This window comes from Cetorhinus maximus, chromosome 19 (assembly GCF_964194155.1).
Source record: "Cetorhinus maximus chromosome 19, sCetMax3.hap1.1, whole genome shotgun sequence".
Classification (NCBI taxonomy): domain Eukaryota; kingdom Metazoa; phylum Chordata; class Chondrichthyes; order Lamniformes; family Cetorhinidae; genus Cetorhinus; species Cetorhinus maximus.
In genome coordinates this window covers 43,311,902-43,383,990 of record NC_135897.1, presented here as the reverse complement: position 1 = coordinate 43,383,990, position 72,089 = coordinate 43,311,902, and the positions used below count along the sequence as shown (strand labels likewise).

Sequence of the window (72,089 nt, the reverse complement as noted above, 5' to 3'; positions counted from 1 at the left end):
ACCCAGTTGGGAACTACCTCAATTAGTGCAAAGCAGCACTTGTTAAGTGCAATGAAAAGGCATTCAAACCCCTGAAATGGCACAAAGGCAAAGGCAGCTGTAATCACAGTAATTCTGTAAAGACAGCAATTTCCAGACAGTTTCATTAATTAGGCTACAGAAGAATTGCTTAGTAAAGCAGGATAAGGAGAGTCTCCAGTCCCTTCCGGACTCAGTTGAGGGCCATGTCAACCTCCGTGGGTGGGAAACCTTGGTTAAGGAAGGCATGTCAGAAGTGCCATTTTGGAAAGTGGCATCATCGGTTCAGATGCGACTGAGGTGAAGGAACTGAAAGAATGGGATGGAGTCCTTACAGGAAGCAGGGTGTAAGGAGCTGTAATTAAGGTAGCTGTGGGAATCGGTGGGCTTGTAATGAAAATTGATGAACAGTCTATCACCAGAAATGGAGACAGAGAGGTCAAGGAAGGGGAGGGAAGAGTCAGAGATGGACCATCAGTGAAGATGATAGATGGATGGCAATTGGAAGCAAAATTGATCAATTTTTCCAGGCCCAGGTGAGAGCATGAAGTGGCACTGAAATAGTCATCAATATACCGAAAAAAGAATTGTGGGAGGGGGCCCGAGTAGGACTGGAGCAAGGAATGTTCCACATAGCCCATAAAGAGACAGGTATAATTGGGGCCCATGCGGATACCTATAGCCATACCTTTTATTTAGAGGAAGTGAGACAAGTTAAAGAAGAATTTGTTCAGCGAGAGAAGTAGTTCAGCCAGTCGAAGGAGAGTCAATTTTGCTGCTATTTTTCCTCAACTATGCACAAAGTATCACTTCAGACATAGAGTTCCTTATGTGAGCACTTATACTTTTGTTTTATGAAGAGGAGGAGGATGACAACTTGTACAAGACTAGATTAGATGGGTTTAGAATCAGACTGTATTGTTACAAATGCAAATTTTTTTAAGATTCTTATGTTTTGGAATTGTATCTATAATTTAGTGTAAAATGGAGGAATGAAGGGGATCATGTAACCAGTTCTCAATTTTGCTGACAAGAAGCCTGGGTGGCATGGTCGTTTTACTGGGAGGAAGGTGCAAAGTGTTCATGCCTGTTCACAATGACTAAAGCATCTATGCTGACAGTGAATAGATTGTTAGTCTCCAAAGTCCCAGAAAGGTATTAGGGATGACAGGTTTTGTAAATGGTTGTACATAAAACTGTCTGTTTAGTTTCACAATAGAATGAAGTTGAGAGCCTAAAGGATAGCTGATTAACATTTCTACCTGGATACAAGGTCTATGTGATTCAAGTTGCCATGGAGATGGGCTTTGAGAGGGTCGCATCCATAGGAAGCCATTGTAGGATCGGGTAACAGGGTGTTTTCTTAAAATATCACTTAAACTCATTTTCAATTTCAGTCTGCAAGGATCCAAGAATGAGAGAGAGAGAGAGAGAGAGACAGCAGAAAGATGGAGATGGAAAGCCTCTATGGTTCACTGTGAAAGCCAGTTCAGGGATTAGAAATTATCCAGCTGGAAAGGGAAAAGAAGAGAAGCAAGCGCTCAGGAGCTAATAATCATTTTGGACTGGTTCCGGGAGAATAAAGTGTCTACTTAAGGGACAGAATAAAGTATAACCATGGAGGGAAATTTTCAGTCAAGTTGAAGCATTAACAAAGGAATCTTTCTGTAGTTTAGAGTATAACCTGCCTACAAAATAGTGTTTAGTCTGCTGCTTTTCGTTTATTTGTTACAAGATAAATTTAAAATCTTGACATGCAATTCCTTTGAGTTGGTGTTATGGAGGGACGTTTAATTTAAACAGCCTTGGATTTCTCCTCTCACCACCCGACATAAACAGAAAGGTGCTTTTTGATTTCTCCCTTCTCTGTGATGGCGCATTTTCCCAACAAACTCTAATTTTTGGTGTGATCCAATTCTCTATTAAAAACTCCACAGCAAACTTGAGTTAGGATGAACTAAAAGGGTTAGTGCATTTTACACACAGTCAAAATGTGGGAGGAGATGCCACTACGTAGTCCCCGGTACATAGATACAATAAAATAGGGATAAGGGGAAGAAAGAGGTACAGGGGCAAAGATCACAACAAAGATAAGAATTATTGTTTCATGTAAGCCTAGAGTCCAGAATCAAACTCTAATGGTATATCATTTCACAGAGTCGGCAGGTTGAAGGCGGATGCTGGATAATCCACTTTTCTAGTAGAGATGACTTCCACGATTGGAGAGGCATGTAGAACCGGTGCAGAAGTTCCAACAGAGAACAGTATAGGTTGGGAGCCAGGTATTCAAAAACCTGGACAGAGCCCTTTTTCAGCTACTGCTTGCTAGATAAAAAATGGCAGTCTGCCTTTCTTCAACTCCACAAGGCAATAATTACAGGTTCCAGCACCTTGGGGAGGGTGTCATGTGACATGACTCCCACTTCTCCACCTTGGTTTGGACCACGGATGTATATTCTTAATTTGGATTTTTGAGATGGTTAAAGTTCCAGCCATTAATAAGTTCAACAGAGGTTTCCGTGTCCTTTTATCCTCGCAGAAGGATCATCTCTGTTGACCAGGGGCCAGGCCTTAGAAACGTAAAGGGACTTTGTACAATTCCTTGGGATTTGATCTCTGCAGTCACAGGGGCATTAGTGCCTCTTTAGAGATAACGAGGTTGCTGCTGTTCTGAAGGCCAGAAATTCCTTTGGCGTGAGTCATAACCAGTCATGGCTTCAGTCAGTTTAAAGCCTTTGTCCAGTTTAAAACAAATAAATTTATAGATTAGCCAGGATGCTGTATTTATATACATTTTATATATATATGTATATTTCAAAAAAATATAGGACTGAATCATCCCAGATTTGCACTAAGTGTGGTAGCAGGCAGGAAAAACGACGCTTTACCCGCCGGCCGCAATGGTGACGTTTCACGCCATATCATCCCAAACCTACTGCATTAATTATGCATTCCCAGGATACACACCGTTTCCGTGGCGGGCAGTCTCCGATTCGCCTGCCACCCTATCGCCTTGCCTCTTCATCACGCCAGGCACCACATTTAAAGTATAGCCATGCTCAGTGCTTCCAAACCAGAACTGCTGCAAAGAAGACATATCCTCAACAGGCAAGAAGACTGCAGCCTTTGAGCTCCTTTTGGACATCATGGAGGCCTGCTGTGATGTCTTCTACCATCACTCTGGCCACAGGAGGGGCAACAACATTACCACTCCGGCTTGGCAGTGGGGATCAGTACCATTGCTGCACTAGAGTTTGGCCATCCAATGCAGATAGAGGATGAATGATCTCATTCACGGTATGGCAACCATCTCATCAATCTAAACTCACACACTCAAGCCCATCATATATTCACTGGCATCTCACTCTCTACCAGCTCAAGGGACATCACCACCCATTCTCACACACACACACCCTCACATGTCCATCTGGCCTCATCTCCTCTGGAAACTGCCTCCTCAGCCCTCACCATCTTGAGGCCACTTGCACAGATGAACATGTGCCCCCACACACACCCTGGGATACCCTCCTTCCACAGTACAGCCCTTGTCCTGCAGCCTCTTCCCTTGCCTGAAGCCACTTCTCCCCCTTTCCCAAGCAAGCCCTAGTGCTGCAGCCGTTGAAAAGCCACCCACATATGATTTATCTGGTAGGTAGAGACCTGCCCGTGAGCCCCCCTAAAAGCGATGTGGTGCTGTCTGTGAAGCCTGGCACTGATGACTGCGAGTGCTGACCGAAGCAAGGTAGGCAACCAAACCTTGAATTCCCGAGCGAAGTGCAGCCCACCAAGTGCACATCTCATATATGCTGTTGTAAAACACGTCAGCATGTTTGCCTGCCAATGTGAGCAGACAATCCAGCAGGGGGATGTGTCCGGCGGGCAGGCCTTATAAAGATATGCTGATGTATTACAATGAGGTTCCCAATGTCCGATGGCGGGGAACGCGGTCTGCCATTGGCAGGCAGAGCGGAGATCGCAAACTGATTTCATGACGTCGTGCAACTGAATTTTGGCCTTCTCACCATATTGTCCACTTACACCATCGAACATGCCCAATGCCTGCAGGTACGGAAAATCCCGGCCATAGAGTGAGGTCTTAGCCCCCTGACAGTTGGTCACTGGGAATTTGGATTTCTTTTTAAAAGTTATTAGTCTCTACAGGGATTATAACAGCATAAAAGCTGTCTCCTCCCTAAATGTGGAAAACAACTTCCATTTCTATATCATCTTTTACATAGTAAAACATTCCATGACACTTCACAAGGGCATCATCAGTCAAAATTTGACAATGAGATACATAACGAGATATTAGAACAAGTGACCAAAAGCTTGGTCAAAGAGGTAGGTTTCAAGGAACATCTTAAAAGAGGAGAGGTGGAGTGCTGTGAAGGTTTAATAAGTGAATTCCAGAGCCTAGGGCATAGACAGCTGAAAGCACAACCACCAATGAAATGGCAAAGAACATTGGGAATGCACAAGGGGCCAGAATTGGAAAAACAGAATTTTTTCAGGTGCTTGTTGGGCTACAAAGATATGATTGGGCAAGGTTTTGGAGGGACTTGAACACAAGAATGAATACTCAGATATCAGGATCTATTGAACAAAACATTTCTGCAGGAGATAAAAGGATAATGAGGCCTATGATCTACATAAATTTTTAAAGAGCAAATAATTGGCATATTCTGGCTGTTGATAAGCTTGGGGGATCTCTGCAATGCAAAGAACAAGGGTCTTGAATCATCATTGAATGCTGCATGTAAGATGAGGAGGAGGATGAAGGAAGAGGCCCTGCATTACACAATCATGGATAAATTGAAGAGGAGATTCGGTTAAATCCATCGCCAGTTGCTCATGAAAAACAGCAGCAAATAATTACCTATTGTTTCCAATAAACATCATTCATTACATTTGTATTCAACTATGGCACACTGAATAAGCCTATTGACTATCCTATTCTGAGCAGTATTCTTTAACACAATAAATCTTAGGTGATTTCAAGAAAAGTCATTGGCTGGGAATTTCCCACCATGGGTGAGGCAGCACCCCAGCCGGAAGACCATTGACTTACTGCAGGACCGGAAGATTCCGGCGGCGGGCAGGTGTGGAAAATCCTGCCCATTCTCTCACAAGGAATGAAGAGCTGCACCTTCCAACAAAATCACACACTTCGGTTGACAAATTGCAAGCTTATTAATTGCAATAAATCATCTCAAATAACTTCTATTTCTTATCACCATGTCTGTCTATCTATTGTGACTACCATCAATGTGACCTGTACTCTTAAGTTCTTATTTTTATGTGACAGTTGAAAGGAGGGTAACTGGTGTCTCAATAATCTGGGGTGATATTTGACAATGTTGGAAATGCATGTCTCTTTAACAATAAACCAGGACAAGGTTCAAAGTGAATTGAGAGCAGCTGCTGCTCATTGAAACCTGTACTTAAGAGCTAGGTTTTTCCCTAGTAGTGGGTGGGGAGGGGTTTATCTGGATAGGGAAAGGATCTACAAGGGAAGAGTGGAAACTGGTATTTGTATTTATAATGAATTTTTTATTAACAATAAAACAGTTGTGATTCACAGAATGTCTTCTGCTGCCTGATTCGATAAACAGGTATCCACCTATTAGACATCGTATCAGAGGACTGACCTCAATCACTTCAGGTGGGAAGATAAAGAAAACAGAAAGCAATCCCTGTTTCTGACAAAAACAAAGCTCCTGGCAGCTTTTAAAGTTAAATGGCTGAGTCACGCTGCAGGATCACAAGCTATTATCACCCACTAGTCTTTTCGGAACTGGAAGCATATGAACAACGGAAGAATAAGGCGGAGATGTGGACTCGGGTCACATCTCTAGCCAAAAGGAAGCAAGGTATGGCTTTGGCCTTGTCTTTATAAGGAAGAAGTAAGATTAGAAATAAAGTATTTTCGGAACTGAAAACTTAGATACCGAAGATGGACTGCAGATTCTACTACAACTTATGGACAGAATTTACAAAACAGTTGACTTCTTAGAAACCTATGAGGTATGGTCAATATTTGATAAATTTAGGAAGATGGACAATCAGTCCATAGAAGAATGTCAAGGATTTTGAGAGGTCATATACAAGGCTGAAGAAATTTGATCTGGAAATTCCAGAGTCTGTACTTGAGTTCAAATTGTTAGATTGTGCATAAATCTCACACAAGGGTAGACTTTTGGTTTTGACAGATGTTCAATTTCATGGCGATGACGTTTTTGAACAAATAACAGCGGTTCTTAAAACATTTTGGAGGAAACAATAGTTTCCAGCTACCTTCACGAGAGATGTTTGAAATTCTGCAGTGGTACAGCGAATGGAGGACTCCATGATAACTGACTCTCCAGACTGATGGGGGCTGAGTCGCAGGTGCTTGTACAGAGAAGGAATTGCTGCAAGGCATTCTGAGGTGGGTCGTACTGGACCAAGGCAAAACGCAAGATCAAGGTAATAGCCAATAGCGAATGAACCCCAGAAATACACGACAGAATAGGTGTTTCTGGTGTAACTCTAAATATAACTCTATGTAAGGAATTGTCCAAAAATCAGATATCAAGTATTTGAAGCAACACATGAAACAGACGGTTCTGATGATATGATAAGGATGAAAGGCAAGAAAATATTGTATTAGTGACCAAAAACTTAAGTCAGCCCATGAGTATCTTGGTTCCCAATTCATTCAATTTTGCTGTACTAGAAGGTGACTGTACCTCAACAGTATGTGGGGTCAATTGGCTAAACTGTCATTTGGAAACCCTTGACAAAGCAGATTAAAATATATCAAGGAATATGAAAGTACTACCTGCTTTCGATTCAGGGATAATAATACATTAACGTCTTTAAAGAGAGTGGTCCTCCCATGTAAAATTGCAGGAATGTGTCTTTTCATCAGCACTGATGTGGTTCAGAGTGGCATACACATATTGCTGAGTAAGTCTTAGATGAAAAAAGCAAATATGTGGTTGGACATGGAGAATGATAAAGCATTTGTTTTTGGTGAAGCAGTGAATTTACAGTTCACTGGATCCAGACATTATTGTGTTCCATTGAGGAAACCAGGAGTTTCCCATCAAGCAGTACTGTTGGCCTCTGGAGATGAGAGTCTGGCAAACTAGAAGAGAATTGTCTGGAAATTGCATAAACAATTTGCCCATCCTTCATCACAAAAGTTAAAGCTAAAAGATGCTGGAGTTGTGGATAAAGAACACGAACCTTCAACAATTTTTCTGCAGAGCCATTCCTCTTAGTGAAACAATCCAATAGTTGATGACTAGTATCTACCTAATCTCCTCCCTCATGGAAGATAATCAGCAAGAAATATTATCTTCTTCCAGATAGCCTTTTAAAGATAATTATCAGCTAACTTATAATTACCCAGATATTTTAAGGATCCAGTGGTCTCTCATCAAAAATGTGTCTCCCTACTTAGGAGCATTCATAGAGGGGTTATTTAAAGTTGTATACAGAATACAATTCAATATATTATTTTTAAATAACTTATTTAAAAGTTTAATAAAGAACCAAAACATGCAATACACTTTAAGTGGGTAAGTACATCGCAACGTTAAAGATGGAAAACATAATCTTAGTTCTAATATAGAATCCAAAAGTCAAAACTCTACAACGCTGCAGTCAAAAATGTCTTAGAACATCCATCAAAAATCTAAAATATTACCGTAATTCCCAGAGCAGTAAGCTGTCTGACTAATAGGACACCCCTTCTCAATCAAGATTAGAATTGTCCAATATTCAGTCAGCTCTAGCAAGAAGCACTGATTAAAAAATTTCAATACTTCTGAGTTTTCAATGATAAAGTTCCTAGCTTTATACAGCTTCTAATTGATTAGATCACCTTCAGCAAATGTGGATGTTGCCTCTCTGTGTAAGCCCCACCCCTTTTTAATTATCCTTATAAGGTTATATCATTCCTTATTATTGGTAAATTATTTAACTGTTGAGGATTGCCTTATTATGTTTTGTGAGCATTTATCTGGTCAATAGGTGTTTGTAATGTCTTCCAGTAGCAACTCTTACACTAGTTTCACTTGCTTCTTACATTCGTAATCTGTATTTTTATAAAATGGTTTTTACGTTTCTCGCTAGTTTACTCTCATGTTCTATTTTCCCTTTCTTAATCTTTTTCTTGGTCCTCCTTTGCAGAATTCTAAAATGTTCCCAATTCTCAGGATTACCATTTTTTGGCAACTTTATACGCCTCTTCCTTTGATCTAATGCAATCTTTGATTTCTTAGCCATGGTTGGAACACTTTCCTTACTGGGTTTTTGTGCATCAAAGGAATGTATTTTTGTTGTAAACTATGCATTGGTTCTTTAAGTTCATTGCCTGTCTACCATCATACCTTTTAATATAGTTTCCCAATCTACCATAGCCAATTTGCTCTTCATACCTTCATAGTTTCCTTTAAATTTAAGACTCTAGTCTCTGATTGAACTACATCACTTTCAATCTTGATGTAAATTTTTATCATATTATGGTCACACTTTCCTAAAGGATCCTTTATAAGATTTGTTAATTAGCCTTTTTTTTAATTGCACAATACTAGATATAAAATAGCCCATTCCTTATTTGGTTCCTCAACATACTGCTCTAGAAAACCATCTTGTATACATTCCAAGAATTCATCCTCCACGACATTACTATTAATTAGGTTTACCCAGTCTATATGTAGATTGAAATCCCATGATTACTGTATTACCCTTGTTATACACACCTCTAATTTCCTGATTTATACTGTGATTTACATTAATGCTACCATTTGATAGCCTATAAACAACTACCACCAATGTTTTCTGCCCCTTGCTGTTTCTTAGTTCCACCCAAACTGATTCTACGTCTTGATCTTTAGAACTAAGATCATCTCTCATTACAGTACTAATGCCCTCTTTAATTAACAGAGCTACCCCATCACCTTTTCCCCACTTCCTGTCCTTCCTGAATGTCACATACCCTTGGATATTCAGGTCCCAGCTTTGGTTTCTTTGTAGACACATCTCTATAATGGCTATCAGGTCATACATTTTAAATTCTGTGTGAGCTGACAATTCGTCTTTTTGTTGCAAATGGTGTGGACATTAAGAAACAGAGCCCTTAGTTGATTTTTTTTTTACTGTTTTTATTAACTCTGGCCCTATCTGCTGGCACACTCTTAAGTTTGAAATCACTATCCCTTCCTGCCATTCTCTGATTATCATTACCTTTATTGCTACCTTAATCTATTGCCATGTCATTTCCCTTAATTTACTCAATCTTCCCCTACATGATCCCTCGCCCCCCCAAGTTAGTGTAAAGCCTTCTCTATTTTCTTAGTTATACGACTCACTAGAACACTGGCCCCAGAACAGTTCAAGTGTAGAACGTCCCAATGGTACAGCTCCCACTTTCCCCAGTACCAGGTGGCAATACCCCATGAATTGAAACCCATTTCTCCCTCACCAATCTTTGAGCCACACATTCATCTCTCTAATCTTATTTATCCTACACCAATTTGCATGTGGCTCAAGAAATAAACTAGAGATTATTACCTTCGAGGTTCTGCTTTTTAATTTGGTGCCTAGCTCCTCATACTCTCTATGCAGAACCTCTTTCTTGGTCTTACCTATGTCATTGGTACTTACATGGACCATGACCACTGGATCCTCCCCCTCCCGCTGCAAGTTCCTCTCCAGCCCTGAGCAAATATCCCTAACCCTGGGACCGGGCAGGCAGCACAGCCATCTGGACTTACACTCTCGCTTGCAGAGAACAGCATCTATTCCCCCAAATATACTGTCTCCTATCACTACCACATTTCTCTTTTCTCTGCCCAATTGAATGGCATCCTTCACCATGGTGCCATGGTCAGTCCGCTCATCCACCTTGCTGTCCTTCTCTTCATCCACATAGGTAGCAAACACCTCATACCTGTTGGACAAAGTTAGGGGTTGAGGCTTCTCCATCACCATATGCTGGCTCCCCTTACCTTCCTGACTCGCAGGCACATCAGAGCCACCATGCCAAGAGACGCAACATCTATTACCATTTCTTCTGGCCCACTGGTGCTGGGAACAAGCTCAACTGAGCCAATGGTTAGCTGAGAAATAGACTGAGTAGTCCCAGTTATTTCCTAGAAGCTCTGGCCTATAATTCTGTTAACTGAGTCTTGTAAGGAAGCTATAGAGGTTGTCATAACCACTAGTTCATAAGGTACAACTCTATTTAAAATATCTTCATGTCTTGCGGATGCAGAAAGCATCTGATTTGCCATATTCACCAGGCAAGCTACCTGCAAATTGTTGCATTTGTGTCAAATTTGCGAAAGGACTAGTTCAATCTCAGGTAGTGACCAAGGAAGGGGATTAAATCAGAGGCAAGACTATAGAGTAGGTGGGGATCTGCTGAAGACAAGGTTTTATTCTTCCCAATGTCCAACTGGAAGCAATTATGGCTTATCCAAGACTCCTATGTAGGTAAGCAACAAAGAGGGATGTGGGGCAGTGAATAGTGAGCAGCAGAGGCAGTTGAAAGGATGATCTCAATCTTATGGTCAGAAAAGTCTTGAGCTTCTCACACTTGTTATTGAGAGTGAAGGTGAGCAGACATTGGAGAGGGGTTTAGGAGTGGTTGCTATTAGAGAAAATAAACTGGGCTTATCATTGCAGTTCAAGATAATTCTGCAGTAGTGGGTCATTCTTGCATGAGGGGAGAGGGGTCTAATAATGCCTAACATTCTAACCACATCTGGTGCAAGATAATTAAACTTGTTATGTATCAGAAATGTTCAAATTTGTGTCACTTAGTCCAGAGGAAGCAAATATAGGGCCGTAACAGAGAATGACTGGATTGGGAGACAAGGGTGTTAAAGGTGGAGTTAAGAGAGTTGTTGAGCAAAATTACAGCAGCAAGAGTATTATGGGGCACAGAGGGCCAAAAGCTCGACAGTTGGCAGTTGGAATCTACATTAGTAAGACTTAGAAAAGTTCTTTCCAGGGGTAAGTGCAGAATTAATTGGAGTTGGAAGAAAGTTGAGGAATACAATTAGTGAAAGATACAAAAAATTAACTGGAGATAGCCCCGTCAGTGACCAAGACCATGGAAGATGTTAAGGTCGAAGGGATGGCTATGAATATGGGTAACAGAGTTTATATAGAGCAAGAGATTTTGTGAAAACAAAAGGGAAGAGAATTGAGGAAAAAGGGTAAGAGGAGCTGAAGTGAATATTGTAAACATAAATAATGAGTTGCTTAATGCAGATATTGAGAGAGGAAGCGGGTGAAGATATCTCCGAGATAAACTTGGGGTGTTGTCTGGGGCACAGTAGATGAGGGGAGATGTGGGAGGAGGTGAGGAGCTAGAAAAAGGAGCAGGTAACATAGAAGTAGGGAGAACAGTGCATGACTTGGTGATGAGGACCACATCTCTATCTCAACAGTTTTGGCAGGGCAGGTGCTGGCAGGTTTGACAGAGAAAGAGGCTTTGGTAAGGGGCAAGTTGTTGCCACCCATGAGTTAAGTTTCAATCAACATCAGGATGTCAATGCAATTTTCAACAATAGGGTGGTGGGAGCAAGGGTCTTGCTCAAGGGTGAATTACCATTCTGGAGGAAAATGCAGGTGGGATGGTTACTGTTCCAGTGGCAAAATCCAAGGGTGTAGTGTTAGCTGGGGTGAGTGGAGCAGGAAGAAGGTTGACAGAAGATCAGTGAGAGAGAAGCACAGGACATTGGGCCTGCTGCCTGTACTGAGGCAGTGACTAGTGCCTTGATAGGTCCTTCAGACAATGCCAACAGAGGCACAGAAGATAGCTGTGGACCTATCCAAGGAGGATTGAAGCCAGGAACAGTGGCAGAATAATGTCAAGGCAATAGAGTAGTGATGGATTGGTGGGAGATAAAGTAGGTAGGTTGGGGGATGGTCAGTGGGGGGGGATGGTTAGTAGGGGGTCAAGTGGTCAGAGGGGTGAGGAGGGTAGTTGGAGGTTGCAGGGGTAGTCAGGGATGGGCATGTAGTCGGGGTGGGGAAAGTGGTCACGAGGTGGGGAGGGCAGTCGGGGAGGGGGAGATGGAGGTTGGGGCTTACGGGGGCAGTTGGGGGGAATGTAGTCAGTGGTGAGGGTGTGTTGGAGGATGGGGGTGTAGTCAGGGGTTAGGGGGGCAGTTGGGGTGTAGGGAAGTAGTTGGGGTTCCCATGAGGGGTTGGAGCTATCCTGTTGGGGATCATGGGGTGGTCGGGGTGGCTGTGGGGGGTGCTCGGTGGGGGGAGGGTCCCATGGGGGTAGTCGGCAGGAATTGGGTGGTAGCAGGGGTATTGTTACCCAGAAGTTATGTGGTTTTAATTCTTCTGACCTTTTGTGGGTAATTATTGCTTTAGACAGCCGGAACCATCCAAAGATTGCAATTTAAATCAGAGTTTCGGATAGTTCCCATTAGAGGGTAAGTTTGACTTTCCCGGTCAATTTTCATGCAATCCCTAGGTGGGGACTTCCAGGTGGAGTTCCCTCAGTGCATCTTTGGGGTACCCCCCAATACACTGCCCCGGAGCTCAGAAGTTATGGGCCAATTGTCTTCCAAAAGCTACAGACTAAAAGGAAGATTTAGAGCAGCTTGTTTACAAATAGTTGTTGAAATGAGCAAGCCTCAGAATGTGGAGCAATAAATATGAAAAATGAGTGACAGCTTAGGGAACTGAATGAACCCAACTGAAAAGAAGGATGGCCGCTAAACAGAGAAGACATAAGACCAACAGAATAGCTGGGCAATGGACCAAAATCAGGTCAGAAATGAAGACAAAAAACATAGACAAGAATATAGCTAATAGAAAGACGATCTAGCAATAAAACAATAAGGGATAAATATTAGGGCTCGACCCTCCCAGTGCAGAATTTCAAATAAGCATTTCACATAGTCTTCCATGTGGGTTATAGAAGCACTGACCTGCATGCCCAAATTCTAGATACACGCTTCCTTCATGTGAAGTTCTAAAACCTAGTTTTAAGAGGCAATAAACTTTAAAAGAACTAAAGCGGGAAAGCAAATGAAACATTGAGAGAGGTAATATGAAGAAAAGAAGTAAATTTTATGAGTGAGTGCCTCTGGCACAGAGGCATGTTCAATATCAGAACAGAACAATCACGTGCTCAAGTAGCCAATTTTTTTCATCACTAGAATTAATAACTGGATTTGTGAGAAGAAGCACAGCCGGGCAAGTGGTAGAGAAAACAGTGAGGGAGCATTTTGCAGTTAGTGATCATAACTCCGTTAGATTCAAGGTTGTTATGGAAAAAGACAAGGATGGGCCAGAAATCAGAGTTCTAAATTGGGGGAAGGCCGATTTTAATAAGATCAGATATGATTTGGCCAGAGTGGACTGGGAGCAGCTATTTAAAGGCAAATCTGCATCAGAGCAGTGGGACTCATTCAAGAAGAAAATATGGAGAATACTGGGCCAACATATTCCAGTAAAGATAAAGGGTGGGACCAACAAATCCAGGAACCCTGGATATCGATGGATATACAGGATTGGATAAAGAGAAAAAGGGAGGCTTATGACAGATACCGAGGGCTCAAAACAGCAGAAGCTCTAGAGGGGTATGGAATGTGTATGGGGGAACGTAAATAGGAAATTAGGAGAGCAAAAAGAGGGCATGAAAAAACATTGGCAGGAAAAATAAAGGAAAATCCAAAGTTATTTTACAAGTAAGACCATAAGACATAGGAGCAGAAATTAGGCCATTCGGCCCATCAAGTCTGCTCCACCATTCAATCACGGCTGATAAGTTTCTCATCCCCATTCTTACATTAAGAGTAAGAGGATAACTAGGGAAAGAGTAGGACCCATTAAGGACCATAGTGGTAATTTGTGTGTGGAGCCGGAAGACGTAGGTAGGGTTCTAAATGAATATTTTGTGTTGGTGTTCACAAGTGAGAGGGAAAACATGGGTATGGAAATCAGGCAGAAGGACTGTGATATAATTAAAGAAATTAGCATAGAAAGTGAGGAGGTTCTAAGTGGTCTGGCAGGCTTAAAAGTAGATAAATCTCCAGGCCCGGATGAAATGTATCCCAGGCTGTTGAGTGAGGCAAGAGAGGAGATAGCAGGGGTGCTGGCAATAACTTTCAATAACTCGCTGGCCACAGGAGAGGTGCTAGAGGACTGGAAGACAGCCAATGTGGTACCGTTATTCAAGAAAGGAATGGATAAACCAGAGAACTGCAGGCCAGTCAGTCTAACCTCAGTGGTGAGGAAACTATTGGAAGCAATTCTGAGGGACAGAATTAATCTACACTTGGAGAGGCAGGGATTAATCGAGGACAGTCAGCATGGTTCTGTTAAAGGGAGGTCATGTCTGACCAATTTGATTGAATTTTTCGTAGGGGTGACCAGGTGTGTAGATGAGGGCAATGCATTTGATGTAGTCTACTTGGACTTCAGCAAGGCTTTTGATAAGATTCCGCATGGAAGACTGGTAACGAAGGTAAGAGCCCATGGGATCCAAGGCAATTTGGCAAATTAGATCCAGAATTGGCTGAGTGGCAGGAAGCAGAGGGTGATGGTCGAGGGGTGTTTTTGTGACCGGATGCCTGTGTCCTGTGGGATCGGTGTTGGGTCCCTTGCTGTTTGTTGTATATATAGACGATTTAGACTTGAATGTAGAAGGGTTGAGCGGTAAGTTCGTGGATGACACAAAAATTGGTGGGGTGGTAAATAGTGAGGAAGTTAGCCTTAGATTACAGGAGGATATAGACGGGCTGGTCAGATGGGCTGATCAGTGGCAAATGGAACTTAATCCGGACAAATGTGAGGTGATGCACTTGGGCAGGACTAACAAGGGCATAGATTTAAGGTAAGGGGCAGGAGGTTTAGAGAGGAGGTGAGGAAGAATCTTTTCACCCAGAGGGTGGTGGGAATCTGGAACTCACTGCCTGAAAGGGCGGTAGAGGCAGAAACCCTCACAACATTTAAGAAGTATTTCGATGTGCACTTGCGATGCCACGGCATACAAGGCTATGGGCCTAGTGCTGGAAAATGGGATTAGAATAGTTAGGTACTTGTTTGACCGGCGCAGATTCGAATACATGATGAACGGTAGGACCCTGGGAAGTACCGAGGATCAAAGGGACATTGGTGTGCATGTCCACCGGTCCCTTAAGGTAACAGGACATGTAGATAAGGTGGTCAAGAAGGCATATGGGATACTTGCCTTTATTAGCCGAGGCATAGAATATAAAAGCAGGAAGGTTATGCAGGAACTGTATAAAACGCTGATTAGGCCACAGCTAGAGTATTGCATGCAGTTCTGGAATCCACATTATAGGAAGGATGTGATTGAACTAGAGAGAGTGCAGAGGAGATTTACCAGGATGTTGCCTGGGCTGGAGAGTTTTAGTTATGAGGAGAGATTGGATAGGCTGGGGTTATTTTCCCTGCAGCAGAGGCGATTGAGTGGGGACATGATTGAGGTGTATAAAATTGAGGGGCATAGATAGGATAGACAGGAAGAAACTTTTCCCCTTGGTGGAGGAATCAATAACCAGGGGCATAGATTTAAGGTAAGGGGCAGGAGGTTTAGAGAGGAGGTGAGGAAGAATCTTTTCACCCAGAGGGTGGTGGGAATCTGGAACTCACTGCCTGAAAGGGTGGTAGAAGCAGAAACCCTCACAACATTTAAGAAGTATTTGGATGTGCACTTGTGATGCCACGGCATACAAGGCTATGGGCCTAGTGCTGGAAAATGGGATTAGAATAGTTACATACTTGTTTGACCGGCACTATTTCGATGGGCCGAAGGGCCTTTTTCCGTGCTGTAGACCTCTATGACTCACAAGAACACAAGGATGAGGAGTAGGAGTAGGCCATTCAGCCCCTCAAACCTAATCCGTCATTCGATAAGATCATGGCTGATCTGACCGTGGCCTCTACTCCACTTTCCTGTCTGTCCCCCATACCCTGATTCCCTTAATCGATCAAAAATATATCTAACTTGATCTTAAGTATATTTAATGACCCAGCATTCACTGCTGTCTAGGGAAGAGAATTACACAGGCTAACGACCCACTGAGAGAAATAAAAATCTCCTTATCTCAGTCTAAATGAGAGACCCCTGACTTTTAAACTGCCTTCTAGTTCTAGACTCTCTCACAAGGGGAAACATCCTCTTCGCATCCACCCTGTCAAGTCCCCTCAGAGTCTTATATGTTTCAATAAGATCACCTCTTATTCTTCTAAACTCCAATGGATAAGCCCAGCCTTTCCTCATAAAATAATCTCTTAATCCTAGGAATCAGTCAAGTGAACCTTCTCTGACTGCTTCTAATGCGATTATATCCTATCTTAGGAGACCAAAACTGTACACAGTACTGCAGGTGCGGTCTAACTAAAGCCCTGCACAACATAAACATAACTTCACTGCTTTTATACTCAATTCCCTTTTCAATAAGCACCAACATTCCTTTTGCCTTCCTAATCACTTGATTTGCCTGCATACCAATTTTTTGTGATTCATGTACTAGGGCACCCAAAACCGTCTGTATTGTCGAGTTCTGCAATCTCCCACCATTCAAATAATATCCTGCTTTACTTTCCTTCTGCCAAAGTGGACAAGTTCACATTTTTCCACATTATACTCCATCTGCAAATGTTTTGCCCACTTGCTTAACCTATCTAAACCCTTCTATAGACTTTACGTCCTCGCGACAACTTATTTTCCTACCTACCTTTGTCTCATCAGCAAATTTAGCTACCATACAATGGGTCCCTTCATCCAAGTCATTTATATAGATTGTGAATAGTTGAGCACTGATCCCTGTGGCACTCCACTCATAACTGCTTGCCAACTTGTATCTTCATAGAATGCAGTTCACCAGAGAAGCGTTATGGAGTTGTGTTGCATACTGGAATCTGACCCTCAATCAGATATTGCCACAAGCACATCACTATCAGCAATTTCACCACCAGCTCTTTGCACTTTACGAGAAGACCCTGCACATTTTCTAAATAGCAGAATTTCTTCAAGGTTTAAGTAGTTATTGGTGCAACCATGTGACCCCCACCCCCCCCCCCCCCGCTGCCCCCACCACCCCAACAAGGGCTTCTGTACGTTATGGCTGCACATCATTGAATTGTAGGAGCTATCATTCCATAATTTGTGTTCAGCTGTGACCAGCAGTGTATGATTATTCAGGTCAACACCAACTTCCCAGGCAGCAATAATGATGCATTTATTTTAAAGTACTACATCTCCATTAATTGACCCATACAGAAAATTGCAAGGTTGACTCTTACAAAACCAAAGCTACTCTCTGTCATATATCCATGACAGCCATGAATAAGTGAAAAGTACATATAAGGTAGAATTAACTACCAAAATCATTATTGCACACATCATAATCATGTTGAAACAAAGCTAAGCAGTGCTCCTGGCACCTTGACAATCTGGAAGCCCATAAATTGGTCCAAAGTCTCCAATAACATTGTAATCTGACAGATAGCTCAACTTTTCCATCCAAAGAGGCACTATAATTATGGAACATGACTAATCATACCAAGAAGAAGCTCATAAGAAGTAGGAAACAGAAGATTTTGTTGAAGTAAAATACTCATATAGTCACATTTTTCATAGCCCAGACCATTATCAAAGTGACCAAACTGCAAAATGCATGAACAGTTCTCTCTATATTTTCACGATACCTTGATTAAATACACCTTCACTAACATTATAGACATGTTGAACATAATTACTGGTTCTTCCCCCAGTCGATTGTGTAGCTCTCTTTAAATAAGAGCAGTGAAATACATGAAATGAATATTTTATTTCAAATTTTAATGACACATAGAAACCAAATAAATCGGCATTTATTTTTAACTAAAATCTTCCTCACTTAAAAAAAGAGGTTTGAGCACAGCTCTGGAGAATTTAATAAGTTGTTAAATCTATGCCAGTCTTATACATTCTTACAACACATAATTATCTATGCTTTCCATGTAAAAACAAATTCTCAGTACTTCATGAGGTGAACCATTAGCAGGAAATGAGGATTTTTTGAGAAGGGGATTAGAAACAGAGGGTGCAGTCAGAAATAGATTTTGGGGCACTTTTTTTAAGGCAGATAAGGTATAAAAAAAGGTGAAGTGATATTGGAAGAGAAGTACAGAATACAAGGACTGAAAAGACTGCAATATGGATTTCAACAATGGAGCAGAATGTGATGAATGAACAAGTAGTAGACTAGAGTCAGTGGGACAGATCATTTGGGCTGGAAAAATTTCCCTGGTGAAACAGAGGTCAGCAAGGAAGGGCTTTGAAAATAAGGATCATGGCTAATCTGTATCTCAAATCCATTTACCCAACTTTGTTCCATATCCCTTGATGTCCTCACCTAACACAAATCTCATCTTGAATGCTCCAATTGTCTCAGTACCCACTTGGTGCAATGTATCAGAGAGATAGACTATGTATGGCAGAAAACAGAGGAGAAGGGAGATTAAGTGGAGGAGTAAAGCAGGATGGCAGGGGAGCTTGGGTCTGAAGCAACAGCTTTGCTGGGAATATACTGCAGATTAAATTTATAGAACAGTAATATTACCATGAATTCCTTAAACATTTGTAACAGATACATGTTACAATTCATTGCTGCAGATAGCATAATAATGGGGTAATATAAATAAAATTAAATTTTGAGGGCCTAGTTGATAAACTGCAAGGTTTCCTTATTAATCAATGCTGTGCTCAGTCCTCTTCTCATTTTAAGCAAGGAGGGCTTTAGTTAAAAATAAATACTTATTTTGTTGGTGTATCATTAAAATTTAAAAACAATGTTCATTTCTTGTGGCTCAGTGGGTAGTGCCAGAAGCTCCAGGTTCAAGTCCCATCATACATATGCCAGATGTACAGCCCAAAATGGTTGGGAGCAAGTGGAAGTTATGGCAAATGATGGGGTTAGGATTTAGGGACTTCATTTATAATTCTATGTTATTCAGTCATTTGGTAGTTCCCTGGCAAGGCAGAGCAATGGCCAAAACATGACATTGTGGGGCACTTGTCCGACAGCACTGAATCCCACACTGAACTGCCTATCTTTCAGACCCACTTCTTCTTATCTAGCGCAAGAGCAGATATCCCAGACAAAAAGTAAAAAATACCTGGAAAAACTCAGCAGGTCTGGCAGCATCGGCGGAGAAGAGTACAGTTGACGTTTCGAGTCCTCATGACCCTTCAACAGAACTAAGTAAAAATAGGAGGGGTGAAAAATAAGCTGGTTTAAGGTGGGGGGGGGGGGGGGGGTGGAGAGAGAAGGGGGGTGGTGGTTGTTGGGACAAGCAAGCAGTGATAGGAGATAACCAAAAGATGTCACAGACAAAAGAACAAAGAGGTGTTGAAGGTGGTGATGTTATCTAAAAGAATGTGCTAATTAAAAATGGTTAGCAGGACAAGCAAGGTAACTCTAGGGGGGTTGGGGTGAAATAAGACTAAAAGGGCATAAAAGGTATAGATAAATGATCGGTGGAATACATTAAAAATAATGGAAATAGGTGGGAAAAGAAAAATCTATATAAATTATTGGAAAAAACAAGGAGGGGGAAGAAATGGAAAAGGGGTGGGAATTGGAGGAGGGAGTTTAAGATCCAAAATTGTTGAACTGAATATTCAGTCCAGAAGGCTGTAAAGTGCCTAGTCGGAAGATGAGGTGCTGTTCCTCCAGTTTGCGTTGAGTTTCACTGGAACAATGCAGCAAGCCAAGGACAGACATGTGGGCAAGAGAGCAGGGTGGAGTGTTAAAATGGCAAGCGACAGGGAGGTCTGGGTGATGCTTGCGGACAGACCGAAGGTGTTCTGCAAAGCAAATCAGTGTGTATTTTGTACAAAAATAGACCCAGTCATTCCGAACAATTACTTTAGAACCGACTTGTTTGTGTCCTTCTAAAAAAGCTGTTTTCTTTGCTTTAGTGTTATTCTGTCTAAATAGCGTCACTATTCCTCTAACATGTCTTCACGGATGGCAGGCCTGAGTGTACACCAATCTCATTCTAACTGAATCCAGGATAGTTCAGTGCAATCACAGTTAATCTTTGATTCCCACGATTACCCTGGCAATCCATCGGAATTAAGTTGTAGGCTGCAACAACCCTAGAAAGCATTTCCGCTTTTCCTTCTCTCTGTTTACCCCCTTCCTTCTCTCCTGGTCGGAATCTGTCTGCGCTTTCTCTTCACGATGCATGTTCTACATCCACCCATGGGCTGCAGAACGTGCACAAACCCAGCTCCTGCCCGCGATGTCGCCAGGGGCAGCTGTGGGTGGCGCGAGGAGACGGGGGGTGGGGTGAGGGGAGGTGCACGCGAGGCGAGGGTGGGGGGAAGTGAGAGTGCGAGGAGGAGGAGGGTGTGTGCGCGCGTGAGGAGAGGGTGGAGAGTCTGTGTGTGCGCGCGGGCGAGGAGGCGGGTGCTCGTGGGGCCGGTGCGCATGTTTCGGCGGGGCCGCGAAGGAGCTGACGGCGGGTCCTCTCCTCACTTGACCGGGACCGAGCAGAGGGGAGCGGGGCTGTCAGGTAAGTTAGCGACTGTAACCCGGCGCGGGCGCGGGGGAGCGGTGCAGAGAGAGAGAGAGACTCGGTTCCTGTTTATTATTATTGCCGCTGCTTTCGCTGTCACTTTGACCAATTGTAAGGACGGTGCGCAGAAAAGTTTTTTTTAAACGGTTGAAAATGTCAGATCGCCCTTCCAGCGGCTGCTGATGGAGAGCCGGTGGGGAAGCTGCAGGCGGACGGAAGAGGGAGACTTATTGCCTATAACTGTCACCATAAAGCGCACCCGGGAAAGTTAAACACAAGCTTTACTGTGGGATCGTACTGTGCCTCACCGGGGTGGGGGAGGAGTGTGTTGCCCAGCAACCCTGCCTTTCATTGGGAACCAAAAGTGACGGGTGGACTTGGACCATTTACGCTCACGGTTCAATGCTGCACAAGAGTTCAGCCTCCAACCCAAAGTTACTGTATTGTTGATTTCACCAGCAGCGGAGCGAAATCTAAAGTGATAACAAGTACTGTGAGCTCAGTTTATTTACTGTACTGTGTTTGGAACAAACCTTCGTGTCTCGTTTGCGGAAACTGATGTGCAATGAAGCGCACAAATATGTGTATTTACACAAAATACGTGGCTAGATTTTCAAGCAAAAGTGAAACCAGTGTGGTGAAACACAAGATGAATGATAGAAACATTAACGGGCGATGCTGGACAACTTTGTACAATATTGCCAAATGTAATGAACGGATCTGTTTTTGGCAGCAAATTGAAAGTTAATGCTGATCAGCATTTCCTCTTTCCACATTTACATTCCCCATCAAAACATTACTTAAGTGATTTTCTAATAAAAAGGTTTGGAATGAAATTTATAAAGCTTGCAAACATTTATAATTAGTTTTGCCACTGCAATAATCCAAATAAATTACACCGCATTGATTTTTATGTTGGTATGAATCTTGGAGGTGCTGTTGTGGCGCAGTGGATAGTGTCCATACCTCTGAGCTAGAATTGATGGTCACGGCAGGTGCGTTCTTAATGAGGCCAAACAGGTTGAGTATTAACCTGCAAATCCTTCCTACAGGTCTGTGACAGGCAATAAAAGCGGGAGCGTCTCCTCGTCAGCCGTGCTTGATGTGGAGTGGTGCCCCTCAAGCTATATATAGCCTCTGCCTTCAGGTTGGCAACCTGTTCCTGGAAAAATGAATTAGGGAAAGAGACGTAAGTGTTTGCTTCATCTGCCTCATGCGATACTAGACGTGGGAAGCTGAAAAAGATCTTGTATGCTAAAGGAAATTATAACTTAAATAGATTATAGTATAATATTAAGATGAGTGATTTTCATTCAGTAAAACATTAATTCTCATCTTTAGAAGGTAAAAAACAAATAAATTGCAGTATCCTTGTCAACTTTGTGAGCTGCTAGTCTGCAGAAATCGTAATGAGGTGCATACACAAATGGTTGAATTGTTATGTTAAATAAAATCTGAGATGCTGACAGGCTCACTGCAAGTCATTAGGTCTTCCTGAAGGAGTTACCTTTTTGTCCTTTCTTATATTAGTCTAACTTTCCATTGTGCTAAATTTGATAGCTTCCACCAAATTAATGGGTCTGTAATTGGCCTCAGTATCCTGATGTAGTTGGAAAAAGCGGCCAGAGTTCCTGCTCTTAATTACATATGACGCGTTTTGCTGGCAATGGTGCATGAGAACCTCAATTCTCTGTGAAGTAACCTGCCATCCAATAGCCACCCAACACACAATGTCTATGCTCCCACATAAAGAATGGTTACTTGAGTGAGGTATTGGAGGGTGATCACTGTGGTGCCTAATATGATTAACGGTGACATAACTGAACAGTTTGTGTTATGTATGGTTTGTTCGCGAGCAGTGTTCTATATATTGGAAAGTGGTGTGACAGTATTGGATAGTTCAAAAGGGTGATTGCAATAATCTATAAATGTGTTTGTTTTGTAAAGTCTAGAATCTTGTTGGTAATTGATATAGTATAGAATGATTGACTCATAGAATGTTACTAAACAAGTCTTTCAGTCTAACAAGTCTGCTCCAGTACCTTTCCCGCTTGTTATCCAGGGGTACTGCTACATTTTGCTACCAGTGTATATTGAATTCTGTCAGGCGACTTGACCATTGGCTTCTGTGGAAGATTAATTTTAAATTGTAATGTGGGACAAATATGTAAAGCAAATTTCCAAATCTCAAGTATATTTATGTTTGATTGATGGCAAAATAAAAAATGCACCAAAAATGCTGGCACATTGTGTTTTAAATTTAAAGATCAGCACAGACATAAGGTGGTAATTACAGCACTATGCAAAAAAAAAGTTTCTATTCCTCTCTATCCTGAATCTCTTACTCGTATGTTTGATCTTATTTCGCTGCCCTCTTGTTCTGGAATCGTTAACCACTCGAAACATTCTGTTACTATGGATCCAATCCCTGACATTTTAAAAACACCCATCAAATTATCTTATTGTTAGAATCCAGAAAGCCAGGCTATGAATGTTAGAGCCAATATTTAGACAATTTCATGAGAATTTATTAACAGTGTCATGAAATCATTGACCTTCCTGTCGCTGGGTGCTATATTAGCAGTCTGTGGAGACTGTAACATTTAAGGTACAGGATGTTCCAGTGCTTGTTACATTGGTTCCTGCCTAGTAACAAGGCTGGGACCCTCTGGGATTGTTTTGATAGGTCCCCAGATCAATTCAAGGGTCAGTGAGCAACCCTTCTTGAGGCAGTCTGCTAGCCAACAAATGTCACAAAGTAAGAAAGGACAGAAACAGGTCCCTGTTAAAGAAAGAGCGGTGGGGAGCAGACTTTAAGTAAAGAGGACCTTTGGGCAAAGATACCCCTTTGGAGCAGTGGTGTTCTGCTTGGCATGGCCATAGATCTGAATGTGTGCTTGGAAGTTAGTGTTTGAGTGTACTTGGGAATCCAGGGAGAAGGAATCTCGGAAGGCAAGATCAAAACCCTGTGAGGTGGACCATTGTTAAAGCCGTCTGAGTGGGAGCGACCTTTGGAGAGACCTTCGAAAGTGAAGTTGGGAGTCCCTCGTGACAGAGTTTCACTTGGTGTTTACTGATGTCTGGGTGGGTTCTTGGGAAATCCATGGACTCTGTCCTAGTAGCACCTGTCATTTACTCTGTAGTGTGCTGTGTTCAACCATAGTTCATCTGTTAATTCACATGTACCTCATACTTACCCTGAATGTTAGACTATAAGATACGTTTGTAAATTGTTTTATCATTCTGAGCTTGTACAGTAAAGTTTATTTTTGGTTTTTTTTCAAAACCCTTGTTTTGTGGCTTTATTCCAGAAGCAGATGCCTTGAATCTCAACCCCTAACTACTTTAAACAAAATGTTATTGATCACTAACTGGATATCCCCCCATGCCCGGGGCCTGGCCAAGGATGTAACAAGAGACAACTGTGTACCTCCTAACCCAATAGCCACAGTTTCAGTCAGTTCCTTTTTTATAGGAACACAAGTGAATCCCCAGTTATTGTCCACTACCTGTACACACCTGCACCCGTAGCCAAGCTGTCCCAGTACAGCCACAACACTGGCATCTACCTAGCATTGTGGAAAATTGCCCAGGTATGTTCTGTCCACAAAAAGGACAAATCCAACCCAGCCAACTACTACCCCGTGAGTCTATTCTTGATCACCAGCAAAGTGATGGAATGTGTCAAGGTGCCATCAACAGTTCTATCAATCAACACTTACTCAGCAAAACATGCTCACTGATACTCAGTTTGGATTCCGCCAGGGCCACTCAACTCCTGAGCTCATTACAGCATTGGTCCAAGTTTAGACAAAAGAGCTGAACTCGAGATGTGGTGAGAGTGACTGCCCTTGATATCAAGGTAGCATGTGACTGAGTGTGGCATGAAGGAGCCCTAGTAAAAGTGGAGTCAATGGGAGTTTGGGGGGTGGGGGAGGGTGAGGGGGGAAACTCTCCATTCATTGGAGTCAAACCTAGCACAAAGGCAGATGGTAGTAGTTGTTCGAGGTCAGTCATCTCAGTTCCATGTCCTCGCTGCAAGAGTTCCTCAGAGTAGTGTCCTAGACCCAATCATCATTAGTTGTTTTATCAATGGCCTTCTCTCCTTCATAAGGTCAGGATTGGGGATGTTCGCAAATCGTGACTCCTTAGAAATTTAAGCAGTCCGATTCCATATGCAGCAAGACCTAGACAACATTCGGGCTTGGGCAGATAAGTGGCAAGCAACATTTGTGCCACACAAGTACCAAACAATGACCATCTCCAACAAAAGAGAATCTAAATATATGCCCTTGTCATTTAATGACGTTGCCATCACTGTATCCCCCATTATCAGCATCTTGGGGGTTAACATTGACCAGGAACTTAACAGGAGCAGCCATATAAATACTGTCGTTGCAGGAGCACGAGAGGCTGGGAATTCAGTGGTGAGTAACTTGCCACCTGGCGCCCCAAAGCCTGTCCAACATCTTTAAGGCACAAGTCAGAAGTGTGGCGAAATATTCTCCACTTGCCTGGATAAGTGCAGCTCCAACAACACTCAAGGAGCTTGACCACATCCAGGACAAAGCAGCCCGCTTAATCGGCACCCCATTCACCACCTTAGACATTCATTCCCTCTACCACCGATACACAGTGGCAGCAGTATGTACCATCTACGAGGTGCACTGTAGCAACTCACCAAAGCTCCTTCATAGCACCTTTCAAATCTGTGATATAGTTCCAAGTCAGAATGGTGTTTGGCTTCGAGGGGTACTTGCAGGTAGTGATGCAGTTACTGCCCTTGTCCTTCTTGGTGGTGGGGGTCATGGGTTTGGAAGATTCTGTGATTCACATTAGTTTCAATCATTTCTTGACTTTTCTTGGGAACATGCAATGAACAAGTCCAAATGGCAGTATTTCTTGCCCATTCTCTAGAGCATAAGTTAAACCTAATCCTTGAAACAATGGGAAAAACAAGGATGCAGTAAGAAAATAACTGCTGCTATCTAGAATTGTAAAATACTTACCGCTTAGCACTGACAAAATCACTCTTACATAGTATAGATTTGATTGCATTAATGAGCTTAGTTAATAGGCGTTATCTCTTTACTTATGAAGATAATAAAGCAATGTGAGATGTGACTACTGTTCTTAGGTTGGCTTTAATTTATAAATGTACAAACCAGCAACCAGTAGTTTAGAGAACACCTCTTCAATAGAAAGGTGTTATGACATAAATTTAATAACACTTTCAAATCAAGCACAGCAAAATCAGGATTTTGAAAGGAAAACTTTATAATATGGATTACAGTTGCATTCACACTGTAGTGAAATCCACTTGCACATAAGTATGACTTGAAAAACACTCTCATCACATGATTTCAAATTGCTTGCTATTGCATCCATTTTCTGCTCTGTTTATATGTTGCAGTGATGCTGTACTAATGATGTAAGTTAGGGAGCTCAATAGTGCTATAATTGTGTACTGGCATGATAATCTTATTGTGTTTACCCAGATTGAGATGCAAATGCCTTCCATCTCTCTGAAATTAAGAAAACAAAACATGCATTCACAACTTAATTTTTTTCCTCACATAACAGTTATCAGTTTCTTTGCAATAGGTGAAGTGGGATTGAGGATTCTAACGTTTATATGCAGTACCTTTTACAGGTTCCAGGGATGAGGAACATCAGTTATGAAGATAGATTGGAGAGGTTGGGACTATTCTCCTTCGAGAGGTGAAGGCTAAGAGGAGATTTGATAGAGGGGCTCAAAATCATGAGGGGGCCGGATAGAGTAGATAGGGAGAAGCTGTTCCCGCTCATGTAAGGAGGGCACAGATTTAAAGTGATTTGCAAAAGAGGTAAATGTGATGTGAGAAAAAAAATTTTCACACAGTGGTTCGAGTCTGGAATGCACTGTCTGGAAGTGTGGTGGAGGCAGGTTCAATCGAGGCATTCAAGAGGGCATTAGATGATTATTTGTATAGAAACAATGTGCGAGGGTACAGGGAAAAGGCAGGAGAATGGCACTAAGTCATAATGCTCATTTAGAAAGTCAGTGCAGACATGATGGGTTGAATGGCCTCCTGCGCTGTAACAATTCTGTGATTTACAGCACTCGATAAATGTTTGTTCTTCAGCTCATTGCATCTGGATCCTTCCCAGCAAAACTAGAAATCAATTGAAGTGCAAAAAGTTTTGGAAGCCCCCTTTATCTTTTTGAGTAAAATTCATTCAAGTCCTGTTTCTTCTTAAAGTTCACCATAAGAATGATGTTGAAAAACATGGGGTCAGCCCAACACTACTATGCAGTATAACACCTCTTCTTCCCAGCGTGCCTTTTAAAAGTTGAGTAGCTTTATAATGAAGCCCATACCATTGTAAGTATGCAACAATAAAATCAAATTTTTAAAAATGCATTTTCTCAGAGCTAAATTCAACTAATCTTAAAACTGAGCTAGAATACTAAGTATAAGAGCCTAAGTGTGTTCTTTCTTATATATTTCATATTATTGTCTCCCATATTTACTTCAATATTTGTAATGAATATAGTGCTATAGCTGCTTATTTACTATATTCCAAAATAGAAAATTAATCTTGTTTATAATACATTGGAACCACCTTATATGAAACCCTTCTATTCTGATGTTCTGATGGAGAAAAAGATGAATTGTAGCGTGTGATGCAACTGGCAATGAAATTACTACCTGATGATGGAGAAAAAGGCAAAGTAACACATAAATGACCTACAACGTTAATCTGTTTAACAGCCGTCTGTGGCGCACAATTTGTTTTCAGATGCCAGAACAGCATGAGACCATCATTAGTGTAATATCTGTTGGCTCCAAGCTTCAAATGACTTTTAGGGCCTGTATTTCACAAGATGTTTGGACACCACAGCTTCCAAAATGCATAATGCTTGCCATTTTTTCACTTTTTCACTTGGCTATTCCAGTTTTGCCATTAAAACAGGTTCAGGCTTATAATCTTTTGAAGTGTGGAGTCTGTAATGCCCGGATCTCCTTTAGATTAATGTAAAACATAACTCATTTTTTGAATCCATTTTAAGACTGCAACAACTTCAGACTGAGTAGACTTTATTGTAACTAAACATTGTGATTTTTTCTATCAGTAGGCAATGCTTAACTCCTAATTGAGGGTGGGGTAGAGTAACAAAGACCTTAACACAATTCCACTATATCATGCAAGCATTCTGGTTACAATATAGGAGTCTTTCCTTGGTACTAAAATGTTGGATAAAATATAATTTTATTAAATATACAGTTCTGATATATCCCATGTAATTACATTGCAAATCACTGTTTTGACCTAATATAAAGATAACATTTTTTTTTTGTTTACACTTAGGAGTTCTTGTAAGCCTTTTATAATTCTGTCAAATATAAGGAGGAATTTTAACTAGTTAAAATTAATACACTTAAGCCTGATTATCCTTATGTACTTGATTCTGTTTACCACGAAGTACTTAAGGCAGCGGGGACATTGTTTGTGAGGCACTGTCTCATATATTCAGTAACTCATGCTCTTGTGCTTCCAGTTTTAAGAATTGAGAATTGGAAGAATTATACCCTGAGAATTAAAAGTCTGCCAGTTGTAGAAAAGCTACTGTGAGTGATTAACTTGATTAACTTAATTGAGTTTTTTGAGGCAATCAGCCAGAATAGTCTTTAGAATGATGGATGATTTTTTTTTTATCTAAAAGTTTGATTTCCAAAATGCCTTTAGGTTGGGTCAGGAAGATTAGAAAAGATCAAATGAGATGAGATTATTAGACAGATGGGTAATAGGTTGACCTCTCGTAGACAGAGTTACAAATATGAGAATGGGTCTGAATAGGCCTAGTCACGAGTAAAGCTTCATATGGCTCTACATTGGGATCATTCATCATTTTTGTTAATGATTTGGCTAAGCACATTAAAGGAATCATCAATAAATTCATAGGTGGCACAGAATTAATAAATCTTAAGCCGATTTACATATATTGAAGAATTGGGCCTGTAAGTAGCAGATGCCCTTCAAGTGGGGAAGTATGATGTAATGAATTTAGGGTTGGGAAACATTTTAGTATGTTTATACCCTGCAGGGGTATGTGTTAAAGATAAAGAAAGAGACCAATGAGTAGTAGTGGATAAGGCCATTTAAGTACACAAGCATTGTTAGATGGCTGCAGAGACGGGGCATAGCACATTACGTTGTATTGCTTGGATCATTTAGGTATAAACTAAAAAAAAAGGAATACTTATGCCGTATAAGATTTGGAATGTCTGCCCTTGGAATTTGTGCCTGTATGGTTTCTGCACATGGTGAAGAATGTTGAGCGTCTGGAGAAGGTGCAGAAGGGGTTGTCCAGAACGATACCAGAAATACTAGAATGAGCCTTAGGGCTCTTAGTTATCAGGATAAACCAAGAGAGTCCTAATATTAACAGGGCAGGTTCAGTGAAGCGCAGTAGCATGAGGAAAACTGGCAGTGTCAAACACAAGAAGACCAAATGATTTTAACAGCTGGATCTCATATAAATAATTGTACAGATACCTACTTGACAGCCAGCCAGATTGACAGTCTTCCTGATGAGCGGGAGCACAAACAAATTGCAGGAGATGACAGCAGGCAACCTGTGGGGTGGGGGACAGAGGAGAGAGGGGTGAAGTGTTATGTCTTCTGCTTACCATAAGTTAGAAATAATCACACTTGTTTAGGTTTGCAATCATTTCTACATGTCCTATCTGGCTTGCTGTAGTCATGTGACTATGCCATGAGGCGGTCTGTCTGGAGGTTGCTGTCTTTAGATCAGTTCAATAAATACCTACAATAAGAAAGCACTGAGAAGCTCTGCTGTCTTTAAACACGAAACAATACTTTAGACTCAATAGAGTTTCATTGAGTGCTATTTCTTTCAGCTTTCTGTGGTTGGTGGACTGAGACATTGTTTCTCAGCACTTGACTGCAGTGCAACAGTGAATGTTGCACCCTGAGATATGTATATTCATATAACAATTAGTTCCTAACTCTTTACGAATAACATAACAATGTAACATCCCGCTTTCTTTTAAAAATATATAATAGTTCTATATCAAATTAACTGTTCCAATCATTAACTTTTTTTCTAAACTAAAGAAGATTTACAATCGACTTTTATGGCTTAAAAGCAAAATACTGCGGATGCTGGAAATCTGAAACAAAAACAGAAAATGCTGGAAAAACTCAGCAGGTCTAACAGCATCTGTGGAGAGAGAATCAGAGTTAATGTTTCGAGTCCATATGACCCTTCTTCAGAGCTAAAAAAGGCTTTTATAGCTTGTTTTCTTTTCTCAGAAAAACAATATTGGTGGTATTGCTTTGGCAGTAGGATGTTGTGCCTCCATCTTGTAGATTTGGCATTCATCACTTTCAGCGGTGAGTCAGCACACTGTACAGGCGATGTTGTGGCTGGTGCTCCTGGTATTTCAGGAGTCTTACTTGATGTTGCTAATGTTGTCACATGCTGGTGACATTGTTGGTGTTGCACCACTTGTTAGTGTTGCGGTTGATGTTATCTGACCAGTTAGTGATGTTGCTAGTGTTGTTGATGGTTGTTTCTGCTTTTCCAGCTCAGGTGTAGGTCAAATATGGACTCTACTCCTTGCATTTGCTTACCAGCTTCTACCTCAATGATGTATGACCTGGGAGTCTTAGCTTCACCAACAACATTTGCTGGGTTCCAAGTTTTCATGATTGGACCCTGTACATGTACAGTTTGTTCTTTCAACAACTCAGACAGGGATTTAGCATAAAAACAAAATACTGCAGATGCTGGAGATCTGAAGTAATAAGTGCTGGAAAAACTCAACGGTTCTGGCAGCATCTGTGGAGAGAGAAACAGAGTCAATGTTTCGCTTCCATTATGACTCCACGTCGAAATGTTAACTCTGTTTCTCTCTCCACAGATGCTGCCAGACCTGCTAAGTTATCCCAGGGACTTAGTATGCTTGTTGAAGTGCTGGCATCCTTCTACCTGTGCATCAGTGAATTGCTGTCTTTCTTTCTCCTGGTCATTGGAGGAAGTATCTTGCTTGGCAAGGTTGTCTTGTACAAACAAATGAATTAGGAGCAGGAGTAGGCTACTCGGCTTCTCGATCCTGCTCCGCCGTTCAATAAAATTATGGCTGACCTGAATGTAACCTCAACCCCACATTCATGCCTATCCCAAATAACCCTTAACCCCCTTGTTAATCAAGAATCTATCTAGCTCTGCCTTAAAGATATTCAAAGACTCTGATTCCACCACCTTTTGAGGAAGAGAGTTCCAAAGACACTTAACCCTCTGAGAGAAAAAAATTCCCCTCATCTCTGTCTTAAATGAGCAACCCCTTATTTTTAAACAGTGACCCCGAGCTCCTAGATTCTCCCACTAGAGGAAACATCCTCTCCACATCCATCCCGTCAAGACCACACAGGATTTTAAAGGTTTCAATTAAGTCACCTCTTACTCTTCTAAATTCCAGTGGCTACAAGCCTAACCTGCCCAGCCTTTCCTCATAAAACACCTACCCATTTCTGGTATTCGCCTAGTAAATCTTCTCTGAACTTCTTCTAATGCATTTACATCTTTCTTTAAATAAGGAGACCAGTACTGTACACAGTACTCCAGATGTGGTCTCACCAATGCCCTGTACAACTGAAGCATAACCTCCTTACTTTTGTAATCAATTCCCCTCAAATAAATGATAACAGTCTATTAGCTTTCCTAATTACCTGCTGTACCTGCATACTAACCTTTTATGATTCATGCACTAGGATACCCAAATCCCTCTGAATCTCAGAGCTCTGCAATGTCTCACCATTTAGATAATAAGCTTTTTTATTCTCCCTGACAAAATGAATGATTTCACACTAAGATAAAAGCAAAACCCTGCGGATGCTGGAAACCTGAAACAAAAACCGAAAATGCTGGAAAAACTCAGCAGGTCTAACAGCATCTGTGGAAAGAAAGAAAAACAGAACTCTTTTTTTCTCTCCATTGATGCTGTTAGACCTGCTGAGTTTTTCCAAACAGCATCAATGGAGAGAAAAAAAGAGTTCTGTTTTTTTTTCTTTCCACAGATGCTGTTAGACCTGCTGAGTTTTTCCAGCATTTTTTTTGTCTGTTTGTGTTGAATGATTTCACATTTGCCCACATTATACTCCATTTGCCAAATCTTTTCCCACTCACTTAACCTATTTATGTCACTTTGAGAAGAGGATGTAAGGAGGCTATAATTTACTTTCCTACCTATCTTCGTGTCGTCAGCAAATTTAGCAACCATTCCTTCAGTCTGTCCATCCGAGTCATTTATATATTCTTATATATACTTACTTACACTTTCTTCCATTCAACAGCTCTGCAGGCAGTCATGTCAGCCTTGAGAGGTGTAGATTGGAGTGACAATAAGGCAAGGTTTGGGTCCTCCTTTGTCTCTCAGCATTTTGTGAGGATTCTCTTGACTACCTGGATGTGTCTTTCTATTTATCCGTGGCCCCTTGGGTAACAATCCCTTGCTCAGCGAACAGAACTCATACTATTGGGATGATTGTGGTAGCTCTCAAATCTTTCACCTTTCAGGTAAAAGGGAATTTTGTGGTATAGCCACCAACTATGAGATTCCATTTGTATATGTGTGTGAATAAATCTGCTCTCTCAGTATGCCATGGTCTGTGTGATACTTCAGTAGATATCATCTCCTCTTTCTGCTGTATATTTCTATACTTGTAGCATACGTTGCATGTAGACACCATTCTTTCAATATCTTTGTAGAAGTCTATCCAGCACACAGTTTAGCTGGCTCTGAGCTTATATTTTTCCATTTCTGTGTGGCCTTCATCTATCTTCTGGATAAGTTCCGCCTGTGTCTTTTTGAGTATTGTTATTCTGGATCCAGCTGGCAAAACACCACCTTCTAGTGAAATGTCATCCCTGATAGACTAGTACTGTCGTACTGCAGGCCTGTGCTTGCTGTACCTTATCAGGCCATCCCTGGATCACTTGCCAAGAGAGCATCTGTAACTCTTCATCTTGGCTGGTATGATCTCTAATTTGACTCAGTTTTGGTGGTGTTACGTCCACTAGGTGATGGATCTTTATACCTAGATCTTTTATGATGTGTTTCTCCTGTGGCAACAACCAGAATAGAATATCTGCTAGAATAATTTCTTTTCTTGGCTTGTATTTCAGAGTGAAACTCTGAAGCCTCAAGAGCAACCTCTCCATCTTGCTGGTGCTTTACACATTTTTTTTTTGTGGATCTGCTCCAATTGATGATGATCATTCTTCACTATGAACTTTCTTCCATTGAGATATGTATGGAATTTCTTACATCCGTGCATGGCTGCCAAAAGATCTCTTTCCATGTTGACATATCTGGTCTCAGCTGATGCTAGAGCTTTGGATATGAATGCTATTGCTTTTCCCTCTTGTACTAGGGCTACACCCAAACCTTTTGTAGAAGCATCTATTTGCAGAGCAACAGTTTTTTTTCTGTTGTAGTATGACAAACTTTTCTCCTTTCATACTACTACTTTGAGTTTGCTGAAACTCCTTTCACATGACTTTGACCACTGGTACTCAACATCTTTCATTTCATGGAGCTCTCTTCCCAGCTTTCCTTTTAGTTCTATTGGTTCTTTACATGGGGCATGAATCACTGGCTTCATCACTGGGTCAATAGTGATGATACTCAAAATCTTCAAAACAGCCAACCCTCAGTACATTTGTGCCAGATATTTCTTGCTTTTCAATGTGTGTACTTGAGTACTTCCTTCAATCTTCAGTATCACCTCCTTCATCTGATGGTTTACTGAGATAAGTTGCAGCTCTTCACAACTGTTCAATCTTAGGATAGCAAGGCCATCTAGTTCAGTGACATGGAACATACAGTTGACATCTTTCCCTTTGTGCATCCTTCTGATTTGGATTGTTCCTGGTTGTTGAATTTCAGTTGTCCCATAAGCCGCCAGGATGATGTTGTTCACTTTCAGAGCATCTATCCTGGGGTAACCATTTTCTTTCAAGATTTCAGGAAAGATCTTCTGCAGGGTGATGTTACTTTCTACTCTGGTATCTATCTTCAGCTTCAGATTTTTGGTTGTGGGCTTATTTATCATCCTCCTCCTGATCTGAATGATTGTATGAATTTCTTTTCTCTGTGAACTGTCACATCCAGTCATTTCATGAAGTTGTATAGTTCCTATGTTTATTGTGTTCTCAAATTCATTGTCATCTTCCAAGATATGGATGTTTTGGTTCTTTTTACTTCTCATTCATCCTGTTGCTCTGTCTCCGATACCTTGTTTACCACCACCTTTCTTTGTTCTGCATATCTTGTCTCAGTGATTGGGCATTCCACAAGGCCTGCAGTTTGATCGAGATGCAGAACATTTCCTTCTGTCTGTGAACTCACATGGTTGTCCAGAGCTCTTGCACATCTTTCTCCCTGTCTGATGTGCATTCATTTGTTGCTGTTTAACTGTTGTGTCTTCATCTGTCTGCACATAGTTTCATGTACTCTGGCAATGTCTACATCTTGCAAAATTGTGAGCTTGTCCTTTCCGATAAATTCTTTTTGTACTTCTGAGTGTGCAGAGCCCCAGATGAGCTAATCTAGCAGTTTTCATCTGTTGCCTTGAATTTATATTTTCTGGTTGCATTTTTCAATCGCGTTATGAAATTGTCAACAGGCTGACACGATTCCTGTCTCAGATGTTGAAATTCATATCGGTAGTTTTGGCTGGAGCTGTGTGCTAAACTTTTAAAAATTTTGCTGGGATTCTGCTGTCAGCTTCGCTCAGCTCCCAGCTAGTAAACAAAGTTAACCCTTTCTCTGCTGCCTACAAAAGGATGTAGCTGAACGTTTCCTTTACCCTGGTGCCTTTTTAGAAAACTACTGAATGCTTCACTGTACTTTCGTTTAAAGTTCTCAATGTCTATTCGACATCATCAGCCTCCCAGTTCATCATGGGCGAGAATTGTGTCTTTATTGCAACGGCAACCATTTCGTTTTCCCATAATTCACTCAGTTTTCCTCTCCCTAGCTCTCTGGCACTAATTCAGCATTAAATTTGTTTAAAATGTCTGGGTTTTTACTCATAGACAACCACTGCCACCATGTTACATCTTCTAGTTCCCATAAGTTCAAGGTTCAAGAAGGCAGCTCACCACCACCTTCTCAAAGACAACTAGGGATGGGAAATAAATGCTGGCCTAGCCAGTGAAGCCCACATCCCTTGAATGAATTTTAAAAAAAAACTTTAGACTTATAATGCTGTAGTTTCATTGAGCGTATTTCTTTCAGCTCTCCATGTGGCTGGTGAACTGACATACCAATACATCGTTACTTGACACATGACTACAATATGACAGTGAATGTGGCACTCCAGGATATATATTCACATAACATTTAGTTCCTATCCCTTTATGAATAATATAACAATATATGTGGAAGGAATGAGAATGAGAGCATCAGGGCTGAGTGGGGCTGAAGGCTTCCCTGTGAAGCCTGAGATTTGTAAAAGCAGGCGACCTCCAGCACTTACCTTGGCAAGTCAGCACCTCCCACCTCAGATTTGCTGTCGGGAATTCCACAGATTAGGCCTTCCCTTCACTTACTGATAAATATAAATTGCAGTGATTATGATGTCAGCCAGTATAACATTTGATGTTAATAGACCTCCTGCCCTTTAAAGCTATTTGATGAGATGATTTCTTTTTTGTTAAATTTTAAATGGGTGGAAAGGGTTTGGGTTGCTCGATACTGACAGCTTAATCCCGACAATTTGCCTCCTATTTGTGTGGGGGCTGGGAGGTATATAAAATAGAAACCCACGAGTTAGGTCTATTTCGAGAAACACAAGCTTTGTGGAAATATGATTGAGCTTTTTAAAATGCTCACAATATTGGATAGGTTGTCAGAGATGGAAGGGGATGATTTATTGTACAAAGTTCTTAGGTGAACAGTTAGTCTTTTTGTACAGAATCATTGCCCTCTGGAACAGACTACCTAAACATACAGTTCTACTATTTGACCAGGGCTTGTTCAAGCCATAGAGAATCCCATAAATGATTGAATCATGTATTTTAGCAGGACTCTGAATCATTTCTAGAGTTTTCAGAAGAAGCTGGCCAAACACAGACTTCCAAGTTGTATGTTTTATATATTAACACCTTGTTATAATGAAGATATTCAATGTTTGCTGTGATGCTTTTCCTTTTCCAAATTGAAAGGAGATGCCATGGACATCTTTAATGGATGTAAATAAACTTGCCAGTGGGAACTGGGATTCTTCCAGCTAGGCTCTAGATAATCTTACAAATGAGTGCCTTAATGAGAAGGATGCCCTAGTAAGGAAAGAAAAAAATATCAAAAAAGTTACCAGTTCTGTTCACTTGTATGGCTCCATGCTTCTACCTGGTTAATCTTCAGCAGTATCATACACACACTTGGCGATCTTTAGTTTGTGCTAATCTATGGCTAAACTCTTGGGAATTTGATAAATGAAGCATTCCCCATGGACAGGGAAAGTGCACAGGGAAAATCTACATGTGAAGATTTCTAAGTACTGGTAGCTTGATTTGGAGATTTTCAAGTCTTTTGATGTGTTGTCTGACAACGGCTAACCAAATAAATTGTTTTCTCGAAAATTGTATACACATACTTTGCAAAGGGGTACAATTTAGTGGCATCTACTGTTAATATAATCCAAACCGGTTGATGAAGTTCAAACCAAGCCATAGAGCGTTTCTTTGTTGAGGTGGTTTATTGACTTTGTTCAGTTTCATACCTCTCCTCCCACACACCTAGTGTCCCAGCTATTGCCTATTTTATGTGCTCAAAGTACTTAGTTCAGCAAAGCCCCTTCACCTGTGTATCCTAACAATATAACTAACATACCATTAACATTATTGTTAGGTTACGTATATATGTCACAGTGACAGATTCTGTATATTTGATATAAATCTTGCAATATTGGAGGACAGGGTAAACTTTACTGATAATTGAATCTGTTCATTTCATAATGCCAAGACAAATGGAACATCTCTGTGGTTGGCATCCCACATCTAAACACTGTAAGTTTCTTGAGATGTACAACAATACCAGCTTTTACAGGAGAATGCATGTTATTGGGCCTTCTCAAAACAATTAGCGATGGGCCGTCAATGCAGTCTGGCTAGCATCCCAATGAAAAAATTTAAAAGTTATGTACTTTGTATCGATATATTAAGTTAGCAGAAATTTTACTTATTTGCATAATCATGCTCTCATTTGCATTTTTTGATGCTCACACCATTGTATTGATGGTATTGATATTCTGTATATATTTCATCAAAACCACCAAAGTCCTTTGTACAAATGATCAGATTTGTCGCCAAATTGATCTGTTACATGCTGCAGAGTAGGCTGCTCTGGACCTAAGATTTACACATGGCAAATTATGAATGAATATAGTTATTTTATATGTATATTCAAAGCAACAAAATTTATATTTTGGATGCTTTTTAACAATAAGATGAATGTGATCTTGTCATTTTCACTTTTTAGACCTGCATACAATCAATCATGAGACTCAAAAGGCAACCAAGCTTTTTAACATGCCACATAATACTGCTGTGGCTTCTTCTGACTCTGCAACCTCTCAGCAGTATTCCAAGTGAAGAAGAGCTGGTGATCACAACTAGTCAAGGAAAAGTAAAAGGAACTCCATTAGACGTCCTTTCGGGTTCAGTCACTGCTTTCCTGGGTATACCATATGCAGAACCACCCATTGCTGAACTTCGATTTAAGAAACCAGAACCCCGAAGACCCTGGTCTGGGCTGTGGAATGCAAACAAATATCCAAACACATGTTATCAATATATCAACAACTCTTACTCTGGTTTCTCTTGGGAGGAAATGTGGAATCCTAACACAAAACTTAGTGAGGATTGTCTGTATGTTAACGTGTGGGTTCCATCGCCAAGACCAAATAGAGCAGATGTTATGGTATGGATTTTTGGTGGGGGCTTTGCTTCAGGTACCTCTTCCCTAGCAGTTTATGATGGAAGATATCTATCTTACGTTGAAAATATAATTGTAGTTTCTATGAATTACAGGTTAGGTGCTTTCGGTTTCCTAGCTTTGCCTGGTAGCCACGATGTTCCTGGGAATATGGGATTATTTGACCAACGTTTAGCACTTAAGTGGGTTCAGGATAATATAGTAGCATTTGGAGGGAATCCCAGAAGTGTGACCTTGTTTGGAGAGAGTGCTGGAGCAGTTTCAGCCCATCTGCATATTCTTTCACCTAAAAGCCATCCTCTGTTTACAAGAGCCATAATGCAAAGTGGTTCTTCCAATGCTCCCTGGACTGTTTTACAAGCTGCTGAGGCAAAACATAGGACTATGATTTTGGCCAAACGCCTTGAATGTCCTTACAGTAATGATACAGAGCTAGTGAATTGTCTTCGTGATAAACATCCCCAAGAAATAGTTGACAAAAGTCTAGGAATCTTAACCAAAAGTCTTTTGTCTGGATGTGTTTATTTACCTGTAGTTGATGGGGATTTTCTCACTGACCACCCTGAAGAATTAATTAAAATGGGGAGCTTTAAACAAATCCAAATTTTAGCAGGTGTGAACAAACATGAGGGGAGCTACTTTTTGCTGTATGGGGCTCCTGGCTTCAAGAAAGATACAGAAAGTCTCATTACTCGTGAAGAATTCCTTCAGGGTGTAAGGATGTCTTTTCCTGAAGCTGGTGATATTGGACTAGACGCTATTGTTTTCCAATATACAGATTGGACAGATGAGAACAATGCAACGAAGAATCGTGATGCTTTGGTTGATGTGGCTGGAGACTGCAATTTTATATGTCCACTGATGGATTTTGCTAATAGTTTTGCTGAATATGGAAATACTGCTTATGTTTATTTGTTTGACCATCATGCATCTAATGCAGATTGGCCTGGGTGGATGGGAGTTATGCATGGCTATGAGATTGAATTTGTGTTTGGAATTCCTCTTGGCCAATGGCTCAATTACACTATGGCAGAGCAAACACTCAGCAGAAACATGATGCACTACTGGGCAAATTTTGCAAAAACTGGGTAAGTCATCAGTTTGCACAAGCTATATGCACATTTCTTCATAAGTAAATACAATGTTGCTTCTATTGATACATTTTTCCTCTTAACTTATGCATTGAGCTTGTACTTTAGTGATTATTTCAATACTAATTCGTAACACAGAACACAATCGTAGAGCTGGGTGGGACTGCAATCGCCTTGATCCATTCTTATCTTAACATCAACAGAGAATCATTGTCAATAACTCCTCTTCCCATTCCTGCGCCCTCACCTCTGGTCTCCCACAAGGATCTGTTTCTCTCCTCTGTGCTGCCTCTCGGTGACACCATCCAAAAGCACACCAATTTCCACATGTGCACTTTTTTCCCATTGGCAATCCTAGTCAAGGCCTGTGATGAAATTCATTTTGTAGTGATAATACCATTCTTTCTGTCATGATGTAGTGGATATATGTATGTGACACTTCAGAACACAGAATTAAAGATTGATATTGTTGCATCATACATGTAACCAGATCAATCCTTTGTGCACATAAGTAGATCATATACAGATGGGCTGTACTCACAAATAAACTCACTGACAACCTTAGAAGGATTAAAGCATTTGACACTTATGTTTCTTGAAATATCAGCACAAACACAATCCAACATTTTACTAATGTTTTGGCAATTATGAGTTCCAGTTAAATTATGGTTGTTTTGCAATATATTCTTCATGTTGTGTTATTGTTTTTTTTTGTAACGGATGGATTTAATTTTTTTTTTTCCTATTCTTATTCCAAAGTAACCCAAATGAACCCAAAATGCAAGGAATGAAGTGGCCTGAATACACACAATTAGAACGAAAGTATATAACTTTAAACACTGATACACCAAGAATTTATATGAAGCACCGTGCTCAGCAGTGTGCCTTCTGGAATCAGTTTCTTCCCAAACTTCTTCAGAGGACAGGTATGAAAAACGTATTCCAAAACACAATTTGATATTTTTTAAATTATTTTTTCATGGGATGTTGCCGCCTTGAACCATTGCAACCGCAAGTCCATCTAGTGTAAGTACACCTACAGCACTGCTAGGGAGGGAGTTCCAGGACTTTGACCCAGTGACAGTGAAGGAATGACAATATAATTCCAAGTCAGGATGGTGTGTAATTTGGACAGGAATTTGCAGGTGGTGGTGTTGCTATGCGTCTGCTGCCTTTGTCCTCCTAGATAGCAGAGTTTGTGGGTTTGGAAGGTGGCGTTAAGGGAGCCTTGGCGAGTTGCTGCAGGGTGTGTTGTCTATGGTACACACTACTGCAACTGTGCATCGGTGGTGGAGGGACTGAATGTTCAAGGTGATGATGCATGGAGTGCCAATCACCATTTTTATATACAAAATTTTTTCTTGGTGTTTGCGTACAGTATAAGCACATACTTATTCTATGTTTTCCCATCAGTTCGGTATCACAGAACACAATGAATATATATGTCTATTAAGTTTACTCCATAGAAACATATTTAGAGATTTAATATAAGGGTTTTAAACAAGATTGAGAGATAAATGCAACAAAAACTAATAAAGCTTGGAATATTGTCCCTAATAAGAATAGATGTTTAATTCATAATTATTATTACGTCCTTGGCCAGTCTCCGGGACATGGGGGGATATCCGACTGGGGACCAATAATGTTTTGCTTAAAGTAGATAAAGGTTGATGTTCAAGATATCTGCTTTTGGAATAAAGCCCCAAGAATCTATGGGTTTTGAAAAAAACAATCATAAACTTTACTGTACAAGTATAGAAAGATAAAACAATTTACAATATGTATCTTTTACTTACCCTGCATGTTAGAGTATGAGGTACATGTGAATTAACAAACGAACACACCACACTACAGAGTAAATGACAGATGCAACCAAGACAGCGTCCATGGATTTCCCAAGAACCTGCCCAGACATCAGTAAACACCAAGTAAAACAGTCTCATTGAAATTCTGTCACGAAGGATTCCCAACTTCACTTTCGAAGACCTCTCCTTGGAATTCTCTCCAAAAGCCGCTCCCACTCGAATGGCTTTAGCAATGGCCCACCTCAGCGTTTCAATCTCACTTTCCGAGATTCTTTCTCCCTAGATTTCCAAGTACGCTCAAACACTAGCTTACAAACACACTTTCAGATCTATGGGCATGCCAAGCAGAACGCCACTGCTCCAAAGGGGTATCTTTGCCCAATGGCCCTCTTTACTTAAAGTCTGCTCCCTGCAGTTCTTTCTTTAACTTAACTCAACTGGGGCCTGTTCTTGTCCCTTCTTTTTTTGTGATACTTGTTGGCTAGCAGACTGCCTCAAACTGACTGCCTCAAACTGACTGCCTCAAGAAGAGTTGTTCACTGACCCTTGAAATGATCTAAGGATCTATCAAACACTTGCAGAGGGTCCCAGCCTTGTTACTAGGCAGGAATCAATGTATCAGGCATTGTACCTTAAATGTTACAATCTTCACAGACTGCCAATTTAACACTCTGGGACACACTGATCAGTGGATTTAGTGGCATTATTCTGCATGAAATTGAACGTATTGTACAAACATGAACAAAGACAAACAACAACAGAAAATGCTAGAAAAACTCAGCAGGTCTAGCAGCATCTGTGGGGAGAGAAACAGAGTTACATCTGTTGTCAGCATCTGTTTCTCTCTCCACAGATGCTGCTAGACCTGAGTTTTTCCAGCATTTTCTGTTGTTTCAGAATTCCAGTGTCAGCAGCATTTTGCTTTTATGATAGAAGACAAACTAGTTTAGTTCAATTAATAAGCATTTCATAATATTGCTCTATTTTGCTATTTTCATGAATCAAGGACTAATTACTTTAGAAATCAACACATCACATTTAACATTGAGAGTGCAATTAGTTTCACGTTTTTTGTTAAATGAATGCCAACTAATTGGGAACTATCTAAATTATTTCTACTGTCATAAAACTGGGAAAACCTCATTTTTAAAAATCTAGCTGTGGATTTTGAAAAGTGTAGGAACGGGGACTTCTTCATTTTTATTCCTTCGTGTGTGGGCCTCAATTTCTGCTGAGGTCAACCAAGATGCCTATCTTCCCATTTTTAGAATGAGTAATTCCCTTTCACTGCCTGGCCACCACATCTAGTACCACAGCAACAGGATTTAAAGGCTGGCAAAAAGTTGAGGATTCCTCTTGTTGGCAGGAGTCCAACTGTGAGCCTGCAGTGCACATAGGATGAACCATAACCCACTTTCCAAGGTCAGGATTCCAGTGGTATCAGAGCATGGGTGCCTGAGTCCTGCAACTGGATTATCCCAGCCCATGCCTCACCACCTCAGTTCAGTTAAATCAGTTATATCCCAAAACAATGTGCTTGTCAACTTGCTTGACTCCTACTGCATTTATATTTAATATAGTATCCATTTCTCTGTTTCAATTACCTCACCAAATCAATCAGGTTTCTTTTCAGGTGCCAATTTAATATGATGTCCCCACTAGTTCACTCTGCTGAACAGGAAATTTATCATACTTTTTGGGTTCTCAGCAAACAAGTCTAAGTCAAGTGCTGTATTACTTCAGCTGACAGCACAATCACCGTATTCGAGTTAGTGCTTCAAATTCTGACACAGGAATTTAGAGCATAAACTAGATTAGTCCTCTAGTAGAGTTGTGTAGGAAATCATCTGAGTTGTCCTGTTGGTGGGATGTTAAACTGGATCCCATCTACCTAGCCCTCAGGAGGATGTCAAAGATCCCATGGTACTATTTAAAAGATACTGGAAAAAAGCAGCGTAGTATCTTTCCCTCAAGCAGCACAATCAAAAAACTAATTAACTGATCAATACAATGATTGTTTTTTGTAAGATCTTGCTGTAAGTAAAATGGCTTCTGTATTTACCTGAATAACAGTCACTACACTTCCAAGTAGTTAATTGCCTATAAAGTGCTTTGAAACATTCTGAGATATAAGTTGTGTGTGTGCATACAAATTATTGTTTAACATTAAGCTGATTGCCCACTAAAATTTGCAGATAAATGGATAACTGTTACCATAATTGAACCCGTGCACAATGAAATTGATATTTGCAAAAGATTTTAGCAAAAACATTAAGAGATTTGAACAAAACATTTTTATATCCTCCACTTGCATGCAGGATCAGTAAATATGCTGGGAGGATCAGCACAAGATGCTGATCATTGCTGATAATTACAACACACTGCAACTGATCCCAGTATGCAAGTGGAGGATAAAGAAAGTTATTTGCTTAATATTCCTTCTGTTTCAATTAGAATAATTATTGTTCAAAATTCACACATCCTAAACATTTTGTATAGAAAAATTCAACTAGAACTCAACTTAACCTGACCAAGCATATCACCCCAACAATAAGTTGACCATTTTTAGCCATTTTTTTTGATAGTTAATGTTTGAGGTTCAAGTTTCTGTATTTGTTTTGGTGTATCATTCATTCGTTAATAGTTACCCCTGCTACAGCTCGGTTTAGCTCTGTATTTTTGGCTGTTTTGAAGTAAAGTATGAGCTTATGATAAGTAGTGAAGCAAATAAAGCTAATATTTGTTCTGCTTTGTTTTTGTCTTCCATTTTTAGAATAGTAATGGGAAATGTGCCAGGAATCTTGTGCACTACTTGGTGTGCATTAAAATCAGCTTCAAGCTAGAGATATTTATGCAAGTCATTTGACACAACCAAAAAAGGATAAATTCCATATTGCACTGACATATTTCTTTGCTATTATGTTCAGAAATGAAATTAGCACACACAGCTTTATGCCTACGTGATGACATCAGTGGAAATGCAGTGGACATAAAAATTAGCACAGTGCAGCTTGTGGTAATAAACCTGCTTTAATTAAAATGTGTTGTGCTGCTAAAACTTGAGTTTTATAAATTTTGTTCCGTGTTGTAAATGTTTTAAAAATTGGTTATAAATCTCTATTCAAGAATAGCTCTGTATATTAAACTAAGTTCCTTACTGTGAACTGCCACGTAAAAGGACTAATTATGAATTGCAATTTTTTTTTCAGAGCACATGGATGAAACAGAACAACAGTGGAAGCAGGAATTCTATCGATGGAGCTCTTACATGTTAGACTGGAAAAGTAAATTCAATGCTTATAACAGCAAAAAAGATAATTGTACGAGTACTTAGGCAATATGGTTTACCTCTGCAAAGTCACTTGTACAGTTTAAATGGCATACATACTATGTGACAAATAGAAAAGGCTCTATTTGGCCTAAATGTTTGCTATCTCTTCAGTGGTAAAATAGCCTTAAAATATTAACTCCCAAGTGCAAAAACATGTTATACAGTATCTGTATGGCAACTAATATTCCACACTTATAAGATGCATCATATGCAGGTGCCCAGCTATTACTTCCAAGACCACTGCAAAGACTTTGTTATATTTTGTCCAATACTTTGTTTTTTCTCTACCTCACTATTTTCTCAATCCATCTCTCCTCCTCATGCTTTGCTTTCCTTTTCCTCTAGTAATTTTGTCCTCCTGCTTTTATCCTGTTTCCTGTTTCCATTTCACTTAGAATGTACTAACTTCTCAGCTTGAATCTTCCACCTCATTTCTGTAACTCCAGTTGATGTAGAGCACAATGCTGTATACTGTTTCACCTGAATCTGACCTGCCTTTTTATCCCTATACTTCCACAAAATAATCTAAAACAGGTAGAGCAATCAATAAAATATAAAATTATAATTTACTGTCAAAATAACAGTGAGACTAATAGCATTTGCTGTGATATGTACAAATAGTACAGCAACTTTAGACAATGGAGAATGCACAGTTAAATGTGAATAGCTCACCATTGCAAAATATCGATTGGGGTGTAATTGCTGTACTTACATGAGGTATACAAACTAAACTCGCTACAGAAAATTAGAGTTGGTCTGAAGTGACTCAAGGAGCCTCTTTTGGAACCAGTACATTTCATTAACTCTGTATTAGCTGTCAAACATTCTTTTAGCATTCTGCTAGTTGTTAATTACTGTCAATGAACTTCTCTGATGAAAATTACTATTATAAGTGTGGAGTCTCATTCCTTCAGATTTTAACAACCATTGGATCTTTTAAAAATGTGAAATTTAAAGTGATTTATTTTACTCTTCCTTTCTATCTCCCTTTCTCGCTGTCCAATCTTTTTTTTCCTCACTTTATTTCATTTTCTGATTTGATGTTGAATTCACCCATTCTATTTTATACTTCTTACTCAGTCTTTGAGCTGTTAATTTCTCAAATTTCCCATCCAATTGGTTAAGGAGATGCATAGTTGCTAGCTTTGCTCACGCTCAAGTCACTCTCCAGGACTTGTTGGTTACAGAAGAAGCATTGATGAGATGGTTCAACAGGTTGATAATCAGCCTACTAATTGTTCCAACACTTCCTTACTACTCACCAAAAGAAAAAAACATGTGTTAAAATGCAAAGCAAGCAAACAAATTCTGGTCCAAGATGTCTTGAATCTCTCATGGTGCCTTCATCACCTTGTATTTTAGCAACTTCTTTCACAAAATATCGTTGAAATGCCTAACTAATGGTAAACACAGTTGGATTCAATATAGCAAATTAATACCGCTTTATGTTTGGAAGGACTTACCTTCCATATATTAACTAATGGAGTCTGAAAGTTATGGAAATATAAACCCCCATATGCAAGACTGCAAGTCTATTTTGTAGTCTTATGCATTGTGGTAGTTTATATTTCCACAGTTTACTAATTTGAAATTGCTTTGCAATTTATTTCTTGGTGAAGGACTGCTTCCACCATTATATTTTGCATTTATTATATGCTCAGCTGTTGTGCTGCACTTGTTATCAACAGATATATGAAATTCAGGAAGGGGTCTTGTATTTTAAGAAAGAGAATATTAAATCTCCATTAATTGTAAGTTTCTCCATGAGATGCTGTTCATGTCACAGATTTCATCAAATTTGAGAATGATGATACATTTATGGCAGGCTTTTCAAAAGATTAAGTTGCTTTTGCATGAGCAAATTTGAGCACAGACCTCCATATCAACAAAATATCCTGTTAACTCTGTGAGAGTAACATCAGGCAGAGGCTTAGAATTAGAATAACTGGTAAAGGACATTTTTTGAAATTTGCTATTCGAGGTAAAAGATCAAACTCTGTTCTGCCAGCTGCAGGAATATGGTACATCATTTCTTGAAATACTATTCACTCTATGCCTTCCCATCTTAATAGTAGAGGAAAGCATTTCAGCCAAACAGGTCATGCATTGGTATTCCAGTACCTCACATGTACAAATTCACCAACAAATTTGTTGCATGGAACCATTCACATTTAACTTGCTTCTTAAACCTCATGTGTTTGTGTGAAATAAAAAGAAAATGCTGGAAATACTCAGCAGGTCTGGCAGCATCAGTGGAGAGAGAAACAGACTTAACGTTTTGGGTTGAAGACTTTTCTTCAGAACCTGGAAATGTTGGGCAAAATTTAGTCGCCCCGGCTCAGGGCAGAACTTCTGCTCACAGTAGGAACGTGCTGGAGGTGCAGAGGCAGGCAGGAAGTCACCAGGCCTGCTATCAGCTGATGGGGTTGGAGGCCTGAGTGCCATTTTTAAGCAGCATCTGGACATGCACTCAGTGCATACAAGCCGACAGCATCTGTTTTGCAGAGTCTGCTACAGAACTCCAGGATCATCACCTTGACCTCCAGATTCAGCCTTCCTCTCAAACACAGAATCCTCAGGATTAGAGTTGAGATCATAATCTTAGTGAGTCAGATCACAGGTATGCTGGAACAGCTGATGAAGGCTGTGACAGTCGAGGGACCTGACAGTCAGAGTACCCTTGGAGGCCAATAGCACACGGATTCAGGACAGTTTCTTAGAACAATATGTTTTGGGACCAACCAGGGAGAAGGCTATTTTAAACCTGGTAATGTGTAATGAGACAGGATTAGTTAATGACCTCATAGTAAAGGACCTTCTAGGCAAGATTATAACATGATAGAATTTCACATTTAGTTTGAGGGTGAAAAACCTATGTCTGAAGCTAGTGTCTTAAACCTAAATAAAGGCAATTGCAAGAAGACAGTTTTGACTAAAGTGGAATGGGTGAATAGGTTAATAGGTAAGACAGTAGAGAAACAGTGGCAGACATTTAAGGAGATATTTCACAACTATCAACAAACATATATGCCATTGAGAAAGAAAGACTCTACATGGAGGACGCACCATCTGTGGCTAACTAAGGAAGTTAAGGATGGTATCAAATTGAAAGAAAAGAAATACTGTAAAGATTGGTGGCAGATCAGAAGCATGAGAAAATTTTAGAAACCAGTAAAGGATGACTAAAAAAAGAACAATAGAGGGAGAAATTAGGGTATGAGAGTAAACTAGCAAGAAATACAAGAACAGACAGTAAAAGCTTCTACAAGTATGTAAAAAGGAAAAGAGCAGCTAAAGTAAACGTTGGTCTCTTAGAGGATGAGGCTGGGGAATTAAAAGAAAACAAGGAAATCACAGAGGCTTTGAGCAATTAATTTGCATCTGTTTTCACAGCAGAAGATCTAAAAAGCATCCCAAGAATAAGAATCAAGAGACAAAAACAAGGAACTTAAAACACTCACTTTCACTGGAGGAAAAATACTGGGAAAACTACTGGGACTAAAAGCTCATGACCCTGCATCCTAAGGTCTTAAAAGAAGTGGCTGCTGAGATAGTGGATGCATTGGTTGTAATCATCCAAAATTCCCTGGACTCTTGATTGGAGGCATTCAATAAAGTGCCATATTAAAGATTACTATACAAAATAAGAGCTCATAGTGTTAAGGGTGATATATTAACATGGATAGAGGACTGGCTAACAAAACTGTTGAGATAAATGGGTAATTTTCAACTTTGCAAACTGTAACTAGTGGAGATCCACTGAGATCAGTGCTGGGGCCTCAACGATTTACAATCTATATCAGTGACTTGAATGAAGGTGATGATATAAAGATAGTAGGAAAGCAAGTTGTTAGGAGGACAAAAAGAAGCTGCTAACAGATATAGATAGGTTAAGCAAGTGAGCAAACATTTGGCAGGTGGAGGATAATGCGGGGAAAGCGAGGTTATCCACTTTGACAGGAAGAACAGAAAAGCAGAATATTATTTAAATGGAGAGAGACTGCAGAATGCTGTGATACAAAGGGATTTGGGTGCCCTTTTGCATGAATCACAAAAACTTAGCATTCAAGTACAGCAATTAATTGCGAAGGCAAATGGAACATTGGCCATTATTGTAAGAGCAAGTAGGGAAGCCTTGCTGCAATGGTACAGGGCATTGTTGAGACCACATCTACAGTACTATGTACAGTTTTTGGTCTCTTTACTTAAGGTCATAAATACTTGTATTGGAAGCAGTTCAGAGATGGCTCACTAGGTTGATTCCAGGGGTAAAGGTGTTGGACGTTAGAAGAATGAGAGGTGATCTTATCAAAACATGCAAAATTCTGAAGGGGCTTGACAGGGTAGATGCTGAGAGGATGTTTCCCTCATGGTGGAACGTAGAACTAGAGGACACAGTTTAAAAATAAGGGGTCTCCCATTTAAGGTGGAGACCAGGAGGAATTTCTTCTGAGAGTCATTCATCTTTGGAATTCCCTTCCCCAGAGAGCAGTGGAGGTTGGGTCACTGAATATACTCAAGGCTTAGTTAAACAGGTTGTTAATTTAGAAGGGAATTGAGGGTTATTGGGGGGCAGGCAGGAAAGTGCAGTTAAGGATCAGATCAGTCATGATGGGTTGAATGGCTTCTTCCTACTCCTACTTCTCATATTCTTAGAAGCCCCAGGCTGACAACAGACCTCTGGGCATGGGCACACAAAATCTACTGGAGGTGGAGCGACCGGTAGAAGAATATCTGGTGGAGCTGCCAGAGGCATTGTGTAGACATGAGCAGATGATGGAGGAGTTCATCCAGGCCATGAGTTCTACCATGTCCCTGGTGAGTGAGCACTTACTTGGCTTCCTGCATGGGGAGGTTGGTGACCATAATGGAGAACCAGATTCAGCATAACAGTAATTCAGCTGCCAGATATGGCTTGGACCTTCATGCCATCACTCTGGCCATGGGCTGTATATAACAGTGGCCAGACAAGAGCTGGACAAGGTGCCAGGACCTCCCTCAGGTGCCCTTTCTCCTCAAACAGCCAGTGAGATGCTATTTCACACTGAGAGGAAGAAGGAGTGCCAGGCTACTCTTCTGGAGCTCCTTTCAGGGCACTCCGAAGGTGAGCAGTCACTTCTCAGCCGATCTGCCAGTGACCCCTGTGCCTCCAGTAACTGAAGCCAAAGAGGATGCACCTGAACCCATGCAAGAGCCGCTGAGCATGCTGGGGCCCTCCAGGCCTTAGGCAACCAGAGGATGTCTACTGAGGTTGCCTCAGGCAATTGGCATTACACTCAACTGCCTGCCTCCACCTCAGCTGCAGTTGTTAGGATTGTACCATGGCATAGTTACTGAAAATGTAAACGAAAGAACATGCTGGAACATGATGGTGGCATGGGTGTTCAAATATTAAAATGCAGTTTGTGTTAGTGTGTGGTTAAATAGCCTTGATCACTTTATTCATGTGTGGTGGAAGGTCTTGTTGCAACCTGTTTAGCAGTGCAATCACTTTGCATAACAAGTTGCAGACCTATATAGGTGAAGGGGGAGTATTGACATCACTGCGATTAAGTGACAAGGATGGAGTACCTTGTCGGAGTACACTGTTGAATTGCTGTTGAGTGGAAATGAGAGGGAGGGAGTCAAAATCCTGGAGCTCCCTCCCTAACAACACCATGGCTGTGCCTACACCAGATGGACTGCAGCGGTTCAAGAAGGCAGCTCACCACCACCTTCTCAAGCAAGTAGGGATGGACAATAAATGCTGGCCTAGGTAGTGACGCCCGGGAATGAATTTTTTTTAAAAATGCACCAGGATACAGTAATTTGGCATTATCCTGTCATCACACAGCCCAACTGGCTGATGTAACACCAGGATCTCAGTTTGGGTTACAAATGTGCAGGCATTGTCTACATTGTGCAATCATAAAAAAAGAAGTGTGAAGCTCCAAGATGGGCCCTTCAGGAGCATTATTTAAAGACTCAGGTACTGTGATTCAGGTAAAGTAATTTTTTTGGAACTTTGTCAACTGCAAAGTGTTGGGAAACTCCCCTTTGCTTTTCGAAGTGTTTTGGTGAGTTCCTGCATTTTCCAAAGAATGTTGCTTCATCCTCACGGATGAAAGAGGGGTAGGTGACCTGTGCAGAAAAAGGCTGCAACAAGTACAGCAGCAGCCGTCGCAGTGCCTCTGGGTCTGCAACACAACAGGAATTTGGAGCAGAGCCAGTTGAGAGGCCAAGCTCTGCGTCAGCCCTTCTGCTAATTTGGAGTTGATTCGACCATGCTGCTTGACACTGACAGGAACCTGTCCAGAAGGCCAGCCTATGCACCCAGCATCTGTATATCCTGTATGCTGCCCCATTGAGGTTTTTAGATGAGTCCACTGTAGCTGTAGTCATCTGTCACGTCACCCTCCGAGGTAGAAGCACAACAGGGATTAACAGGGTTGTGACAGTAATAGGCTGGGAAGCTTTTAAATGATGATTCAGAACAGCTTCTTTGTGTAAGTGAAAGGCTTTTGCTCACAGGACTTTTTCTGAGAGTGTGTTTTCACTACTTTGCAGCTGATTCCCAAGCTTTGGAGGCCGTTTCTGTTGCCTTTGCCATTTTTGACTTCGATTTGCACTTCCTTGCTGCCAGCCTTCACAACAGCATGGGAGCAGCTTATACAGCTCTACCTTGGACCTCTGATGAGGATCAAGAGGAGCAACCCCAGCAGGAGTTACACCAGCAGGAGCAGCAACTATCTTCTCTGCAGCTTCCAGCCTGTCCACAGGACAGAGGGGATGAACACAAAGTTCACATGGAGGCAATATTCCTAACACAAAGTTTACTGGGGGAGGATCAGCTTTCTGGGCATGACTGAGGAACAGTGCCTCAGGAGGTTCAAACTTTCTTGACAGTCATTGCTGGAACAAGACCTTCCAAGTGGACCAGATGGACATGTGTTGCCAGTGGTGGTCACCACAGTTCTCAATTTATTTTCTTTTCTCTCCTTCCAAGGATCTGGTAGTGAATTCAGCAGGATTTTGCAATCTGCTGTGCAGAAGTGCATCCCCCAGATAGCCAATGCCATTTTTGCCAGGGCTGCCACTTAAAGAGTGATAGGAATTTCCAGCTATAGCTAAATATCCAGAAGTTTAGGGAGTCATAGACTGCCCTTGTGGCAAACAAGTCACCCTCAGATAAACTGGGAGTATTTGCTAATCGAAAGGGATTTCTCTCCATTAATACTCAGCAGGTATGTAACCATTGGAAGACACTTGTGCGTGAATGTGTAAGTATCCAGAAAGCTGCCATGATGCCATAACTCTGCGCCATTCAAGTAAACATACAAATTAGGAGCAGGAATAGGCCACTCGGCCCCTCGAGCCTGTTCTGCCATTCAATAAGGTCGTGGCTGATCCGAATGTAACCTCAACCCCACATTCCTGCCTACCCCTGATAACCTTTCACCCTCTTGTTAATCAAGAATCAATCCAGCTTTTCCACCACATTTTGAGGAAGACAGTTCCAAAGACGCTCAACGCTCTGAGAGAAAAAAAATTTCTGCTCATCTCTTGTCTTAAATGAGCGGCGCCTTATTTTTAAACAGTGACCCGGAGTTCTAGATTCTCCCACAAGAGGAAACATCCTCTCCACGTCCACCCTGTCAAGATCCCTCAGGACCTTAAAGGTTTCAAAAAGTCACCTTCTTACTCTTCTAAATTCCAGTGGATACTAGCCTAACCTATCCAGCCTTTCCTCATAAGACAACCCACCCATTCCTGGTATTAGTCTCGTAAACTTTCTCTGAACTGCTTCTAATATATTTACACCTTTAAAGAAGAAGACCACTACTGTACATAATACTCAAGATGCAGTCTCACCAATGCCCTGTACAATGGAAGCATAACCTCCCTACGTTTGTAATCAATTCCCCTCACAATAAATGATAACATTCTATTAGCTTTCCTAATTACCTGCTGTACCTGCATATTAACCTTTTGTGATCCATGCACGAGGACACCCAGATCCCTCTGAATCTCAGAGCTCTGCAATCTCTCACCATTTAAATAATAAGCTTTTTTATTCTTCCTGTCAAAATGAACGATTTCACATTTGCCCACATTAAACTCCATTTGCCAGATCTTTGCCCACTCACTTAACCTATCTATGTTACTTTGTAGCCTCCTTATGTCCTCTTCACAATTTACTTTGCTACCTATCTTTGTTTCGTCAGCAAGTTTAACACCATTCCTTCGGTCCCTTCATCCAAGTCACTTATATAAATTGTAAAAAGTTGAGACCCCAGCACTGATTCCTATGGCACATCTCTCGTCACATCTTGCTAACTTTAAGAAGATCCATTTGTGCAACTCTCTGCTTCCTGTTAGCTAGCCAATCTCCTATCCATGCCAATATGTTACCCCTCCACCATGAGTTTTTATTTTCTGCAATAACCTTTGATGTGGTACTTTATCAAATGCCTTCTGAAAATCTAACTGCAGAACATCCACCGGTTCCCTTTTATCTGCAGCAAATGTGACTCCTTCAAAGAACTCCAATGTTTGGTTAAACATGATTTCCCTTTTACAAAACCATGTTGACTCTGCCTGATTGCCTTGAATTTTTCTAAATGCCCTACTATAATATCTTTAATAATAGCTTCTAACATTTTCCCTATGACAGATGTTAGGCTAACTGGCCTATAGTTTCCTGCTTCCTGTCTGTCTCCCTTTTTGAATAAAGGATTTATATTTGCTATTTTCCAATTTAATGGAACCTTCCACGAACCTAGGGAATTTTGGAAAATTAAAAACAGTGCATCAACTATCTCACTAGCCACTTCTTTCAAGACCTTAGGGTGAAGTCTATCCGGACCTAGGGATTTGTAAGCCTGCGGCGCCAACAATTTGCTCAATACCACTTCCCTGGTGATTGTAATTTTCCTGAGTTCCTCCCTCCCCTCCATTTCCTGTTTTACAGCTATTTCTGGGATGTTACTTATGTCCTCTATAGTGAAGACTGAAGCAAAACACTTGTTTAATTTGTCCGCCATCTCCTTTCCATTATCCATTCCCCAGATGTGCTCTCTATAGGACCAACGCTCACTTTGATAACTTTTCTTATTTAAATATCTGTAGAAACTCTTACTACCTGTCTTTATATTACTAGCTGGCTTTCTCTCATATTCTAATTTTTCCTTCCTTATTTTTATGTAATTCTTTGTTCTTTATATTCTTTCCAATCTTCTGACCTGCCACCCATCTTTGCAGGTCTAGACCCAGTGGATAGCTCCTCAAAGACAAGGGATACTCTTTAAGGACGTGGCTGATGGTGCTTGTGAGGAGCCCTAGCACTGATATCTAGGGGTGGTACAACGAGCCACACAAGTACAAGAATGGTTACTGAGCAAGCTATTGGGATTTTGAAAATGCGACTCAGGTGTCTCAACAGATTTGGAGGCACCTTTCAGTATGTAACAGCAAGGGCGTCCCCAATGATAGTTATTTGCAGTGCCTTGCATAACATGGCACAGCAGAACGGACTACAGGGGCATATGTGATGACTGTGCTGCATCTTCACAGGAAAAAGAGGAGGAGTAGCAGGAGGAGGATGAGTCTCTTATGACAAGGATGACTGTAGCTGCACAACCAACTGCCATTTATGTCCCAACAGTCCCAACAGGCTGAATTGAGATAGCCTGAAACTCTTCAATGATGAACCCAGTGCCCACCCCAACACAAAGCTTTCCGACAGTCAATCCTTACACTTTTCTGACACCCACTGCTCACTTTCTATACCTTTAATACCATTTACCTCAAGGTTAGCAGGTGAGCGGCGACAATAGAGACTTGGTATAACGTTTATGGTGATGAGCAATTACAATAAACTAGACACATCAAACAGGCATTTTCTTTGCACAGCTAGAAATCTCTTCCTTTTTTTTACTACTCCTGTGGGTACAACCCATGTGGCTTCAGCAGAGATGGAGGGCTTGTCAGGTCAGATGTGTGAATTCTGCTACTGGCATCACTGTAGCTCAGTACTACCTGTCACAGTGGTCGAGTTATTGGCAGCTAAACAGTCAGAGTGGAAGACAATGGCAAACCACCACTGAAAATAGCCAAGAAAACGGCTCAGGATAGCCTCAGAACCTGAGCTTTTTTCTTGTGTTTTCAGGGTGTTTTGCCATCGCCTTCCACTCTGGTGACTGTTTAATCACCGACAACTCAACCATTGCAGCAAGTAGTACTGGGCTACAGCGATAGAAATAGCAGACCTCACACATCTGACCTGATGGGCTCTCTAGCTCTGCTGAATGGCCTAGACCTGAGCCCCTGTCAGATGATGCACTCAGTAAAGGAGGGAATGAGGTTTCCCAGGTCACCATCCAACAAAATCCTCATATATACAAGTTGAGCAGTATGAACATAATAGGAACATGGGAAGCACAAACAATGAACAGAAAAGGAAAGCTAGAGAATCTAAAATAAGATATGGGAAAGGAGAAATTAAGCATCCTATGGTTATGTGATATACAGTGGACATGAAGAGGCAACTTTATGAGTGATGAAGTGAGAATGATATACTCAGGAGGAGAAGAAAATTAATGGGGCATAGCAGTAATGCTAGACAAGGAAACTGCCAAATGTGAGAGTGAAGTGAAATGTGACTCAGATAGACTGATGCTAGTGAAACTAAAGGGGCAACCAGTGGACATCATTATCATTCAAGTATATTTACCCACAAGCAAACATTCAGATGAGGAGATTGATGAAATATTTTATAGAATTGAAAAACTAATCAAACAGGAGAGTATGTGATCATTATAGGAGATTGGAACAGTTCTGTTGGAGAAAGAAAAGATGACAAGGAAGTAGCCATTTGGCCTTGGAAAAAGAAATGAGTGAGGCCAAAAGCTGATAATTGCAGGAGAATAGGACTCATAACAAATACTTGGTTCAGGCATCATAAAAGAAGACAATATACGTGGAAAATGCTTGGTGTAAAGAAAGATTTCAATGAGCTATTTAATGGTGAGTCAAAGATGTAGGAATAGTGTTAAGAATTTGAAAGCTCAGCTGGGAGCTGACACAGACTCAGATCATAATCTTGTGCAAATGGGAATATACTTCAATTGAAGAAGACCCAAGGTGGAACACAGAGAAGACAGTGGAACCTAGAGAGGCTGAAAGAAGTAAATGAAGAATTTGTAAATTAAGTAAGCAAAGACTAGCTAGAAAAGACAAGAATACCACCATCATGAATAAGCAATGGAAACAGATTAAGGAACCTGTCAAAGAAGGAGGGGCAAACCGCATAGGGGTTTTAAGAGGAAAAATGATCAAGAAACTATGAGTTACGACTGCAATGTTGAAAAGATAGAAGAAAGGAGAAAATGGAATTTTGAAGAAGTTAAGCTGAAATACAGACACTTGAATAGTGAGTAAAGGAAGAGAAACAAAAGGCAGGAGAACAATAGTTAAAATAGCAATGTGATACACTTGAAGAATTGGATTGATTAGGAAGGGTAGGCCTTATGTATGCAAAAGCAAAGGAGATTAGTGACACTCAGCATAAAGCGCTGAAAACAGCAGCAATAGAGAGTAAGAAAGGTGTTTTATTAATAAACCCTGATGGCATAAGAAAAAGTTGGAAGGAACATATTGAGGAATTATATGCAAAAAATGGAAAACCTGAAATGATTGAACCAGAAGGAGAGTAAGTTGACATTGATTTAGTTGGACCAGAAATACCAGACATTGAGGTAAGAGCAGCAATGAGATAAAAACTGGAAAAGCAGCTGGAATAGATAAAATACTTACAGTGTTGATTAAAACATGGGAAAGAACTTAACATCAAAGTGTACTAAGCTGTGCAAAGATATTTACTTATCAGGGGAATGGCCAGAGGATTTCACGTTCACAATAATGATCACCCTAAGAAAGAAGCCAAAGGTATGCCAATGTTCTCACTTTTCATACAATTAGTCTGATTGCCCATGCATTGAAGATTGTGTTGAGAGTTGTAACAAAGAGAGTGAGTGAGAAGGTTCAGAACTACCTCGGACTTGACCAGTTTGGATTCCAGGGAGAAAGAGGGGCAAGAGAAGCCATCAGCATTGTAAGATGAATGAGTGAACGCAGTTTAGAGTTTGGATCGAATTATGACATTATGATGCAAGGATAATTTCAGCAAGTTATGAGTTCGCATAAGAGAAATTAAATTGATATATGTGGGTGAACTTGAGGCCGAGCACTGACAGGCTTTGTAACCTCCAGAGCTAAAGAAATCTGAATCTCAAGGAATCTCTGGGACCAGCCTCAGTTTCTTTCCAACAATCTGCACGTGGATCGAATTATGTTTGTACATTTTGAAAAAGCATTTGATCGGGTTGATTGGATTAAGCTCTTGACAGTACTGAAAGATATTGGAATTGATTGGAGAGATAGACAACTCGTAAGACATCTGTACCTGAGGCATTCAGCAACAGTGAGAATAACCAACGGGGAGTGGAACCCTGTGGAATTTGAAGAGGAGTTTGACAAGGTTGTTGTTTATCACCAGTCCTTTTCAATGACTATGCAGAAGCAATGATCAAAAGTGTTTGAAGACAAAAAATCTGGCATTAAGATTGGTGGCGGCGGTGGGGTTGGATGGGGGTTAGCAAATGATAACTTGAAGCAAGCACAGGTTTAAAAGAACTAGCAGATAGACTAGTAACAGCAGGCATGAACTTTGGAATGAAAGTGAAGATTAGCAAAACCAAAGTGGTGCATATCTCAAAATCACCAACAAATATTCATATATTGATAAAAAGAAGAGAACTAGGACAGGTGCAAGAATTCAAGTATTTAGGAAACATAATACCTGCAGATGGAAGATGTAACAAAGAAATAAGAACAAGCATAGCAAAGGGAAAGGCCATATTTGGTAAGAGACGGTTGCTAACCAGAAAGCTGAATAAACAATTCAAAAGTGACTTGTAGAGAGCTTGCTTTGGACTGTTGTTTTGTATGGGTGTGAGACTTAGATCTTATGGAAGGAGGAGACCAACTTGTTGAATAGCTCTGAAATGTGGGTTTGGCTGATAATTGAAAGCATCAGCTGGACAGAAAAAGTAACAAATGATGGAGTGTTGAGAAGAGTGATGAACAAAGAAATTTGCTGAACATAATTCGGAAGAGGCAGTGAGACCGGGTAGGGCACATCTTGAGAGGAAAGGGCCTTGTAAGCAATGTTATGGGGGGAAAATTTCAAGGAAGAAGAAGAAGGAAGAGAATATCAATGGCGGATGACTTGAAAATTGAAGGAAGTTGTTGGCAAATTAAAAGAATGGCACAGGATAGAGAGATATGGAAAAACTATGAGCCAAGGACCTTCCTTTGGACAGAGCACATATGATAATGATAAGAGCTAAAGGCTGGCTGCTCAGTTTCCTGCTCTGACTGCTCAGATGCTCGTGGTGAATGCCTCCTTGACTTTGGAGCCTGTGAGTGCCCCACCAAAGACTGTCCCACACTCAGTCATCAGGATAGAAGTCAACACGTGGGCTATCTGACTGAGTGGGGAGGCAAGTAGGGAGGAGTAGGAATGCATTGAGCAGAGTCCCCACTTCGATGCTGCCCATCTCCATCTCTCGGCCCACGCACACTTTCCTGCTTAAAGATGAAGAGCACTTCACTGTGCTTCAGTGAGGTGCTGAATGGCCAAGCCAAAGCTTTCCTCCAGCCTATTTAACATGGCAAACTGAATGTGCAGACCACTCATTTGGGCCAGCATTCAGTTGGTTGCCTACTGTAGCTGATGCCCCATACATATGGCAACTCTTTCCATGGAAGTGTACATCAGTGTAAGGCCCGGGACACCATAGCACTCATAATGGAGATAGACTCATCAATCTTACTCCAAATGTGCACAGTGCCTTTGGAAATGCTGAAGGAACCTCAAATTTTTTGCTACTGCCCCATATAGTCCTTTTGGCTGATGACTTGGAAATATATCACCATTTCTTCACTGTTGCTGGGTCAAAATCCTGGAACTCTCTTCCTAACAGCACTGTGGGTGTACCTACACCACATGGACAGCAGCAGTTCAAGAAGGCAGCTCACCACCACCTTCTGAAGGGTAACTAGGGATGGGCAATAAATGATGACCCAGGCAGTGAAGCCCACATCCCATGATTGAATTTTTATAAAAGTACATCTCCTCTGACATGCCCAAGTAGTTGTAGCAGGGTCTTTGGATTTGCCTACTTGGTCAGTGGAGTATTTGTGCAAGCTGCCTCAGGTAAAGATAGACTTCCTCCTGATGAATTCTCTGGAAACTTTTATTGTCTCCTCGCTCCTAGAGACAAGAGGCTTTCCAAAAGGAATGCAACTCCTGGGTTGGGGAGAGGGTATCAGGATGTTGAGTGGGATGGGTGGATGCTATCTTTTGGAAACTCTTAGGAAAAAGATTAAATTAAATTAAAATGTAAAAACAAAATGCACTTCCTCCAATTAAATATTGGGAAGACTGAAGACATTGGGCTGAATTTTGCCGTGGCGAGCAGGGGGCGGGGCCCGCTCGCCGATGCACAAAATGATGCGGGATGATGTTGGGGGGGACCCCCGACAACATCCTGCCCCATTTAAACCTTCAGAAAGGTGGGCCCGCAGCAAAATCAGCTGCAGGCCATTGACAGGATCATTAAAACAAATAAAGGCCAGGAGCCCCGGCGGGGAATAGAAAAAACATGAAACCTCATCCACCGGCGGGATGAGGTTTCATGTTGGGATTTAAAAAGTTTAATAAAGTTTTAGTGAAATTTATTAACCTGTCCCATCTCGTGTGACATTGTCACATGAGGTGGACATGTTAAGGATTTATTTTTTTCTATTTTTAATGTTTATACAGCTGTCAGCGCTCTCCCTGAGGCAGCACTTAGCTTCAGGGAGATGTGCACTCTTTCGTGCGCATGCGTGAAAGAGCGCACTCTCGCATTTGGGGAATCCCCCCCCACCGCCCACACAGGAAGCGCATAGCACTTCCCGCCGGACGTCACGCTGGGCGGGCCTTAATTGGCCCGCCCACGTAAAATGACGGCGGGGCCCGCTTCTCCGGCTGGGATTGGCTCCCCGCCCGCCTGGTAGGCAGAAAATTCTGCCCATTATCTTTGGTTCCTGCCGCAAACTCCATTCCCTAACCACTAATTCTATCCCTCTCCCTGGCAACCGTCTGAGGCTGATCTAAATTGTTCAGAACCTTGGTATTACATTTGACCCCAAGATGAATTTTCAACCCCGTATCCTTGTCAGCACTAAAACTACCTATTTCCACCTCTGTAACATCGCCTATATTTGCAGCTATCTCATCCTTGCTGCTGCTGAAATCCTCATCTACGCCATTGTTACCTCCAAGCTTGACTATTCTAATGCAGTCCTAGCCGGCCTCCCACATTCTATCCTCCATAAATTTCAGGTCATCCAAAACTCTGTTGCCCATGCCCTGGCTCGCACCAAATGTCATTCACTCATCACCCCTGTGCTCGCTGACCTACACAAGCTCTGTGTAAACAATGCCTCGATTTTAAAACTCTCATCCATGTTTTCACATTCCTCCATGACCTTGCCCCACCCTACCCCATCCGTCTCTGTAATCTCCTCAAGTCCTACAAACCTCCAAGATATTTGCATTCCTTTAATTCCGACCTCTTGCGCATTTCCAATTTTAATTAGTGGCTGTGACTTCAACTGGTAGGCCCTAAGCACTGGCATTCTCTCCCTAAATCTCTCTGCTTTTCTCCTTTAAGGCACCACTTAAAATCTAACTCTTTCACTAAGCTTTTTATTGAATGCCCTAAAACTTCCTTACGTGGCTCGGTGTCATATTTCATTTTATATTGCCTCTGTCAAGCATCTTGGGACATTTTATTACATTAAAGGCATTATATAAATATAAATTGTTCTTAAGCAATTGCAGTAAAAGGAAAACATAAGAGTAAAGCTAAACATTAAGCAAACCCCTTGATAGCTTTAAGAATACGAGGCAAGATTCCTACCAGCTGTAATTCTGTTTATGCTGGGATGGAAGTCCACTCTGCATTCACGTGGTTTCTTGGCATATAATGATCACTGCCCAGTTAGTGCTTTTGTTCTGCACTGTATAGCTCACATGTGCAATTAGAAAATATATGTTAAAATGTCCTTGGCACTTTATTGATATGGATTTTGATCTGTACTTTGCAGTGTAGCCAAAAGAAATGCAACTAGGTAAATGAAAAAGCTGAATGGGTCTCTAACATTATACCGTTACAAAATATGATTGGATCATCACAAATGCATTATTTCTATCATGTAATGAAATTGAATCTAGTTTTGTAAAAATGAAAATGGCAGTTCCCCACTTGAAGTCCATTGAGGCTCCATGTTTGATTCCCTGTCTGTAATGAGTTAGCAGTTCTCAGCTTGGGTGACATTCATAGTGTGATAATTGGTCCTAACAATTGTGGTTAGTGATGAGAAAATAAATCACAGTTCCTGTTTCTGATTGTGACTCCTCCTTGAAATGTATGTGTATGTAAGCTGGCATAAGCATGTTGAATAAGAATAGTGTTTGATTATGATGACTTCCATGTTCTGTTCTCTATTTACTTCCAACACTTGTATGAGAGCAATATACGTGTCACCTACCCAGTCCAAACCAGTTACTTTGATTTACACAATTAATGTTCTTACAGTTTTATTTCAGAGGTTTAGTAATTCATTCAATGTTGTATTTATATTGTAGGGCAGCCACTGGCAGCTCCCAGTTAAGTGCCAGATAAATTGGGGTGAGACTGATACATACAAACATATGAATTAGGAGCGGGAGTAGGCCTGATGATGAGACTTGTGATTGAGTTTGACTAAAACAGGAAACGGGGGTTGGGAAATGGAAAGGACTTAATGCTGGGACTGAAAAAAGGACTACAGTTGTCAGTGGAGCTGAGCTGTTGAATTGAAACCTGAAATGGGATGGGAATAGGAACAAGCATCAATGATTGGGAATTAAACATGGAATTATGTACTGGGGATGGACCTGGGCCTGTAATTTCCTGGGCTGGGAGTGGAAATAGATACAGGGATAAGGACAGGGACAAAGCTGTGGAAAAATGATGGTTTGCACTGCCCGCCATTTGCAAGCTCTTTTTTAAATTTACTATCAATTTGCATACACTTATATCCTCTGCAAGTTTCAAACATTTTACATTAACAGTGGTCCACCTGAATCATTAACCCTAGATGTTGCCTTGCCCTATTGAGTATTTACAGTGTTTTGTTTTAATTCCATTGTGTTTGTTTCAACCCTCAATTTAATCTTTCAGTGTTGACCATGGATAAAAATAAAAATTGCCTTTCAACTGTCTATATTTTTCTCTGGCCATGCGCTCTTCATGACTCAATCATTCTCATTTGAGTCTTTAATTTCTGTTTCTCTTGAATCTTTTTCTTATTCTTTCTGTCTCATTGGGGTCAATTTTGACTTAATGGCTAACAGGAGATGCGCGGAAACCTGCCACCCACACCGACGGCAGAGCAGCAGCTGCTATTTGAAAACCTCAGCCTGATTCGAATTTGTCACACAAGCAGCGGATGTAAACCTTCTTCCCAATGCAGCTCGCCCTTCCTCGACCTCAGGAATTGAGGTCAACCACGTCAGCGGAGGCTCACAGTTCCTGAGGGGCAGTGTCACCAGAGTGAAACTGGCATCTGCCCACAGTTCTTAACCTTTAAGATTACATTTTTTGGGACAGCAGAGAGTTAATGAAAGTCATAGGAACAAACTAAAACATCTATTTTGGTGAAATTTATTTGCAGGAACCAACAGGGTTGTCAGTTAAATGGCAACTACTGTGGAGGTAGATGTTAAAACCACTATCAGAGATAAAATTGGCAGTTTTATCATTTTCAGCACTACCCTCAGTTCTCTGCCCATCAAAAATAATTAATGAAATGTTTATGATAATATCTTGGAGGCATTAACTTGAAAGTTGTTAAAGGCGATAAAGGCTTTGACAAATATCTGGCAATAAAAACCTATGTTATTTGCTGCTGATTTTTAGAAAAAAAGAGCATGGTGCATTGGGCTTACCTGCTGATGTGCTGAAGTTACTTCAACAACAGGCTTCCTCAAAGATTGAAATAGGAACAACATGCACACAGTGAATGTTCAAGACCAGATGCACACCCACACAAGTTGGGAGAGGTATCAGCAACAAATAACATCACTTCTAATTCTTTTTGTTATACAGTAGAATCCCTATTAGTCAATCGTCAGCAGGATTAGTCAAAAGTGGTAGACTCAGCAAAGCGTCAGCAACAAGGGACTTAAATGGTGCTTAACACCTGCAATGAAACACAAATTAATAAGAAAACTTTAGTTACAGTGCTGAAAACTTAGCAGTGAAGCAGTTGACTGCAATAACTGATTAAATGTACTTTGCTTCTCCAGCCCTGTGATATTTATGTAGAAACCTTGAGCAGAATCTTATCATCTTAGTACCTACGGTTATGATATGGCAAATGGTAATTGCCGGCCTGATCAAATCCCAAAGGGAAACTCGGCCAAGCTATCACAACTATTCACAATTTGTATTTTAATTACAAGAAAGTGTGTGCACTGAAGTCGGAAGTAAAGATTCCACTACCACTTTTGGAGATTTTAAAAATTAAATTAAAACATTTATTAACAAGAGGAAAGAAAACTTAAACACACAATATTACAGTTACATGGTTAAATGTAGTCTTACAACATTTGCCAAAAGATTTCTACTTAACTCAACTCCCAAATAAACACCCTTTTCCAGGCAACAGTCCAAATAGATTCTTAATCTATAAAACATCCAGTGATATTACTGCAAGGCACCCACTGTTGCTATAAGGGGGGGTATTTCACAGCTTCTCTCTTCCTCTCACTCGACCCTGAGAAAATCCAAGGCTTTTAGCAAAACCTTGCTCTCTAGAACAAGCAATCTCTTCTCTGGGGTGGATAGGGACTGATACTTCACAATACACTCTTCAAGATCTCACATGGCCACCCACGTACAGTTTTCAATCTTTCCTTAAATATATTTCTCCCCTTTGATCTCTAAATCCCATTGTTTCAACCTTGCTTTGGAAGTTACTTTTTCCAGAATATAAAAATCTTTCATTTTGTGCTTATGGCCAGCTCTTTTGGGAAAAATAAACTTAATAACTTTGCCTTATTAATCTATGATTTTGCCAGTTATAAAGCATCCTTTCATACCTCTTTGAATTTCAAACCGCTCTCAACTTATCTACAAATGCAAATGTTAGCTCTAACCTATTTACTTGTCTTACTTAGCTCGTCCATTTCAATTTCAAAATGCCTGCTTTTTCACTGAACCGTTTTGATGATTCAAACCTTGCAGTCTTACTGTCTTCAGTTTAATTTAATTAGTCATACACATACACACACACACAAACATACACACACATACAAGCCTGCTTCAGTATTCCACAGTAATATTAGGGAAAAATGACATTTCCTTTACACTACCAAAACAGTGGGATCATTTTTGGGTTGAGAATCCAACTCTCTGAACAGCAGTTGCTCTTTACCTGAGTAAAGCAATTGTCATCCCACCTCCAGGACTCCCGACAAATTGAGGAGAGCTGGTGGAATGATGTGTCCATTCTTCCAAAGGAAGGATTTCTAATGAAAGGGACAGTGACTGCAAGAGCAGGTCAGAGGCTAGGAATTCTAGTAGCAAGTGGAGCAGTGCAGAAGACGTTTACAAGAATGATTCCAGGGATGAGAAACTTCAGCTATGAGGATAGATTGGAGAAGTTATGACTGATCTCCTTGGAGAGAAGAAGGCTGAGAAAAGATTTGATAGAAATGCTCAAAATCATGAAGGGGCTGGACAGAGTAAATAGCAGCTGTTCCTGCTCGTAAAAGGATCAAGAACGAGAGTGCATAGATTTAAAGTATTTGCAAAAGAAGCAAATGTGACGTGAGAAAAAACTTTCTCACACAACAAGTGGTTCAGGTCTGGAACGCACTGCCTGGAAGCGTGGTGGATTCAGGTTCATTTAAGGCATTCAAGAGGGCATTAGATGATTATTGAATAGAAACAATGTTCTAGGGTACAGGGAAAAGGCAGGGCAATGGCACTAGGTTATAATGCTCATTTGGAGAGCCGGTGCAGACACAATGGGCTGAATGGCCTCCTTCTGCGCCATTAAAATTCTGTGATTCCTTGAAGTAACTCATCTCCTGACTCCTCAAAGCTTGTCCGTCATCTATGAGACACAAGTCAGGTTTATAATGAATACTCTCCATGTGGATAAAAGGGCTGGATAAATCTAGCTCCCGCAGCACTCAACAAGCTTGACATAATTCAAGCTGCTGTCCATGAGATCCAGTTCCTCCACCAGCTGCATTGTTACAGTCTTCACAAATAGAATCAAAACAGAAGTCACTGCAATGGAATGAATCTAGTCTCGCACTAAAGACAGATAAACAGGTTTTAGTTACTGCAATCTGAGGCAAATGATTTTTTAAACTGCATAGTTGGTGATAATTCCTGCTGAACAACCCCTCTGTCCCTGAAAAATTAATTTTTCAAGTGAGTCTCTTTCATGAGAAGAAAATTACTATTTTTCAACATAAGTAACTTTTTTTAACTTTTTCTGTTCTCTTTATATCCCTTAATCCCATCCGTATATCCCAATCTTTATTTTGCTTTCTATACAATGACTTTAAATGTAATTTATATTTCCTGCTTTTTAGTTCCTGAATTTCAGTTTGTATATCTCAGTGAGAATTCTTCACTAATTGGTTGAAAAGCCTCCCTGCTTCTTGATCTGCTCACAGACAGCACAGATTGCTGTAGAACATCCCACATCGGATCACATGGAAGATTATTAGAAATTCATGCTGAGAAGCCCATGAAAAGTGTCTGGACAACTGTATGCAAGGTGAATGTTGAAAGTCGTTCCTTCGCTACTCAGAGCAAAATCTGGGCCATTGTCAATTAATCACTGCAAAATAGGTAGGATATTGTCTGACCATTCAGGAAGCAGAAAATATTTGCATACGAACTTACGAAATAGGAGCAGAAATAGGCCATTGGGCCCCTCGAGCCTGCTTTGCCATTCAAAAGATCATGGCTGATCTATTTGTGTTTCGAGTTCCACATTCCCATCTATCCCCAATAGCTTTTGATTCCCTTGCCTAACAAGAATCTATCTACCTCCGTCTTAAAAATATTCAATGACCCCACTTCCATCACCTTCTCAGGCAGAGAGTTCCAAAGTTGCACAACCCTCTGAGAGAAAAAAAATTCTCCTTATCTCTATCCTAAAAGGGTGACCCCTAATTTTAAAACAGCGCCCTCTATTTCTGGAGGAAATCACAAGAGGAAACATCCTTTCCACGGCCACCTTATCAATACCATTTAGGATCTTATATACTTAAATCAATTCATCCCTCACTCTTCTAAACTCCAGCCTGTCCAACCTTTTCTCATAAGACAAACCGTTTATCCCAGGTACCAATCTGGTAAACCTCCTGTGAATCCTGTCCAATACGTTTACATCCTTCCTTAAATAAGGGGAATAAAACTGCAGACAGTATTCGAGATGCGATCTCACCAATGCCGTGTATAACTGAAGCATAACATCCTTACTTTAATGTTCAATTCCTCTCATAATGAAGGATAGCATTCCATTAACCTTCTTAATTACTTGCTGTAGAATGCAGAAACTTGGACAACATCAAGAAGAGACAAACAACAACTGGATAGTAATGAAATGCAGATGTTGAGATTGATGTGTGGAGTAACGAGAAAGGATAAAATCAGGAACCAGCACATCAGGGGTCAGTGAAGATTGTGGGAGCATTGAAGAAAGTAGCTGAGAAGGGATTGAAATGTTATGGTCATCCCCATCAGGAAACTACCAGCTTTGAACAATTGGCTGCCAAATTTTGCTTTGAACCCACTTTTATCTTCTCTATTTTTGGTCACATCTTCTCAAGAACCCCATTACCTTTTCAAGAAAAAATTGATTTTTTGCCAACACGGAAGTTTGCAAAGACTTTCGCAAATATTTTCCTTGTTTTTTCCTTTGCTTGTGATAGCATTAAATCAGATGATCTCAAGATGTTGTATTCAGTATTTTGCATGGATATACATTGCACCCATGCCCGGTTTCAGAGAGACTAAGGCTTGGATTTTTGCTCCTGAGGCGAGTGTGCAGAGTTGGGAAATCTCCCAGTTTGTTGTACCAGCCTCGGGGGGAAAAGTGTCCAAAATGATCTTTGTTCCAGACGGATTACTGCAGGATGGAGTCGGGCCTTCCAACACCCAGATGCAATCAGAGGTGGCCACCAAGGTTGCTGACTGCTGAGGCAGGCTGGTTGAAAGCCTGCGTTGGTTCTCCAGGATTTCGCCCCAGTTGTTTTATTAAATATTCAGTCCCCTTGCCTTCACTCCCCACCCACCCATTGTCTATGCCTACTCATGTCAACCCACTCGCATAGCCCCTTATAGCCTCTGTGCCTACTTAGTGCCAATCATGCCAACTCACAACCCTCCACCCACCCCTATTGCCCCTTATAGCCCCATGCCAATGTAGTGCCAACTCATGTCCCCCACCCACTCTCATGGTCCTTTATAACCCCTATGCCAACTTAGTGCCAACTCATTCCCTCCACCCACCATCCTTTACTCATACATGCTCCATGCAACTTACACAGTATCCACCATAGGCAGACCTCAGAAGCCAGGTGGAAATGAAGTAAAATAAAGTTCTGCACATTTATTACAGGCTTCACTTTATAAAGAGCACGATAATTAATGAAAGCCCATTCAATACATTTAAATTCCCTCCAGTGCTTAATCCCCTATAAAAACAAGCATTTATATCCATAACCCTACATCAAAGACAGCTAATCCTTCAATAACATCTTGAAGTTGTCAATCAAACTGTGAACTCACAGCCCCCCAATGTGACAACAATAGGTTGTGGAAAGCAGTCAAGCAGTAATAATGCTATAATGATAGCACGTATGGTTATGTCAAAAAAGAGCTATTAAAAATGCAAGCACAGTTTTTTTAACTCGACACAGGCAGGCCATTTTGTCAAGTTTTAAAGGGCAAGCTAATTAAATAATTTGACAACTTGACAGTTCCACAGACCTTTATGAGCATTTACACCCAGTCTAAAATTTCATAACACACTGTGAGATAGGGCCCTTGCTCCAGCGAAAGTAGACTCTGTTTGAACTCAGCATTGATTTCAAATGGCCCTGCTGAGCTTGGGTTCCACCATTCATGTGTGAATCACATCCTGCCCCATTCCCCTACCAGTAAAAATAGCATCAATCGGAAATAGAGGCATGACGCCCACATCCGGGTTTCCAGCGCCATTTGGATATGCCATGGAGTCTCTATGACTCTGCAAAAATCTAGGTCCATGTGTGCATTTTTAATGCCTTTTACCTTGCAATGTGATGACACCAACAGAGAACTTTACAGCATAGCATATGTGCCTGCTATTTTTACTGGTAAACTACAGCCAAACTTTGCAAATTTCAGCTTTAAGATTATGTAAAAACAAATTTTCTCAAATTGCAATTAGGATATAATGTGGAAAAAGCCTTGAAAATTTATAATGTGTATATAACAAACTTATGTTTACTAAATAGATATTAAAATGGCCAATCTCCCATTGTAATTAATTATATGTTGGTACATAACAACAGGGATGTAGCACTATTTAGCTTTGATTATTCTTTTACCAAGATGCAACTATGTTTAAACTGGCCTATTCATTGTTTTGGAAATAGAGACATCCTGAATTTAATTTAATTGGAAATAAAAAAAACCCCAGAAAATCAGAAATGACAAAAGCTCCTTGGTCTGAAAAATTAACTGTTTCTCTCTCCACAGATGCTGCCTGAGTGTTTCCAGCATTTTTCTGTTTTTATTTCAGATTTCCAGCGTTCACAGTATTCTGCATTTTGTTTAATTTAATTGGGACATTTGCAGATTGGTAGCTTCTTGTGAATTTCCAGTTGCAGGCTAGAAGAACCTAAATATGAAATGACTACCTTTTCCCTCCTCTATACTTTTGATGCTTTGGCGTATGATGAACTCAAAATGTCTATAGATAGATAAGTAAATTAGTTAAAAATGATGAATTTATGTTCCTATAGAGGCAGTGTTTTTCTATCATCCATGAATAATGAATGCAAGTGTGATTTGCTAACAATTTAATGTTCAATATAAAGGTGAGTTTCAGTTAATATTCTTGACAAAAACCTGCATTAAACCTCAATGTAGGAGGTGATGCAAAAGCAATAAATCAGTGTGCTTTTTAGACCTCTGATACAAGTGGACAAATGCTAAAACTAGCCACCTATTTTATTCTACACAGTATTGTGCTTTCTCTTTTAAGAATGTAGTAACATTTGCTATTATGTATTTCAGTTAATGTGCAATTTAAAGAAAATTCTATGGTGAAATCAGCTTGTGCATACTGCTATAATCAATTTTGAATATCACCATATAAATTGTCATTTTTTAAAAATTGTTTTTAATTCATAGTTTTAATCATTTTTTTAAAATCCACTTTTTTAAAATGTTGGCTGAAGAGCCCAACAAAGATATAAAAACAAGATTATATTACATACTATATTATGTAAGCTGTCTCTGATATCGAAGATATATTCACCACTCAACTGAAACCAAATATATATATTTGATTTCCATCCCCACAAACCTGTAAAACATCAGTGGTACACTGAAGAAGTTAAAAACTTGACCTGGATGCTAACTTGATTCTGTAAGTGCACTTATACACTCAGTTTCATGCATAGGCACATTTAATTTATATAGAGTTGCTGTGATCTCATTCATGTTGTTGTATATAATTTTCAAGAGTTTGAGAGAACCTTATTTCTTCCCTTTGTAAAAGTAAATTTTTCTATACATTTTCCGAACTCTTAATTTGTGTTCCTGCTGAGGATTGATTTTCTTAAAATGAATAGATTACTTTGTAGAGCACAATAAATTGTGGCAAGGGAATGATGTGTAAGTTTTTCTCATCATCTATCATTGCAGCACAAACAATTGATGCAATTTTTGGACTAAAACAGATTAATATTAAATGCATAAAGTATCGAGATGTAAATGTAACGAAAGAAAATATGATTGCACAATAACCATTTTTTCCATTTTTCTTTTGATTCATTTCCCATGAACTTTGTGCATTGTATACTCAGAAGATGGGCATGCATACATAGGAGAAGAATATAGTTTCTTCTGAAGTCATTAGTCCAACTCTATACTATTTGAAATTACTGTGGATGACTTCTTGAAACACAGGTAGGTTACAGAACTTCAGTACAAGAAAGAATTGTATATAATGGTGAACTCAGAATGCAGATTGAATCAAGTCAGTACCGGTATGAGAAGCATTTAATAAAATTCACTCAATAGTACCAGGAATACTTATTGTACCAATCAGGGCTGCTGTTCTGACCCCTCTTTTAGCAGTATTTAGGAATCAGACTTATACTTCTTGCTTTGAATTGGTGCTAAATAAGGTTAAAGATGATAAGTGCCCAAACTACACCCAAATCTAAAAGCATGGCCAGCCTCCCAATGGAACTATATCGCCTACTTCACTGTCGCTGGTCAAAATCCTGGAAATCCCTCTAAAGGGTTCTCAAAATTTCCACATTTTTCATATCATCTACAAGGATATGACTTTTGGACTTTTATGGCAGAGGACCCAACTGCTGAGTTAAGTGTAGAACCCTGCAGCCAGGAGGCTAGGCCTATGAAGGCCTGGGACTGGACATGCCCGGGCTTGTTGAGTGCAGTGTGGATTGTTACCTGTAACCAGACAACAAGAGGAGACAGAATACGCATTCTTCCCTTTAAAACAATCAACCCAGAGAAAGACTTCATCTTACATGAAACTAAAGCCCATCAAAATCTTGCATAAATAATCGCTACTAACTACTAAGGCAGGAAGGCAGCAGTCAATGCAATTATGCGAACCCATCAATACTCCACATATACAATGGCTTTCAGTTCAAGACTAGTTACATGGACAGGAAGACAACGATAAACATCATGCGAGTCCATTAAAAACAGCGAGACAACAATCACCTGAAGAAGCCCACCAAAATCAGACAAAGAACTAACCTTGATTTGTATTAAGACAAGAAATTCAAAAAACAATATAACTGGGCCACCAGTTACGAAGGAGGGGGGTGATCGGTTTTGGAGCCGTTGAAGCGGAGTTTAAGCGGGGAGAGGTAGCTGAGCCAAGTGGAGGGAGGAGATCTGGAGGTTTGCAGGCCTGCAGGCGACATCACGGTGAGGGGAACAGGGTGGCAGGCTCAACCAAAGACAACAAGGCCACAACCGCAGCCCTTCACGAAGATCAACCACCCACAATTACGCCCTCCACCCAACTGAAGAGCCTTCGCAGATTCCACAGACCAGGACCACGTGGGGATGGCAGGCCCCAGAGGACACAAAGAGTGGACTCCAAAACTGCAACCGGTTTACCTGGCTGGATTTCAAACTGTCAAGGAACCCTGGTTGGTGAGCATGATCCCTGACCTCCTAGTTCAATTTAGTTAGGCTTTGGGGTGGGACAAGGGCAAGGGGATTAGTAACATGATTGTCCCTCGTTATGCCTGTGTTCCCCATTCTTAACTAAGTATACTTAGTAGGTCTGTATAATCTCAGTGTAATCCTAATGTTATAAATTCACTTGTGACTTCAATAAGCCCAGTTTTTTTTTTCCTCGCACCAAAACCAGTTGTCTGCTGCACTTTGTCACAACCCCCAAATAAGTCCAAGTTCTAGAACCCAGGGAGTGGGAGCGATTCGGACCGCTCAGAAGTCAGAGGTGAAGCTGACACACACCACCACCCGCTACACCTCCTTAGCAGCACTGTGGGTGTATCTACACCACAAGGGTTGCAGCAGTTCAAAAATGTGGCTCACCACCACTGGTGGAAGTAGTATTGTCACTGGACTACTTTTCCAGCGTAATACTCTGGGGGCCTGGGATGGTGAAATTTGAATTCAATTTAAAAAATCTGGAATTAAAAGCCTGATGATTGTTGTAAAGACCCATCTGGTTCACTAATGTCCTTTAGGAAAGGAAATCTGCTGCCCTTACCAGGTCTGGCCTACACATGATTCCATGTGGTTGACTCTTAAATGCCCTCTGAACAAGGGCAATTAGGAATGGGCTATAAATGCTGGCCTAGACTGTAACGCCCACATCCCATGAATGAGTACATTTTTAAAAATGGAGGAAGCAGAATCTTGAGTTACAATCTGCTACTCCAGAGAGAGAACCACATTCTCCGGATTGTCCTAATGACCTAGTAAAGAAAACCTTATGAATTCTTTCCGTTTTCAAGGTAATATTCAAAATCAAATGGTTATTGAACCTACTGGGATTAATTAGCATTCATTAATTAATTAGCATTCATGGAACCAAGCTGCTGTTGTGCCATGAGTGAAGGCAACAGATGTACTGAACCCGACTTTGTCAAAATTCATTGTTGCCAAACTAAAGGAGAAGAATCCGGGCAGATCCAGCTTCCATCCCAAATTCTGGTGCCATCATTGGTTCTGTATCCAAATCCATCCTGGAGTGAGCAGAATTTGTGTGCCGCAGATACAATTTAGTTTTGGGCTATGTGTAGCTGAACAATTTTCACAGTGTACATGGAATGTAAAGAAGCTGATAAAAATATATGGTTATGTCCAGGAGACATTTTGTGAGATTCCGTTGAGGAGGAATCTGTAATGGGTCATGTTGGCAGCAGTTGCTGTTTCTCGTTAAAATAAACATCTAGAAATCACAGAAAGACAGAAATATAATTTGCCAGGAGAGGACATGTAAAAGCATCGAAGTGTGGTTTATGTTTATATAAAACCTCCAGATAAATTTGATTTCAATGAGCCACAAACCAGTATAGATGAATATAGCATTTTATAAGATTTAGAATCCCTTCAGGCTTAGGTCAGAAAGAAAGAATTGAATTAAATTAATACAGTGATATTTTATGGCTGAGGAAGTGGAAGACATTTTATGCTCTTTAAAATTGTTCAAAAATTATGATTATATTTATTAAATATTACAAGCTTGATTCAAAAAAGGTTTTATTGTCTGTAGGAATCCAATTTTTGAAAGAGCTAAAGTTAGTGAAAGGAATTGAAAGAAAGAAAATCAGTGGACGGTTTCATAATAACTTAATACTTTTCAAATGACCATT

At 40.7% G+C, this 72,089-nt stretch overlaps 1 protein-coding gene across 2 annotated transcripts; it reads left to right on the top strand.

Annotated features, from left to right (window-relative positions):
- Positions 1-20,420: 20,420 nt before the first annotated feature.
- LOC144693771 (cholinesterase-like) lies at positions 20,421-45,571 on the top strand. Of its 2 annotated transcripts, XM_078563788.1 has the most exons (5): positions 20,421-20,574; positions 21,630-21,766; positions 37,134-38,677; positions 39,440-39,606; positions 43,695-45,571. In XM_078563788.1, the coding sequence occupies exons 3-5, from the start codon at positions 37,152-37,154 to the stop codon at positions 43,817-43,819; spliced, it is 1,818 nt and encodes a 605-aa protein (XP_078419914.1). In that variant the 5' UTR covers positions 20,421-20,574; positions 21,630-21,766; positions 37,134-37,151; the 3' UTR covers positions 43,820-45,571. The 2 variants fall into 2 exon arrangements, with proteins under 2 accessions (XP_078419914.1, XP_078419915.1); XM_078563789.1 differs by lacking the exons at positions 20,421-20,574; positions 21,630-21,766 and adding an exon at positions 26,820-26,942.
- The last annotated feature ends 26,518 nt before the right edge of the window (positions 45,572-72,089 follow it).

What these genes read in the sequence shown, in the direction of transcription:
- LOC144693771 (XM_078563788.1), top strand. Translation starts at nt 37,152, where the DNA reads ATGAGACTCAAAAGGCAACCAAGCTTTTTAACATGCCACATAATACTG. An exon ending in GCAAATTTTGCAAAAACTGG is followed by an intron (nt 38,678 to 39,439) that starts GTAAGTCATCAG and finishes CTTATTCCAAAG; the next exon opens with TAACCCAAATGAACCCAAAA. An exon ending in CAAACTTCTTCAGAGGACAG is followed by an intron (nt 39,607 to 43,694) that starts GTATGAAAAACG and finishes TTTTTTTTTCAG; the next exon opens with AGCACATGGATGAAACAGAA.